The sequence below is a fragment of the Ruditapes philippinarum genome, unplaced genomic scaffold (genome assembly GCF_026571515.1).
Source record: "Ruditapes philippinarum isolate M1 unplaced genomic scaffold, ASM2657151v2 ctg140_1_1_1_1, whole genome shotgun sequence".
Lineage (NCBI taxonomy): Eukaryota > Metazoa > Mollusca > Bivalvia > Venerida > Veneridae > Ruditapes > Ruditapes philippinarum.
Window position 1 is genome coordinate 4,845 of NW_026852852.1, and position 72,089 is coordinate 76,933.

Below are 72,089 nucleotides of genomic sequence, written 5' to 3' on the forward strand. Positions count from 1 at the left end.
CTGCTGATGATAATAATAATAAACTTCAAAAGTGAAACAATTAAATACCCCGCTAGCGGTGCGCAAATGCATTCCATTTCCCCCCACCGAGTGCCTCAAATTTTACCGAAAGTCACCAGACGGACGGTAAATCACGTTAAGATTTGAAGAAATTTCCGTTATAAACTGATATTAATCAGCAACTTTTTAATTGGTCAGATGTCACTGGGTCATAAAATGTTGTTAAAGTATGTTAACGCAACTTGTGACCCTCTCTGGTGCGATATTTGTGTATTATGCAATTATTTAGCGTGAAACGTAGGGGTCCGAGAGAGAACAGCCGATTTATGACACTTCGTTTGATGCGGGTCGGACTAACTTTGAATCGACATAACTTTTTTAATAATCAAGCAATTAACATGCGGTTTAAAGCACATGAAAGGAAATTCATTTACGGAGGGAACCGTGTCAGGGATTTTTGATTGCTCAATCAGCGACTTTATTATCTTTAATTACGTAATATGTGTGGTGAAAAATGTCGCATAAAATTTTTGACGTTACGTAATATTTTTTTGAGAAAAGATAGAAAAAATTTGAGACACGGTTCCCCAGATATTATAAGTATGTTTATTTTCCAAAAGTTTGATGACAAAAAGATAAAAAATGACTTTGATATGACGATTTAAAATTTTAGGATTTTTATTAAAAATCAATCATTTTCAAAGGCATTTTTTTCAAATATGGTATTTTTTATGATGATCAACGACATTTAAAGCACAACGATTAAATAAATAACAATTATTACTTAAATAAGTTGGTTTAAATGACATTTATGTGAGTACCACGTAAAGTGTCTGTTGTCACCTTAAATGCCAACAATAATTTTGAATACACACAGATTAAGTGCTAAAAATTGTTTTGAGTAAGTTTAGATAAAGTACTGAAAATAGTTTTGAATAAAAATAGATTAAGTGCTGAAAAGAAAGAGAAGCTGAAAGAAAAAAAGAAGATAGATGAATGGTTAGCTGGTAAGAAACATCTTGGAGGGGGCTTTTGTTCTCAACTCTGACTTTAGGTTATATTGTTTCTCTACACTTGGTTGATATACTGCGTTTTGGTATTTTGCAAATCATTTCCTTGTTTTGCAACAAAAATGGTTAGCTAAAGTTCTGATAACAAAACCTTCCAATGTCAGAATTCTTGCTATCTGTTAAGAATAAACAAATACAGAAGATTTTGATCAAATATTAATGAGTCTGTAAAGCATATTTTATCTGTTTAATGTTTACTACTTTGGTTTGCTGTTCATGTTCAAGAGACCAGCAAGTTTTTGTATTTTAATTATGTTAAAAACATCAATAACTGTACAATTAGTTAGTATTGCTTAAGTCTCTATGTATCAATTTATTGGACACTTTTGTTTTTGCTTTAGTCATATGTAATGTTACGGTCATTGACTTCAAATGTCTTTCCCCTCACTGCTGTAAGTTTGTGCCGCGCAAGTGTCTTTGGATTTTTTCATGTGAGAAAGCTGTCCGGCAAGCTAACAGAATGTTGGTTGTTCTACTGAGGTGCTTGTTTTTGCTTAAAATAAATCACACAGAAGGTCTTCCTCCACCAGTAAAGCTGGAAAATTGCCATACGATCTGTACTGTGTTGGTGTGACGTAAAAACCCAACCCCCAAAGATATAGCATGTTTACATTATCTGTGTTTTGCAAGTGTTTATATTGCAGTCTTTTTCAGCCCTTCTTTATATTTTCTCTGAAGTCCTATGTTGAGAATTGCAGTGTAAGCACTTTGCTGTGCTGTGTGAAAAAGCTAGTGGTACAATTAAGTTACACATTATATTGTTTTCTGCCTGCTTAGCTTAATAAAGCATTCAGGTCCGGAGGTTATAAAGAAATTCTCCAAGCTCCAGCTCAGATCTCACGTATTTGATTGGTCAGAAACTGTCACAGTATGTACACTGATCAATGAAAATCCTTAGATTTGAGACAGAACTCAAAAAGAAGTTTTATAACCTTGAGGCCAGGGGCTGCTAGATCAATCCTCGGATGATGTGACAATAACTCTTACACAATTTGTCTAATGGACATATGTCTCTCACCTCTGATCCATTAGTCCTGTGGGGTTAGCAGTCGGTCATTAGCGGATAAAATTCGTATTTATGATTAGTCAGTTAGGTGGACCAACTTCTGAGTTATAACTACCGTAAAATTCCTAATAAAGGCCCCTCACCTAATAAAGGCCCCCAGGCCTTTTGATATAATCAGTGCTGAACTCATAATGAAAGCCACAATTTTATTCAAATCATTCAGAATCCATTTTTAGCTCACCTGTCACAAAGTGACAGGGTGAGCTTTTGTGATCGCTTTTCGTCCGGCATCCGTCCGTCGTCCGTCTGTAAACTTTTGCTTTAAATGACATCTCCTCATAAACCACTGAGCCAATTTCATCCAAACTTCACAGGAATGTTCCTTTGGTGGTCACCTTTAAAAATTGTTCAAAGAATTTAATTCCATACAGAACTCTGGTTGCCATGGCAACCGAAAGAAAAATCTTTAAATATCTTCTTTTAAACAATCCTAAGAGCTAGAGCTTAGATATTTGGCATGAAACATCTTCTAATGAGTGTCTACCAAGTTTGTTCAAATAAAAGCCCTGGGGTCAAAATTGGCCCCGCCCCAGGGGGTCATAGATTTTCCCTATATGCATATAGTAAAAACTTAAAAAATCTTCTTTTAAAGAACCCAAAGAGCTAGAGCTAAGATATTTGGCATGAAACATCTTCTAGTGAGTGTCTACCAAGTTTGTTCAAATAAAAGCCCTGGGGTCAAAATTGGCCCCGCCCCGGGGGTCATTGATTTTCCCTATATGCATATAGTAAAAACTTAACAAATCTTCTTTTAAAGAACTGTAAGAGCTAGAGCTTAGATATTTGGCATGAAACATCTTCTAGTGAATGTCTACCAAGTTTGTTCAAATAAAATCCCTTGGGTCAAAATTGGCCCCGCCCCAGGGGGTCATTGATTTTCCCTATATGCATATAGTAAAAACTTAAAAAATCTTCTTTTAAAGAACCCAAAGAGCTAGAGCTAAGATATTTGGCATGAAACATCTTCTAGTGAGTGTCTACCAAGTTTGTTCAAATAAAAGCCCTGGGGTCAAAATTGGCCCCGCCCCGGGGGGTCATTGATTTTCCCTATATGCATATAGTAAAAACTTAAAAAATCTTCTTTCAAAGAACTGTAAGAGCTAGAGCTTAGATATTTGGCTTGAAACATCTTCTAGTGAATGTCTACCAAGTTTGTTCAAATAAAAGCCCTGGGGTCAAAATTGGCCCCGCCCCAGGGGGTCATTGATTTTCCCTATATGCATATAGTAAAAACTTAAAAAATCTTCTTTTAAAGAACCTTAAGAGCTAGAGCTTAGATATTTGGCATGAAACATCTTCTAGTGAATGTCTATCAAGTTTGTTGAAATAAAAGCCCTTGGGTCAAAATTGGCCCCGCCCCAGGGGGTCATTGATTTTCCCTATATGCATATAGTAAAAACTTAAAAAAATCTTCTTTTAAAGAACCCAAAGAGCTAGAGCTAAGATATTTAGCATGAAACATGTTCTAATGGGTGTCTACCAAGTATGTTCAAATAAAAGCCCTGGGGTCAAAACTGGCCCGCCCCGGGGGTCATTGATTTTCCTTATATGTGTATAGCAAAAACTTAAAAATCTTCTTTGAAAAAACCCAAATAGCTAGAGTTTAGATATTAAGCATAAAACATCTTTAAGTAAATATCTACAAAGTTTGTTCAAATAAAAGCCCAGGGTCAAAACTGGCCCTGCCCCAGGGGTGTCATTGTTTTTAACTATATGTGTATAGTAAAAACTTAAAAAATCTTCTTTTAAAAAACCCAATGAGCTAGAACTTAGATGTTTAGCATGAAACATCTTCTTATGCGTATCTACCAAGTTTGTTCAAATAAACAAATAAAAGCCCTTGGGTAAAAATTGGCCCGGGGGGGGGGGGGCTATATACAGGTGAGCGACCTCAGGGCCATCATGGCCCTCTTGTATTTTATAGTAAACACAAATATGTATAATATGAGCTTTAAAACCTTAACACTTTTTAATGTTATTACCAACACTTCTAACACTAAATGTATTTACAGTGATTTTTGGATTTTGGAAAAAAAACTGTGTTGCAATAAAAGTCCCCCTTTTGGAAAATGTTTAGCCCCCGGGGGCGTTTAATAGGAATTTTAGGGTATATCTGTTAAAAAATCGGAATAAAAACCAACCAACCATTGTATTATAATGTAAAAACTTCTGATACGCAAAGAAAGCAGTTTTGAAAAATGATACTTTGCCATATAATATATTCTGGACAGACAGTCTAGCATTTTATCATACACAGATTCAGTGTTGGGCATTGACAATTTCAATATCATGCTCTTTGTAATTAATTTAAATGCATTTATGTTAATGATATAGAAAAAAACATGATTGTGAAAGAATTCAAACTATTTTCTAAAGGTACAATTACTGTAACAGTGTTTAAATACTTTATGTATTCTTCATGAAGAATATATTATTTATTGTTTACTTTATATTTTAGTTTACAGGGGCATAATGCAGTTATATAGGTTAGCTATAAGCTAGAAAAATATCGTTTACACATATCATAAATATTAATGTTACAAACCTGACTGTGGTATATAAGGACAATGCTGGTTGACTATTTCAGATCTAAATCAAAAGAAGTAATGGATGGTGTGACGAATGATGGGTATACAAACATAGGTACTTGACTTTTCCTAATCTTAGTTGTCCATCTTTAGTAGTTTTGAAGTGTAAAAATGAACTAACTACAACATATGTTATTATAGTTTATATTTTGATTAACTGTTAAACAATACAATAATGCATGTGGTTACACAAAATAGAAGTAACATGTAACAGCTTCAAAAATTTAGTTGAAATTTTTAGATTTTGTTCGTGCAACTTGGAATACTTGCTTATTATGATAAGGGGCATAATTCTGGTAGCAGTATTTTCGGATATTTTTGGAGTTATCCCCCTTTTAAATAAAAAAAAAAGCAGTGCTCTTGTTTTAATTAAAACGGTCAATTCATTAGATTGATTGTATAATATTTAGCCGATTGACTTAGTTAAAAGTGTTATCATGATATCAGTCAAGTAAACCTTTACAGTTTATAAAAAATAATAATTTCAAACATAATTTTTAGTGCTCATTAGTGCTCATTTACCAATATTAATTTGGTCAAATGGCTGAACCGTTCATTACTGACTTTATTTTGTAAATGCATACTGATGAACACTAACATATACTTAATTCTGCAATCTGTTCATATTATATAAAAAATAACAATATGTTTAGGGACCTGTTTTGATGCAGTTTTATTTAAATATTGATCAATTTATTTTCTATAATTATTGTCATAAAAGGGAATAATAAATTGTCCCTTACATGAGCCAAGAGAAAGAGAGACAATATAATAAGCTGTCTGCATCTGTTTATAAATGAGCCGTGTCATGACAAGACCAATGTAATGCGTTTGCGACCAGCATGGATCCAGACCAGCCTGCGCATCCGCGCAGTCTGATCAGGATCCATGTTGTTCGCTATCAGTTTCTCTACTTGTAATAGAGTTGGTAAAATAACAGCATGGATCCTGATCAGACTGCGCAGATGCCCAGGCTGTTCTGGATCCATGCTGGTTGCAAACACATAATGTTGGTTTTGTCATGACGCGGCTCAAATTTTTCTTAGATTTGTCATTGCAACAATTTTAAACAGGAGGTTGACAAAGTAACGAGGTCGAAAAAGTAACATACAATTTTTTTAGTTAAGCTTAATCAATTTTCAGATATATTGCTTTATCTCATTCACATTTAAATTATATTGTATTAAATGTTAATAAGATTTGTGAGCACAATTCAGTAATGGGACTGGGTTAAACAATCACCATGATAACAGATCCTGTAAGAAAGTGTTGTTGCTGTTGTTGTGATACACGGTTCTCAAACATGCCCAAAGCAGTGACTGAATAACTGATTTTGTAGTTATGCATTTATAACCTTATTTCCACTGTATTACTATATAATGCAGTAAGTGCTATTTTTTTGCATATTTTGACCTCTTTTTGGTTATTAATGTGAATTATAAGTGCTGTTTGCAATGTGTAAATAAATATCTTTGTTCACTTCACAATTATGATACAAGCTATTCTTTGTAATTGATTATATATTTTATTCAGACCCTTTCGAAAACAAGAAATGATTCTTTATTCTAACACGACCCGCATTTTTCCCTATTGAACATAGGAAAACCGAAAGTGTGTTTTATTATGCTATAAAATCACTGTTTGACGTTCTATATTTAGACATGTGACGTAATCATTATACACGTGACGTAACCACTAAAAATGTGACGCGCTGACAATAAGTACGGAAATAAATCAGGCGCAATTTAGCTAAATATCAAGTACGGTAGCATTTATTTGTTGACGTCGTGTTAGAATCGAAATAATATATCCAAATCGGTGATTTTATTGCTTGATAACATCACTGTTTGTCGTTCGGATGCGCATCATTATATCACTCGGGCTACGCCCTCGTGATATAATTCCCCGCATCCGAACTCCAAACAGTGATGTTATTGAGCAATAAAATCACAGTTTTGGATATATTATTTCTTAAACAATAGTAACAAATAAATCTTAAACTGTTTTTGGGCATGTGAAAAGAATGTTGAAGAATTTTAATTTCTTATACTATGCGCTAATGGAGCTTTAAGTGTTAAAATGTACTTGTTGATGCACTGTGGTAAATTTTGACATCATGTTACATATCTTAAAATTTTCTCCCTGAAAATTTATCTTACTTCAGCCTAAATTTTTCTGCAATGAAATGATCGTTGCATTGAAAAAAAACAAATTGTTGAATAGTGCAGTCGGTTTTATTGAGTCTGTTCTTTTGAGATAATGTAAGTGCAACGTCTTTCATAGTACTTAGCACTGGCTTATCAGTGGTATTAAATGCTTAAACATTTTCCTTATGTTTTGACCTTCTAATATGTTCTCTAAATATTTACGAAACCAATTGATAGAACAATATAGAACAATAAGATAATCACTGTATATCAGCAAGTTTGTGTGTCATGTAAATGTGCTGCATGCTTGTCAGATCATCGTTTTAAAAGAGCTTTCAGTATTTACAGTAATTAGTACCAAAATTATGCCACCATATAAATGATTATAATGTACATACAGCAAGAAATGCATGATACTGTTGTTGTTGTTTTTTTTGTTTTTTTTCAGAAATATTTGTTTGCTGTATTAAATTATTTTGAACATGTATGAGTATGATATAAGAACAAACGTAATAGTCTGCGAGTTTTATTTAAAAGGGTCTTAAAAATGTTCTACAGCTGCGTAAACCTGCAATAACTTGTTTTATTTTTTTGCGGTTCTAAGTGAAAACAGTTTACATAATGTCTTTGTTTCCTCAGATTTATCTGAAAGTTCATTGACATCTTGTTTGAAAGTTCACTGATGACCAATATAGGCCTCATTAACATCATTGAAAAGATTTTTATTAACCATTAAACAAGTCAAAATGTATTGCAAATATAAGTTTTCCTAATATACGATAGTCTTTCATCCATTTTTAACTTCTAGATACTAAGTCACTATTGTAAGGTATTGTTGTAAGACACAGGAATGTATATTAATTTTGTTCAATATTTGCATACTTCTCTAGGTTACCAAAATACCGGAAATACCGGAACTAACGTATGGAGCTACACATTGAATTAGAGATGACAAAAAGTATTTATTTTGCTTACAGTATGAAATTGTCTTTTAGCAAAACTATATCTCTTAGTTTTGTAGATACCTGCATTTAGAAGTAGGACAAAAATCTTGAACAGAGCAACTTTACTACACCTGATTTTTTATTTGATTTTTGTATTCTTCATGATTATTATTTTTCTTCATCTATTTTGTTGTCTGTTTCTTTGTCTCCCTGGATATACTGATATATTACACATATTTTGAATTATCTAATGTCTTATTGGATAACCTTCTGCTGCGTTTCCTCATTTCACTATATTTTATTATATTTTACATTTATTCATAAGAGATATAGAATTATTCAGCATCTTTGACCCTCCCTACTCTTATAGAATGCAACATTGGTTTTTTTTGCGTATTGATACATATTTGAATCATTCATATCACACGTCTAATATGAGAACATTATAATATTGATGTTATACTTCAAATCTTACAGTTAAACATGATTGTGTCTCCTTACTTATTTATAAGAAACAGCACTTATTGGGTGAAGAAATATACATATCATTATGGTTTCATTCTGAAAAAGTAAGGTCTGATGAGCATGTTATGTTCTTTGTATATAATATATTGTTGGAAATAGTGCACCTAAGATCAAAAACTAGCAGAAGAAATTGTATTATAGTTCTGTATATGAGAAGTTAAAACTTGAGATTGTTCCTATCTGGCTTTTTGCTTGGTGTGCAGAAACTAAGATTTTCAGCTGAAGCCAAATTTTTAGTTAACATTTATGCCTCTGTTTCAGCATAACTATTGTCTCTCTGTTTTTAGAATTTCCCATTGCTAGTTAAAAGTTTGACCCTATCAAAATACAATGTACATAGTAAATTAACAAGTATAAAATGTGTCACATGAACTATGTGATAAGACTGGCGGATCACTGGCACAATCGCTCACCTCATTATTTGCTCTACTCACGTGGAAAGGTCAATATGTAGCACATATAATGAACAATTGTGCCTGTATGATGTAAAAAAACAACTGATTTTCGGCTCAAACCAAAGCTTTAACGATTATACGCCTGTGTCATTGGAAGTAGTGTATAGCTAGATCCACTATATGTACGATGTCTGACTCTTTCTCATCAAGATTATACACTGTCCTGTTTTAAAATTGTATTTATTTTTTCTATGTATAGGAATATTATTTGTTACATGTATGTTTCTTCTGTTATTCTAAAATAAAGCAGATAATGTATAGCTTAAATCATCATTTATAAAAAGAGGTATTACTCTATAAAAGGAGAAAAAGGAGTTTATAGGTGCTTCTTGTAAGTTTATGGAATTTCTCTCTGGTTTGAATTTTTTTTTTCTTCTTTATCATTTATTTTCTTCTGTTCTATTATCACAGAGCAACGCCATATCAAAGTTCCATTATTACAAATAGGTCTTTTGAGACATAATCAATTAAAAAAATAGTGTATTAATAATGTTATAAAGTATATACTTCATTTGAGTCTTGGAATATATTTTAGTAAGGGACTGTTGAACAAATCTAAATGATGTTTTATTGTGTGATCTGTTATTTATTGTTTCCTTCGTATATTATGACTTGTTTCTTGGAAATTCTAGGAATTGCCTTTTTCTTTAGTTTTATACATACATATATACTGTGCTCCTCTTAGTTCACGGTACTTAACACTTTAAAACAGTAAAGAACACAAACAATAAACTTACACAACAAAAACTGTTATAAACTGTATCATTTAGTCATTTTTCTGCTATATGACACAAGGAAACAACAATATATTCAATCAAAATTAGTTTTAATTTGTCAGATGTAAACCGTGTGTCGGCCATTTTGAAAACAGTATGTCATCATTTACCTCGCGGTAATGGTGATTTATTTCAGTTTTTTCATGTTTCAGTTAACATTTCTTTAAGTTATTTTGCATAGTTTTAAATATTAAAAGTATTTTAACATTGTTATTCAAAATTTATTTTTGCAACAAAAAAGAACATTTAGAAATTGATGATTGTTTCAGACGTATGCACAAATTTAACGGACTATTGTTGTTTTTTGCAGAAGTTTGTAAAATGTTGTTCTGTTTTACGTAAACATCTATAGATTTAAAATATTTTGCACAAAAACTTTGTTGTTTAGGTGTTTGAATAAAATATGTCAATTCTGACCAGTTTTAACACTGGTCACATGAAATATGCCATTACTGCGAAATAAGTGATGACGCGGAATTAGTGATGTTGAGTATATATATATAGCTATGTATAATAAGCCATACACATATTTACATATGTACATTATCCATATAATTATGTAGAGTTATTAAAACAAAAACATACATTTTTGAAGAAAGAAATAGTAAAATACCTGGTCCAATCTTAATGGATATCTTCTCTAATTTTCTTTATGAGATCATGCTAAATACGTATCAATGGACTTAATATAAGTGGACTCGCTTTCTTCATAATTTGAAGAAAGGGAGACATGGTCAACTATTTTTTACTTTTCTTCCCCAAAAATATGCTTTTGTTGCAATAATTCTACAAAGATAATTATAAAAAGAACAAAAAACTTTGTCAACATTAATTTGCCTGTAATAATAAGGAATTTCTATAAGAAATTTAAAGAACCAACAAGTTAAAGACCAACTATATAGACATATGGATACATTAAATTTTGATTAATACATGTACTAATAAAAAAAATAACATGTTGCCTACTGTTATTTATTTCAGGAGTTGATAAAGAGTGACAATCTAGGTTATAATAATTGTTATCCCTGCTTCTGTGTCATCACAACCTTATTTTGTAACAAAATTACAAAATTTTGATTTAATTTCTGCTAACATATAACAAACTGGTTTTTTTCCATCAATTTGTTTGCTAACATTATCTGATTTATTGGTTTTATAATAAGGTATGTAAGGAATATCTGGGGGTTTTTTTACAAACTATAACAAAATTACAAAATTTTGATTTTTTTTTTTGCTAATAGGTCACAAACTTTTTTCTTTGGTTTTTTTAGCTCGACTTTTCTATGAAAAGGGGAGCTATCCTACTCGCCCCGGCGTCGGCGTCGGCGTTGGCGTCACACCTTGGTTAAGTTTTTCGTACCACCCCACTTTATTTCAGAAGTATTACAAGTATGGCTTTGAAACTTACCATACTTGTTCACCATCATAACCTCCATCTACAGACAAGAGTACATAACTCTGTCAAGGTTTTTGACAGAATTATGGCCCTTTTTTGACTTAGAAAGTGTATTGAGCTTGGTTAAGTTTTTTGTACCACCTCACTTTATTTCAAAACCATTGGAGGTATTGCTTTGAAACTGACCATACTTGTTTACCATCACGACCTTCATCAACAGACAAGAGGACATAACTCTGTCAAGGTTTTTGACAGAATTATGCCCCTTTTTAGCTCGACTTTTTTATGAAAAGGGGAGCTATCCTACTCGCCCCGGCGTCGGCGTCGGCGTTGGCGTCACACCTTGGTTAAGTTTTTCGTACCACCCCACTTTATTTCAGAAGTATTACAAGTATGGCTTTGAAACTTACCATACTTGTTCACCATCATAAACCTCCATCTACAGACAAGAGTACATAACTCTGTCAAGGTTTTTGACAGAATTATGGCCCTTTTTTTGACTTAGAAAGTGTATTGAGCTTGGTTAAGTTTTTTGTACCACCTCACTTTATTTCAAAACCATTGGAGGTATTGCTTTGAAACTGACCATACTTGTTTACCATCACGACCTTCATCAACAGACAAGAGGACATAACTCTGTCAAGGTTTTTGACAGAATTATGCCCCTTTTTGACTTAGAAAATACATTGAATATGGGTAAAATCCACTTATTGCCTTAACCCTTTCAGATATTGCTTTGAAACTTTTAATGCTATTTCACATCATTACCCCCATCTGTACGCAAGAGAAGGTAACTCTGTCAAGGATTTGTTTTAAAAATTAAGGCCTTTTATCGACTTAGAATCTTGGTTAAGTTTTTAGTACCAGTCCACTTTTTGACTGAACTGTTTGAGATATTAATTTTGAAAGTTGGAATACTTGTTTACAATCATGATTCCCAAACATGTCCAGGAGAAGGTAATTCTGTCAAAGATTTTATTTGAATTATGGCCCTTAACTGTCAATGTTTTGTATTATAGGCAAGCACTAAAAAACTTAAAAAATCTAAAAAAATTCATTCCTATCCACTTGTTCACTTTTACCATAAATTATGTCATATAAACATTGCTGTAATATTCAAGGGTATCACACAATTCAGTAAAATAATTCTTCACTAAATATCTTAATGCTCATGGCCATTGTTCACTTTAAAAATACAGAGATTCTTGTATTGCCTTTTACTGCAAAAACTTTTTTTATTGGCAAGCAATAAAAAAGTCGAGCGCGCTGTCTTACGGACAGCTCTTGTTGACTTAGAAAATACATTGAATATGGGTAAAATCCACTTATTGCCTTAACCCTTTGAGATATTGCTTTTGACTTAAACATTTCAAACTTTGCTGCAGTGTTCAAGGGTATCACACAATTCAGTAAAATAATTCTTCACTAAATATCTTAATGCTCATGGCCATTGTTCACTTTAAAAATACAGAGATTCTTGTATTGCCTTTTACTGCAAAAACTTTTTTTATTGGCAAGCAATAAAAAAGTCGAGCGCGCTGTCTTACGGACAGCTCTTGTTTTCTTTGCTAACATCTTATTTGTTGGTAATGTTTCAATAAGATGTGTAAGGAACATCTGCTTTCTAATATTTTGAATAGTCTTTAACATTTAAATTACCAGAATGTGTTCTTGTGAATAGAATTTAACTGCTTATTTATAGTGGATTGTTTTATTTGTCTTTGAAATATTCTTAAAATACTGAAATAGTATTATGAATTAAAAAAAGTATTGAAATGTATATTTTTAATTCAACAATTTGCACTTTGATCATAGAAGATATTTCCGAATGTAACCCATATTTACTTTTTGCTACATTGAATTACTTACCAAATAAAGACTGATTTTGTGTATTTTAAAGGGATTCAACTGAGGAGTTCTTATATGATGTTCTTATACTGATGGGTTTTTTTTCTCCAAAAACTTTTAATACCATTAATTTTGATGGAGACATATACCAATAATATATCTCTGCTTGATGTTAATTTTTTTTTAAATGATTTTTGACCTCAGTCAAGTTCCTTTAAGTTTTTTAAATGATTTTTAATCTCAGTCAAGTTCCTTTAAGATACCATCATGAGTATTTCTGGGATAATTAAGAATGAACTTGGGACTTATTTATAATTTATTCCACTTTAATTACAATTGACAATATGTTTACTCTTAAGAAATTTTTTTTAAAGTTTGTATTTATTTACAAGAAACTTTCACTAGAAGTAGGGCTTTTTTTTTACATCTTTAAGTGATTTTTTAAGAACAATCTTTAATGTAACCAAATATCATTTTTAATATAACCTCATAATTATTGAATGAAAATGGTTGATATAAATTTTTTCTTTTGTTACAGATGACAACTATTCCTACTAATAAAGAAGACAAGCATGGACCTAACAGCAGCATTTCTTCATTACATCACGATTACTTATACACTTTTGTAAAACAAACCAAAAGTTTATTCTAAAATATATATTATAAAGCAACTTTTTGATGATTTTCTTATATTATATACAAAGAGATATTGTTAAAAAGGAGAGTTTTCCAATATTCCATGTTCTATCATCAACAAATTGGGACAGAATGAACAATACTGTTAAAGCAAAAGAAGTATTTATTGTTTTGTTTTTTTGGTTTATTTTGTTGCTTTAAAGCTAAGATATAAAAATCATTTTTTGTTTTAAAAATTGGAGAGAAAAAATGAGCAAATTAAAACATTAAAAGAGTGGTAAATTAATTGATCAAAATAAAGTTCATTTATAAAGTATATATAAATTGACTGCATACTTAATACATATATATCAATTTAGAACTGATGTGGTAAATTGCGTAGCTAAAGTGAATTTATAACATGCGTTTCATTAAGGACCTGCTAATGCTCTGGTATGTGCAAAGAAAAGTTTTAATCCTTCAAAGACAAGTAAGATAGTTGAACTGTTTCATAGAGCTTTCTCTAAAATTTACAAAAAATCAAACTTATTTATTATGCTAGATAGTTTTAGATGTATTTAGGTATTTTCATTTTTTTCACTCATAATAAATTTAAGTAGCCTGGGATTCAGGCGTTGATATTTTTTGCTTATTCATAGTAATACACGCTATTTCATACTTGATTATTAATTTGCCGAACAGAAGCACATAAATAAATCGGCAGACTGGAACCCAGGCTAAAATTCAAGCAATATTAGCTTTGAAATTGGCAATTTTTTATACAATATTTAGAATTTCATGTTAAATAAAGGTATAACAATGGCTGTACAAAATGAAAATATATTACACTTGTGTAGTATTTCTCAGATGTACAAAAAGTCTGCAAGTGGCATTTGTATAAATTTGTATTCTTTAAAGAACTTACATTTAGATTATTGTTACTACTGGCACAGTACATCATTTGGCTTGCCTCACTTCTTATATATGTGTTATATTTATTACTTTAGGTTTAACTTGAGTATTGCTGTACTCATATACAGTTGAGAATTTGATAAAATCTTTTTATTTTTAACTTGCAAAATTTTAGTTAAACATTGTTATTCCATACTGTGGGAATAATTCTGAAAAAGCCATCATTTATATAGAAAACATTAAGGTGAAACTTACAATGCCACAATACTGAAATCAAACTAGTTTCAGAGGAAGAATTTTGGTTAATGAATTACATTTTGATTCCATTGTTTATATGTATGTAAATTGTGGTACAAATATGAAGTCACATGTGCAGTCTGCAATAGCTTAAAAATAAATTATTTGAAATCTTCAACAGTATTAAATGGATATAAATGTAATTTTTGTTGAAGATTATAATATATTACATAAACAGAACATTACTTATTTCAAAATACTAGTCTTATATTAAGTTTTGTTATTTAACATGTAAATTTTTTACTTTCAAACACTGTTGAAGTTGAAAGATGCAATATAAATAAAGAAGTTGAAAATAGTTAAATTCAAAGTACTTACGAGAATAACATGCATAATGATAGTTTGCCAAATATTTGTTCAATGTTTTAAAAATATACTCTCAATAGTATATTTTTTACTGATTTGCAATGTTTTTTTCTTATAATGAAAAGAAGAAACTGGGATTTATTCCTTAATTTGACAAGCAATATTTGTTGTGTTTTGGTAAAAAATGTTGAAGGGAATTTTAATGTTGATTGCAATTCTTTTATTTTTAATTTTTGTTATATATACTTTTGTACTTTTAAAGAAATTTGTTGACAGAAATATAAATTGAGGCACACAATTTTTATGTTTTTTTGTTGTTACTGTGAAATGAAATTAAGAAGAAAATTTGCAAATATATGCCTCTTAAAAAGTTTTGGAAAATTAGATTTTGAAGGCTGATAATATCTCATTTTTTAAGGAATCAGAGTTATAAAAATTTCTTTCTTGGTGTCAGTAATATATTATAACGAATTATTCTGAATTAATTTACTCATTTAGGTAGTGCTTTGAAAGCAGTAGATGCTGTTGCTTTTTATTCTTTTATTTTTTTACCTTTACCATTTAGATAATATTGTTTTATTTTTACATTTTTTTGTCTTTTTATATTAGTACTTAGTCAACCATGCCATTTTTATGGCAGTATTGAAGTTTAACAGGGATTGTTTGTTGTTGTTTTGTTGAATGATGTACATAATTGATATTTACTCATTATACATTGAAATTTTTGATACCTTATTTTTTTACTCCAAAGAAAAGTATGTTGTTTTTGTTAAATAAGAAATTGAAATAGTTAAATGAAAATGTTCCATTATTTAATATTTAAAATTAATGTACATTTCCAAATTGACTGTTACTTTTGTTCAATAGAATAAATATATGGTCTTTCTCAGGTAATCCGGGGTACAGACAAACTTTTACAGTTACAGCATTGAAAATAAGTGCAACAGGTTGACTAATACATTGTGAACAGTAGTGCTCTGTTAAGCTATAACAGTAAAAATTTGTTTGTACTGAGGAATTAGCTTGGAAAAATCCACATTTGCCAAGTTCTGGATAATCTATTAATACTTAAAATAATTAACGATAATGATATTTCTTAAACTGTGATATGTTGTAAAAATGTTTATTATACATGTATGTAAAGATGTGTTTTATTTGTACTGGTATTATTGTACCAGTATTAGTTTTTAGTGATATTTATTATTATATATTGTATAAATAGATTTGAAATGCGTTTCTATTAGTGGTTTAGTTGTAACCATTTTCTAAGAATAACAGAATCCTATCGGAGTATATTATAACAAAAATTGATTTTCTGAAAGTCTCCATTTTTTATTAGCTATTTCAGCTATTTTTGCATAACAGTTCCCCGCTAGAATTTAATGAATGACAGTTGACTACAGTTGAAAAGCTGTTATCGATTACATATAGAAACAGTTATTGACTTGTTTAATATTATGTGATATGTACTGAAAAAAAATACATGGACCTTAGTCATTTCCTCGGCTGTATGTTTTTTTTTCTTCAAACATTCATTATTGAAATACATACTTTAATGAGATTTGCTGTCTTAAACCCGTGACATTGTTACAGGTGTGGGATAGAACATATTATGGTAAATATTGTTTTGGCATTTCCGATGAGAAGTGATGGTGTGTTGTATTTATGTTATAAGCGGTAAATTAATTCATAATAATTGGCATTATGTGCAGGTAGTGGCGAGGGGCAGGTGAAATAAACATGACAGAAAGGGCTGTTTGATGGGAACAGATTGGTGCTTTCCTGAAACTTGAGAGCCTTATAACTTTAAATGGGTAAATAAATTATAAATCGATTGTCACGACAGCATTTTTTAGTATTATGTCCATTTATTTATAAAGCTTTTTCTTTGGTAAGCTATTGTAGTCTTCGAAATTTTTATTTTTACATTTATTATATTTATGTGTGTCTGTGATTTTTCAGATAAAAAAATGTTTCAGGTTTTGATAAAAATCGGATGAGTTGACAATTTTGCCTGAATAGTGCTTATAAGTTACACAAACATTACTGCATGAAAGTCTTAAATGAATAATATTTTGGTTAAGATGTAATATATATTTTTATGGTATTTTGTCTAGTATTCATTCTATACATAGTTTATATGAAGTTTGATTTTTTTTTTCAAATAATTTGTACTGGAACATGGGTTGTTTTACTCGAGTGCCCGCTTGTACTTGAAATAATTTACACAAGGAAAGCTGGAAAGTCGCCATATAACCATATACTGTGTTGGTGTGACGTTAAAACAAACCACAAAAAATGGAAGAGGATTTTATTTCAAAGACTCTATCATCTTCATTGACATTTTGATATACAAAAAAAGTTCTCTGCGACCTTAAGGCTACAATCCAAGAATATGTGAGTTAGTATCCAATAATGGTTAATTTACAGTCGGGCGTTAATGACCTTTTTATGTCTTAATTTAGTATAACCTGAACATTATTTTTTGTATTGTCTGCTACAGAGTAGTGGCGACATATAATGAATCTATCACTTCTTGTCGCCTGTCTGTCCGTCTGTCATAAAACTTGTCCGCCGGATTACTTCTCGAAACCTACTAGTGCAATTTCATCCAAACTTTACAGGAATGATCAGTACCAAGTCTAGTTGTGCATATCGTTGGCGTTTCCAAGTTCAATGATTTTCTTAGAGTTATGGGTCTTTAATGTTTTTTAATTATTTTCAAAGTTTGTCAGGACTACTTCTTTTATACCAGTGATGCAATTTGAATGATACCTTTGTTGAAAGAAAAGTTTTTGTGTCTTCTGCTACAGAGTAGTAATAACATGCAATTAAAAATCTGCGACATATTGGATATAAACTGGTCAACAACTGCTTAACAAATGTCAAATCACTGATCGCTCTTTTGATTTTGAGTCTCTTGTGTTGAATGATCATCTAGATACTGTTGACCTTTATATGTTCATCATTTGATAGTTTTTATACAAAAAGAATAAAATGATGTCAAATTGTATTATTAAAGATTTTTACAGACGTTTGGAATTAAACCACATACTGGAGAACACACATCAAATGCAGTTATTACCACTATGAAAACAGCTATATATGAATATTTTTGGAATGAATGTTTTTTGCTTTGTTAGGCGTTTAGTAAAAATAAATACATTATTATAATATTTGTTGTTAGTTTTGATTATTTTCTTATAAACATAAGGAAGTCTTTTCATATTTCACGACACGCACTAGTCTTACGACCACTTGAATGTATGTTTACTGAGATTCAACTGAAATCGTCAACGTATGACAGAAATAGTTCAATGTAACTTTTAATTTCGATATTATTTGCAATTAAATAATACTGTTGCTACGAAAACATTCATTAGAAATGTTATATACAGTGTATATATACAAATTACATAACTTTGATATAATTGCAAACGATGTTTTTGGTATTATTTAGAGGTAACAAATAATTCCTGCAAAATTAACGTTTAATTAGCATGTAGTCGAACGATAGCTATGATTCAAGCAAAAGTAATGATCGAACTAAGTCATATTTTGACCTTCGAGGTTCACAAATGAAGTGTCATAGTCTCTGCTTTCTTGTGCACTATTTCACTCCAGAGTGGGTGCTGAATACAATCAACGACTTTTTAGGTATGAAGACAGTCAAGGATATCGCGGAAGAATCAAAAGCTCTTAACTGACGTTGCCCCTACGGCCATTGAATGTACATGCTTCAAAGTACTTTAACACTCAGCTATGGATGTCCAAATAAAAGGAAAAACTAACAGATAATATTGTTTACAGAAAATTTATTAAGTTTCATTTTTGAAGATATCTATGCAATTCAAAAAGCATAATTCATTTTTACTTTTCTCAGCACTGAAATAAAAGAAGTATATGACTTCCATGAGAAAAAGCAAACAATACTAAATATAAATACACATGTTGCTGGTCGAATTGATAAAAGTGTAACTACTTGCTTTATGTATCATATTTTGACATAAATTCTGGTTAGGACTGATTTTGGTACGTTTGAATTTCGATGTGGTACGTATATGCATAACAATATATTGGAATATATAGTCGGACACATGAAAACACAGACTGGTTAAAATTCAGCAACACATGACATAAAATCTAAAATGATGCTGACAATATGAAGATCCACACATATCAACGGTACATAGTCGAACATCTGAATTTAAAGTGAAAATTCTGTCACGTCTACATGTGACGGTTTCAGTGACATTTCAATCTTTAATACTTAGGATATTAGAATCAACTTTTCCGAAAAAAAAAAAACAGAAAAAAAAAATGTAACGCTTATGTGTTAGACAAGTTTATAACACACATGAATTACAACCATTAAATATAACCAAGTGTTATACGAAATAGTTATTCCGTATATCAGTTCTTATAGCTATTATGTCAGATCTCTATATTTTAATGTACCCGTTAAAACTGCACGCCTCCAGATGAGCCAAAATATTTCAAGAAATTCAATCTTAAGAAAAATTTATCAAGATCTTAAGAAAAGTAAAAGATTCAATATCTAATTAATCATTTTATCAGTCATTTACATGTTACGTGCGATTAAGGACTGATTTTGCAGTATCAATCGTCACTATAATTCTACTGACTAACGCAGTAAGAGGTATTTATATATCTACGATATATATATATATATTGACCTCTTTTTGGTAATTGACGTGGATTGTAAGTGCTGTTTGCAATGTGTAAATTTCTTTCTTTGTTCACGTACGTCACAATATTTTACTTTCAAATACATTTTCAACATTTTCTTTAACATTAGCATGAATCTGGAGGCATGCTGCTTTAAATATAGTATAGTTTACCGTATCAACATAACTCGCATTTCGTACAACAGTAACGGTTTCGAATTTATTTTTTATGGCACACAATTCAATCTCATACTATTTAAGAAGTAAAAAAAATACTGAAACAAAACAACCACATTTACTTGCCTTTAGATTGTTGTCAAATCCCCAGCTGAAGGTTACGAGAAAGAGGTCGTAAGATTGCATCTGTCATTACACAAGTCGGTTCCACAACATTTTATAACACAGGAACGACCTTCAATTGATACAAAATAGATTTACTTAGCATCGTCAAAAATGAATATGAGCCGCGTCATGACAAAACCAACATAGTGGGTTTGCGACCAGCATGGATCCAGATCAGCCTGCGCCTCCGCGCAGTCTTATCAGGATCCATGCTGTTCGCAAACGCATTACGTTGGTTTTGTCATGACGCGGCTCATATCCTTTAAGGTGACGGCCTGGTGAATTTTCGTGTTCTTTGTTCTATAGTAAATCAGTCACATTTGAGGCTTAATTCTGGATTCCAATGCTGTTATTCTGATATCCAAAAAATAAAGAAAATAATTTCTTAATTAATCAATGGCTTGATTTGCTAATTCACACAGGAAGGCTTAAATATTGTGTGCTTAAAAATGCATGCCTGCATGGAAATAACAGTTTAGACATTATAAACCTAACCTAATTTAACTGTTGTAGCAGCTGCTACAACAACAACAACAATCACATCAACTGTGTTATTCTAAATGAGCCAATTATCCATAAACTCACTGTTTAATGACTAGAAAATCTTTTGTGTGTATATATTAGCAAATACATTCTGCAGCACAGCAAAACATCAAGTTTCACCACACTGAAAATGCCTATATTTCCAACACGTAAATCACATTTGTCCTGTTCAATTGTCAGTTCTGCTTCATTGAAATACAAGACAATAGTGAATATTTACAATCTGATTACTACAGCATCAATACTTTGCTGAAACATCAGTGCATATAATGCGTGGTCCATATGAGCAATAGGCTACTATGGTGCTTGTTCGAATCCCATGGCCGGTGCTTTTTGGGCCCCTTAGAGACCTCTCGAATGAGCTTGCCAATCACTTTTTTTGCCAATGTAACCAGCCTGAAAACATGCACTCCCCAATTTCTTGCAATACATGGTTTATCCATAATTTAAGATGCATTTCTCTAAAAATTATCATTTTCCATATAAATCTTATAAAAAATAAGCTAAAGATCTAGTAAATTGCTAAATACAGGGTTAAAAAATAAAATTTATCAATTTATTAACTGCTTTAAACAAAATTTAAATTTCATTTTTTAATTTTAAATGTATTTTTACAGTTTTAATTCAATAAAATGTGGTTAATCCTTCATGCAAAAGCTCTGTACCCTTCTTCTGCACCTACTGACACAGTAGCAGACATCTACATTGGAAGGGGAGATAACAATAACAACATCTGTCCCAATTTAAAATGTCAAAATTAAAAATTTGAAATAAAATTTAAAATTTTCAAACCTGTCAGTTATCCTTTATTTTCCTGATTTTCTATGCATAAACACAACACTGATGCAAAGTTTCATCCATATCCATCAACCAGTTCCCATTTTTCAAATTTCTCCTCTTGGTGACGGCCTGGTGAATTTTCGTGTTCTTTGTTCTATAGTAAATCAGTCACATTTGAGGCTTAATTCTGGATTCCACTGTTCTTGATGAATTATATACTGTCTTCAACTTTAAAACATCAACACTATTTAAGTCAAATGAGGCCCAAAATATAATAGGTTAGCCATCTACTTTTTTCAGAAATCTTCACTCTGTTGTAACACAGTTTAAATTCACCACTTTGAAAAACTCCTGACTGCTGGTGGGTGGTACATCTTTAATCCTTCCGCCAACAAATGAGTTCCTGGAGAATACACAAAAACAGCTATTTAACACATCATATAACACACAAAAACTACACCACATGCAATAAATACACTTTAATTATGACCAATCTAACTAGAGATGACTTAAATTGGGCCACTTCAAAATTTTAAAGAACTACTTTCTAGACTACAACGGGTTGGGTCTAATTCCGTACCGGGTTGAGACCTTAAACACAGTATAGACACGGAATCATAATATCATTTAATGCATGTCTTGAGTACCGCTCAAGCCGGTGCAAGGGATGTTGCACTTATTCATTATCTCTCATGTTACACAGATCCAATCAAACAGAGTCTGCACTTTTCATCTAATTTTGTTGTGATAAATGTTTCCGAGGGATCACTTTGTTTCCAGATTTCTTTTACTATTCAACGTGTAAGAGATTTTGCGACAGCAAACATCTTTTACTAAAGATTACAGTTATAATTCATTGAAGACTTACACAAGCCAAACTTGTACCATTTCTTTGCGTTCACTTGAAGTGGATGGTTTTATACACAGTATAGGCCCTTTTTCGCCCTTTGATGACGTCATTAGGGGATACGGTGGACATTGCCGATACGACTAAGTACATTTACTTGTTATTTTCCATATTTGATGCTTTTGTACAAACAATATTTTGTATGAAATAACAACATTATTCACGTCATTGTGTATTCATGTAAATACATGTACCCGTAGAATATATTTTTGAATTTGTTTTTTTTTTGGCACAGTGAATAAATGACAACGTATGTAACTCGAGCAGCACAACTACTGTACATTGTGCAGAATTGCGAAGGTTCATTAGCACTCAATTGTTTAAGTTCGAGTTAACTCTTAAGAAACTCATTATACTGCAATAACAATCAGCCAATCAACGTTATTTTATGAACAAGACAAAATTTTTGTATTTACTTGCATGATTAGTGAAGAATTACAGATAAGGTACATACTTTTCGGAAACATAGCTCGCACTTGTCGTTTACCAAATGATTTGGGATAACACTTCCAATTTTCAATTTTTGACGCTCAAGCACGATGTAATAACAAACCTGAAAAATTTAAATATAATAGTTTTTTTGAATGATGATAATCAATCCTGCAATGAATACATGGAAAATCTAAAACTCATTTTGAAGAATTGATCTATTTGAATTTTTTATCAATAGTAAGTCTTAATCTATAATTCTGTCATATGATATTTGCACAACAAAGTACCTTTAACGTTTACTGAAATATTCACAAAAACAAATTTAAATTTTTTCTACGTTTGAAAAAAAGATATTTAGTTTTAAATTAGGTGCCAGTAAGCAGAAAATTCTTTTTGACAAAATCGACCATTGTGTTCTGAAATTATTTATTGATATTCCTTTATAGCTTTGGTAATTTTGTTTGCTTATATTCATTCTTTATTTACTTTTCCCTTAATATCAAAACATCGTACATTTTTTAAACATAAAAATATTGCAGTTTACTATACTTCTTCTCCTCAAATTATACTATTGCAGTTTTATCTTTGTAACACAGGGAATGTGTGAAAATAGTTGATAACGCAGGGAACTGTGCCAAAAATTAGCAAATGTTGCGGACTGGGATGAATTCGTATAGTAATCAGCAGACAAAAACGGAAACTGATGGTTTTATTGAAAAGAAAAGAAATTTGTCAAACTTATAGTACTAGTATTACTTCCATCATACTTGGAATGATGGGCCTAGGGTTATTTTTTTGCACTTTAAATTGTATTTTAAGTTAATAACTCATTAAATTATAGGACATATTGTTTTAAATTTTTAACCCATTAAATATTAATATAATTTTACTAAGGATGTAGATAAAAAAATGATTCAACATTTTTAATGTTGTGTTGATCAGGTTACCTCGGCGTATTCAATACCAAAATTGACGTTTATTTTGCAATCCCCATTTCCCAGTGATATGACAGTGTAATGGGGCGATACAATAATGCATTTCAATTTACAGGGTTTTCTAAGGTTAGCATATAATAAACTAAATATGAAAACTGTATATAGGATTTGTTTGAACTTTGTGTACCTTAGAATATTTGCAAAAGAAAAAGAGAAACATTTTAAGCAAATAAATCATTGTGCGTTTTAAAACTAAAGTATAATCATGAACGTTTTGCTAGAATTTTGATAACTTGACATTTCTAATCGTATCAATTTGAGTTTACAATTAAAATAAAACTTACATGTGCTCGCTTACATTTTTGCAAGAGTTGATATTCAAAATGTCCATCTTTAAGTCGTTTTAATGGTTTTTGAAGCATGCACGCCTGGACAAAAATATAAAAAAAATTATATGTGCACAGTTAAAAGAAAACAATAAATTTAACCCGCACATATCTGTTTATTTTTCCCCCCTTAATACTGTCAAAGACCCTTGGCAAATTTGAACACGATTTTTCTGCTGGGAATGTCACCCCTGCCGAAATTTCCCTTTTCCCCAATTGTAGTTCAGTTCACTGTTTAAAAAAATAAGAGGGGGGTTCGAAAAAAATTCTTTTTTGTCCCCATCTCGTGATCCACGGGACACAAAAAAACCCATATTAATTGAATTACTTTAATTAAAACAAGGGGTAAAAAAATTTTTCATGTTAAAACAAGTGTAAGACATAAATCACGCATCAAGACCCTGTAGTAACAAGACCCTTTGGTTGGGCGCCCAAAGCTCGACCCTTTTTTTAGGCTTTGGGTAGTAAAAAAAAATGCTTGTTTCTTACCTCCCATTTTAAAAGGTTTTGGGGGGATGGGGGGAAAAATGTGCCCAAATTTCAAAGCCATATGGGTTTTGGACTTTTAAAATATTTAGGATTTCAGGAAAAATTTAAGGTAAAAATTTTAAGCCCAAAAAGGGGGATAATTCTGTCAAAAAACTTATACAATTCCCCCCCTCCTGTCACAGGTTGGGTAAAGTAAAGTGGGGAAAAAGTTAAAAAAATTTTAAACCATTTTATCAATGGGCTTTTAAAAAATTTGAAAAATTAAAAAAATTTAACGTAAAATTTTAAGTCCCAAAAAGGGGGTAAATTTTGGTTTAAAAAAGCTGTTTTTTAGAGTTTCCTCCTCCTGTCTACAGGGTTGGGGCTCTGTTGGTGAACAAATGTTGAGTTTCAAACCCAAATGTCCCAAGGAAATTTGAAAAAAATTTTTCATTTCCCAAAAAATTTTAAAAAGTAGTTACGCCGACGCCGGGGCCCCACGCAGACGCCCGAACCACGCCCACGCCCCCGGGGGATTTCAAAAGCTCTATTTATTCTTATCGAATAGTCGAGCTAAAAATGGTTGGTATAAGCGTCGACAAAAAAGATGAATACGGGATTACATCAAAGCTCGCTCAAAACTGGGTTGCTCTTTGAAGCAGTTGATGACTGAACTTTGTACTGCTTATGGGCCTTCTTGTGTGTCTTATGACACAGTTAGGCGATGAAAAAAAAATTGAGTCTGGTGTAGAGTGCATCAAATATGCACCAAAATCAGGTAGGTCAAAATCTGCATCTCAAAATCGTTTCCAAAATAAAGGATATCATTGAAGGAGATGCCAGATTTACAGTTCGTGATATTGCACGAAAGGTAGGCATATCACTATCAAAGGTTCATTTTATTTTGAAGAAGCATTTGAAAGTCAGAAAGATTTCTGCTAGATGGGTGCCACATCTGTTGACAGATGAACAAAAGAGGCAACGGGTTAAGGTGGCCAAAAAGCTGCTTCAAATGTTTCCAAAACATTGCAAAAAAATAGTTTGCCAATGTTGTCACAGGTGATGAAGCTTGGATCCATTATTTTGAGACCGTCAGAAAAGTTAGCAACAAAATATGGGCCACTAAACACAATAAACGCCAAATAATTGCCAAACGGTCTTTGAGTGCAAAGAAGGTTTTGTATGCAATTTTCTTCTCTGGTGAAGGAGGAGCAATAAAAGTGCTGGTGAAAAAGGGCAAAAGTATCACTGGGAAGAACTACAAAGACGTAGAACTTAAGACACTGAAAAGGTATTATAAGAAACGACGCCCTGTCACTGGTTTTAAGCATATCTACATGACAATGACCCGCTCATACCTCCGCAATAGTTTCGGCGTTTTTGAAAAAAAAAGAAAAAGTAACTGTTTTGCCTCTCCCCTGTATTTTCCAGACCTTGCCCCATGTGATATCTTTTTGTTTCCGAAATTGAAATCCTTCCTTGCTTGGCGAAAATACAAGTCCCGACAGGCACTTAAGTCTGCCATTCATCAGTACCTTATTACTGTGCCCAAATCAGTGTACCGTGACGCCATCAAGAAGTGGATACATCGGCTGAAACTTTGCATTTCTACCCACGGGGAGTACTTTGAGGGCATGAAATGAACACTTTTGAGCTGACTAGAAATTTGAAGTCTTCAGATAGAAATAAGCAATACATTTCGAACATTCCTCGTATTTACTGTTTATAACCTGTTGGACTTTGATAAACATTGCCTTAACAAAAAAAATGTATTCATCGTGAAATAGTACTTTCAAAACATGCATTCTTAAAGTCAACATATTCCCCGAATAAAGCTTGCATAATAACAGTGTGAAAGAAACTTGACGATGATAAATAATTAATTTTACCTCTTTTTACCTCTTGATTTCGAAAAGGCTTTTGATTCTTTGTCTTGGGGTTTTGTAGATAAAACGTTGACACTTTTTAATTTTGGAGAAGACATCAAAAGATGGTTTAGCATTTTCTATAAAGATTGGATTTTACAATATTTTTAAAATGGATTTTTAAACAAATTTTTTAGATTCAGCTTTGTGCCGGAAGGATCCGTTTAAATTGTTATTTTTTATTTTATTGCCGAAAAACTTTCGCCCCGAAAATTAGGGCAAAAAACAATAAATTAAAATTGGGAATTAAAAGAATATGGGGAAAAAAAGCTTTTCTCTTCGCAGTGATACTTCAATTATTTTAGTGGCGACCCCTTCTTTAAAAGAAAACCCTTTGACACAATTTTCCCCCTTTTACTTTTTTTTCTGGTTTGAAAGTTAATTTTGACAAAACAAAAGTCGTCTGGATTTGAAAAGAAAAATTTAGTGCAAACAGTATAAAAACAAAATGGAAATTATCTTGGAATCAGCAAAATGTTGACATGCTTGGCTTTAAGTTTCATGTAGATTTGTCAAAAATGCTAGAGTTAAACTACAAATCTAAAATTGCAAAAGCAGAAAATATTTAAAAAATGTGGAAGAGAAGATTAATTACACCGATTGGAAGAATAGTTGTCATTAAAACTCTTGTACTGTCACTCTTTAATCACTTGTTTGTTTCTTTGCCTAATCCCCCAAAATCTTATATTCAACAAATAGAAACTTTATTCTTTGATTTTATATGGCAAGGTCCATGCAAAGTTAAAAAAGACGTTTTGATAAAAAAGAAAAAAGATGAAGGTCTTGACATGATATATTTAAATGCATTTATACCTGCATTAAAAACTACTTGGATAAGACGAATCATTACGAGCAACGGAAAATGGCTAGATATTGTTTCTAAACTAATAGATATAAATAAATTATTAAATTGTGGCTCACATTACCCAGACACCATAGCGAACTCCTGTAAAAACTTATTTTGGAAAGACTTTAAATGCTTTTGTTCAATTATGTGAAAAAAATATCCCATGTTCCGATAAAGTGTTGGAATATCCATTACTTTATAACCCAAATATATTGATTGGTAAAAAAAGTATATTTTTAAAGTCAGGGTTTAATGCTGGTGTCCAGTGTATAGGTGACTTGTTTAACATGAATGGGGATGTATATGAGATCCATGAATTTAATAAAATTTATAATTTGAGTGCTAATTTTTTGCATTTTCAAGGCATATGTAACGCAGTAGTTAAATATCTTAAAAGTGTGGGTTATTCTATTAGTAGTTTAAAATATGTTTCAAGACCTTATATTCCACCAATACTCTCTCAGATTTTAAAAAATGAAAAGGGTGCACAACCTATGCATAATATATTAAAATTAAATAACCGTACAGCTGTTTGTAAACTTAAATGGGAACAAAAACTTAATACTAAATTTGAAGATAAAGAATGGAATAAATTTTTTTCACTTATTTTTGACACCACTAAAAAACACGAATTTACAATGGTTTCAATACAGAAATGTACACAAAATACTTGGCACAAACTAACTTTTGTATAAGATACAATACAAAGATAATCCAAACTGCAGTTTTTGCAACAAATTTTCTGAAAGCTTGGAACACCTTTTTTGGACCTTGAAGTTGTTTTCGATATGATTAATGTTTTTTTTTGAAAGTACTCATTTGCATTTTGACAAAAATAGAATTTCTTTTAGGCATACAAAATGTTGATTATGAAACCAATCTTTTGCTTTTATTTGTAAAGACGTATATATATTATTGTAAAATGAATTTTTAAAAGACCGTCTTTAGAGGCTGCTAAGCATTATATTAAGTACCAATACCCAAAACAGAGGAAAACAAAAAAATTTAAATAACAAGGGAAATTTTTGACAAAAAGTGGGGCATTTTTAAATTTTTATTTTTATTTTTCATATCAAAATTTGTATGTGATAAAACAAATTTTATTATTTATTTTTGATGATTTTTAAATTTTTAAAACAATAAAGACTAGGAAAAATTTTTTTATTTATTAGCTACAGGTTACAAAAACTATTTTTATTGAAATTAAGTAATTTTTCATTAAACAAGGCTTCTATTTTTTTTAAAATGTACCTTGTGTGTTCGTTTGTTTGTTTATATATATATGTGTGTGTGTGTGTGTGTGTGTCTTTGTATGTATGTATGTTTGTATGTATGTATGTATGTATGTATGTATGTATGTTTGTATGTATGTATTTATCTATGTTCACAATAAACGGGGTTACCCTTTAAGGGCCTCAAAAAAAAATACCTCATCTTCTGCGCACACTTTTACCGTGCTACATTGAATTTCGCTGTTGTTAGGTCGGCTGCCGCAATCATAACATATTGGACCTCGTGGTGAAGGGTAGCCTTCAATATACAGTATTCAATATACAGTTTTAATTAAGATGGAGGAAAAAATACAAAGTTGTTGAATCATTAATCATTATCATCGTTTGTTATTCCAAAAACTATAAATCCTATTCACCTAACTCATATCGGGCAAATAAATCTAAGTAGCTGGGAAGATAACAGAAGGTAGTTCTGCAAAACGGTATTCGCGGGGTGAAAGGTTCGATATATATGTGTCTCATACATTGACACTTGGTCTGCATCATGGGACTCTATTCGTATCCATAAGAAATTCGAGGACACATATGCCTGAAAATAGAACAGTAAAGTAGGTGAGAAGAAAATTTGTTTGCGGCCAGACAGCTCAGTCGTTAGAGTGTCTCGCGTCCGAGTTCACGTTTTTTCTTAAACAGTGGCATAAGTTAACGTGTTTATTTTCATGATAGGTTGTATTGTACAGTAAAAACATCTATATAATATTTAAAGAACACGAATATTGATTTGAAAGTCTTGACCTTTAGTATAACCTAGGTAATTTCTATTTTTCCTCAAATGAAGGAATGACTCCGTAACAAAGACGATACATGATTAATTGTCGTGTATAAAATGACCATTCGCAATCCAATATAGATATTTTCATAATTTACAGAACATCTTGTCATGGAACATTTGGTAATTTTCTTCTCAATATTTTACATGTAAATTGTGATTTAATATTTATTAAGATAATTATATCTAAATTATATCATCACCTTTAAATTGGCAACCAGCACATAAATCACCAGTACAGCATTCAGTACACATGGAAGCGGTATTAGTATCTTGCGAAACTTCTTCGGGCGCATCGCATTGCTGCCAATACAAAATATACATTTCCATAATATCTTAATATTATCACACAACACCGAACCAATATGATTTCTATATATCTTTAAAGTGATTTTTATCATTTTGATTTTGCTTTGAAAAGTATATTTGATAAATTATTAATTCGGTTTATTGTCCATTTCGGTGCTGTTGCTATAGGATATTGTGGGGACTGTTGTTACTGTGAATATTGTCTCCTCTTGTAGATCTTTGCTCTCATACTTCACAATTAACCTTTGTGTAAGTTATGTTAAAATGTTTCAGTATCAAGATGCTTTATCAAGGGAAATAATTTAGCACCTCCATCATTCCAACAGTACATGTAGCCGTGTGCCCAAATATACATACATGTAGATGTTATCCAGAACTCGGCAAATGTGGGGTTTTTCCATGCTAATCCCTCGGTACAAACAAACTTTAACCGGGGCACTATCGGTCATAATAGATTAGTCAACCTGTTGCGCTTATTTTCGAAGATGTAACTGTGAAATTTGTTTGTACCCCTGATTAACTGTAAAAAATATATATATTCTTGATTCCGGAGTAAGTGTCTTACATTTTTTAAACATCATCCGAGTTCACTGTCCACCTTCGGAAATCGTTAACTTTCGCTTATTGTTTGTCCGGACTAGAATTAGTATTTGTAAACAATACATACAAATACTTTGTCTCTTAGACTTGTAATTATTGTTGTCAAACCTACCTCTGTGTCCCGACACCCTAAATTGTATCTTTTTTCTCCGTTCGAAGTTAAAAACATTTCAGTGAAACAGCTCTAAAACGCAAAAAAAGTTATAATAATAAAATGTAAATAAATAAATAAAAAAAATGAATAAAATCATATCTTAATATTTCGCTGAATGAATACATATAAACAAAAGAAACGTTATAACAAAACAACTAAAAAAAGCACAAATTAAAAATGGTCACATTCTGTCACACCTATAGGGAGGCAAAATAAATAAATTATAAAACCATTCACAATATGGTTTTACATTCATTACACATAATTGCAAGTGGAAACAGTATATTTTATATATTCTAAGGTAATTGTGCTTAACTAATACATTAAACAGGACATACACCTACCTGAAGAGGGCCACATTTTGTCACCTGAGAGCAATTGGTTGGTGCAGTAATGTTAGAACAGTGTAAGCATACGTTCAAAGCTCCAAGATAAAACATTATTGCAATTGTAACAGTTCAATGACAATGATACTGATTAATGATAAAAAGTGAATAAGTAAACAACAGCCAACAAAACAATGAGAAATAATATAAGATATATGTATAAAAAAACGTTGAAACAGCGAACTATAATTGGGCCGTGAAATTAAAATGTTTCTTTATTGTTTAAGCACTCTTATCTATTCCTGTATATACATATTGAAGTTTGTAATTTAAACAATCGGTTGTCTGTTATGCAAATAAAGGTATATTCTTAATATATAACTTTATAGATCCTGAGGTAAATAAGTGTTTCAATGCCAACATTAACGGTCTTGGCGACTTTCTAGCATTACTGGTAGAGCAGGATCTCATGTGTCCTTTCCGTGCATTATTTCAAGTACAATGGGTACCTTGTTGGAACAACCGACACACCTTTGGTTAGCTAAATAGCATCATCACATTAAAGAGATCGAAGTATTAGGCGGGATGCAAACTAACAGCGGTAAATAAATTATGTAATCAAACTCTTACCATCTGTTCCGTAAACACTAAGCGCAGTTATAATTACACAAAGGAGCATTGTTTTGTCAGATTCTGAAATATTGAAATCAGTTTGTACTTTATAGAATAGCCTTATCCCAAGTTCAGTTCATTTCCAGTACTTTATCAAAATGATAAAATTGAGATAAAGTTGAATAGAGCCTGCTCAGACTGGAAGGTTGGTATATATTGGTCTGGTTAAAAACAATACAAGTACTATAGACACAATATGATTATTATTCATTTGAAATTAATATCATGTGTTGATAAATTGTTTTCATTAAATGCGTATTATGCCCCAGAAATGCTTTAATTCTCATTTTTCAAAACCTTTTTATTTTCGGTGGCCTGTTATAGTTTCCAAAAAGTTACTCATTGGCCAAATACCTGAGACATCTTTTGCTCTTATTATATTTGGCAATATGTGAAGTTATTGTGATCTAGTATTTTGCATGAAAGTCAAAATACTACTTTGTTTACATTTTGCTATTTCCAAGACTGATAGTTTCACATTCAGCGATACTTTCTTCATGTAATAGGCATGCAAAATCACCAATTAAACGTTATAAAACAAATGTTTGCACTTCCTTAAGAATTTCAAAAATATTCATTTTTGAAGCATTATGTGACTCCACTGAGGTTTTAAATGCTAAAACATAACATTTGAATTTCTTACATAAATGCGCTGGGGCACTTTAAACTGACAAAATAGTGATTTTTGGCAATTTTGAGATGTCCCCTCGTTGCCATGGTAACAGGAAATTTAAAACTGAGCATGTCGTAACAAAGGCAATGGTCCAGTCAACATTTGTGCCAAGTTTGATTTTTCATAGTTTCATAGAAGGTTGAACTTGTAACAGTAGGCTTTTCAATGAAAACGGCCATTTTTTCAAAATATGCTCATGAGGGAAAGGGTTAAGGAGAAGATTTTAAGATTTCAAAATGCTGCACAATCCTAACATGCATTTGTTTTTTTTTAATACACATATAAATGAAATATTGAGATGTAATGATGAAATAAAACGCATATTTTCACTGTAAAAATGTACTTTTTCACTACAGTGAAACGTTTTCCGCATTTTCACTTCTGTGTTCTAAATTCAGCCAATACACACATTTTAAGGGACAGTCTTTAAATTGAAATGTCAAAAAAGAAAGAAATGTTTATTACAGTTTTTTTTTTCTATTAATACAGGATTTATTTTCATCTTTTGGTATGAAAATTATCATGTTTTACTCATGGCTACTGCCATTTTCAATTTTTTTTTCATACCATTCTATGACAATAAATCCTGTATTAAAAACTTAAATATCCTCTATGTACATGATTGAAATAAAATAGTGATTATAGTATAATATGATAGTTATTAGCTTATTATATTGATACTTTGACGCACAAAATTTGAATCACCGGTTTAAATTGGCATTACGCCCATTTTCCCATTAAAGTTGAACTGAAGTAAGAACGAAATATTTCTGGATTGACTATCTTATTAATTAGCCAACAGATGATATCGGTAAAAAGGTTTAGATGAGATATAAAACTGCCTAAAATATATGATTTTTTATAATTTAACAGGTACTAGTATATTCCGAAGGATATTTATAGAAATTTTGTTTGGCCACGTGTGTTACTTATTATTCTTGCAAAGTGAATGATGAAATTTAACAACAAAAATGGCAAAATATAAACATATTTTTACTTCCATCTGTTTACTTCTTATCTGCAACTGTATGTGCATAATGTCACTAATGAATATATCACGCCTGTAAGATCGAGAGTATGCTCCATAAACAATAAATTACCCATACTACTTTTAAGCCTAAAGTGACTATTTTTAATATTATTTTGAATGTTATTGATTTATATATACAACAGTTCATCACAGATCATAGAAAATAAAACAAATAAAAAAAAACAATAAAAAACGAAATACTTTACAAATAATAGAATTGTTTTACAACGAGGTATAACTTGAACTTGTTTTTATCCCTGTATAAAGTATCTATGATCATTAAACAACAACAACAAAAAGTAAAAAAAAAATTAAAAAAATACTCACCTAGTTTGATCATTGGTGTCAAAGATATTGTTCCATATTTAACCGTTGCGTTACCTAACACACGATAAGACCGCCCAATTGTAATTCATATTATTTTTGTTGTTTTGAAATTCAGACTGACCTAGTATCTTGACATTCATTTATATATGTTAGCGTAAATAGGTCATCATGTATCGGTCAACATCTGTTTCAGAGTTAGTTCATGTATATAACATATTTTTATATATCAATTAATTACACCTTTCGTTCCCTTGCTCAGTATACACAAGAGTTTTCATTGTGTTAATATATACAATAATGTTAAACATGTAATGTGTGCTGTGAATCACTAAAGTGTTCACTGAATTTCATTCATGTGATTTAAGAATATTAGTCGAAATCCGGACATTTTTGTGATTATTTTTCTTCCGAAATGTTGTATTTGTAATTACCTTATCTGTTACAGATACGATTAAAGCAAGCTGTACGTAAAACTTATATTGGGACTTGCCAGTTTTACATTTGTAGGAAAACACCAAGCATCCTTCTTTTTTGTGCATTGTTTTATTGTAAAGCGGGTCCTAAAAAGAACCAACGACATCAAGCTTGCATGATATCCAAATGTTAAAACATTAGGATTAAAATTACCTGACTGGCTCCGGTCCCATAGCTGAACTATGTAAGCGTTTCAAAATAAAGGAAATGAAATACCTGAAGTATGCCTAAAACGTCAAAATAGAAAATGTTGTCCATGCCCCTTATCACCGGCTTAAGCAAAACTCATCTGCAGAGTCAGGGCCTTTGTAACTCGGTCAGTAATACCCTCACAGAAAGAACTACGTACTAATAAAACTGTTTGCAAAATATTTATTAGGTTTAACTGCTTTCATAAATCAAATAGGCACATTTCATTTTCCTTTTTTATTCAGCTCTGCAATATAAAAAAGCCACACATAAAGACATGCATTGCCGATAAATCATCAATTTATTAAAAAAAATGATTTTGTTATGTTAAAGTCAGTGATAAGTATATTTTATGTTAAAACAATATAGTTTATAGTACACTGTAAAGTAAAGTCTAATAATATTTTATTGTGAAAAAAGAGAAAGTGTAATAAAGTTTTGATAACAACTAGCATGAACATGAATCCATAAAGTAGGAAATAGATGGTTGATCATAAATCTTAAAATGGAAATATGTTAACTTATTCATTAATAAAGGAACAGTAAACTATGTGTTATTGTTAAACGATCATAAATTCAAATTATATCAATTTATTCCCCTTACAATGTTATTTCTAATGTGAAAACAATAAGTCGAAATTATCAATTAACTATACACCTGGAATTAAGTTAAGCTCACTCGGCATTTTGCCACAATTTTGACATAACCACAACTGAAACTTTAAGTTTTATTTGGGCAATGGTACTAAGCCCATTTAGTCAACCTGCAACAACTGGAACAAGCTCTGCACCGATAATGACAAAGTGTACCTCAAAATCGCATTAGACGCCTTATTGTATATACAGTATGAGGAGAAGGGTTGAAGCTATCATCCGGGCACGTGGCGGCTACACACGTTATTAAAAATTTGGCTACATTATTTGATTTATGGTTACGTAATCGCCAACATTTACCAAAAATATCCACAAGTAAGTGTTTTGCAAACGCTCCAACACCATACTAAAACATATTTTTGGTAAAAAAAAAACACATTTGCCTATTCTTCAATAATTTGGTGAAGAATAAACTGAATTCATAAATTTACTGGTTTATGATTACTAAATTGTTATCGCTGTTATCAAATTACTATTTCTAAGCTAAATTAAGACGTCATCTCATGACAGTGCAGTCAATCACAAACAATTTTTAATTTTCGGGGTGTGCTTAACTATTTCCAGGTGTATATTTATATTGCATGAGTGATGTTTACCTAATGAACAAAAGCTAGCAACACCTAAGTCATTGAATTCACTTACTATATCAAATGTACGAGTGTGACACGCCAGTTCCAAATTGAAGCTAAAAATTGTGTGGTGAAGTCCTTGAAGTACAGCTGTCTGTACACAGGTCCGTGTCACAACATTTCAAAATACAGTGGTCATCTTTAATAACATATATGTGTTCACAAAGCATAATAAAAACATGAATAGTTCTTAAATGTTTCTTTGATTTTTTATTCTTATTATTAAATGCTTGTTTGAAGATTGGAGACATTTCGTTTTCGAAACATTGTGTACATAATTAGCTCTATAGATTGTATAGACAAGCATTTTAACGAATGTAACGAGTGCTGTACATAAAAAGATAATAATCCTTTTCAGCTATCGTAAGAAATCAAAGCACAGAAGATGCTGAATTTGTTTTTGTCTCAGAATGTCAGAAGGGTGTGGGTTGTGAGATTATAAACCAATTTGTTTTTATAGTGTCTCCAATGCTGTTCCCAGTGTTATAACTATAGTAAATTTGCTATAGACTAACTGCAACACTGATATTCAATTCAATGTTTATTTGTCTTAACAAAAATTGCCTGAACTGGGACTTCAACTACAGACCTCTCGCTTCCAAGGCAAGGGTGTAAACCCCTCGACCACGGTGAGTTATAAGACTGAGGAGTACCATATTATTCTAAATTAGAGTTTGTAACCTTATTAATTTCGGCGTTAATGTACATATGAAGGGACGAAACCGCTTCGTGGAGTTTGGACAACATGGTCTGAAATTTCGTTATCATTATTTGTTTGGTCTGACGACCCAAACAAATAAAAAAACCACAATCGTCCTATAGAAGCGACATTATGATCTATTTGTAGCATTAAGTTATAATAATAATAATAATAATAATAATATCAACATTAAATCATTCAAAATTAAACTTTTTTACTTTACATTAATGACACATTTCTTTATTTATCGATCAGTAAAACTGCGTATCAATACGCATCCTCAGTCTGAGAGCTATACATTCAGAACACTGTATAAGGCGCTGCGCGAGCCTGTCCTGGATCTCTATGAGAAAGGTAGCTGCTGATCATATTTTATTTTTTTGTAAAAAGTTAATCTAGGTTTTTTATTTCCCACCCTCCGCACCCTTTTTTTAGATTTCAGGAGTCAACTTTCACACAACACTTCGTCATGACTGGGACAAATGTTAATGCTAGGCGACGGAGTACTTAAATTTATTACAGTCAATTGCTAATCGAATAGACATTAGTCAAATGCTTGATGAAACCGTTGTCGGTACTCTTGCACTATAATGTTATGATCCAAAGGACATCAAAAATGATTGTGTGAAATATCGGACATACATAAAAAAACAACACGTGTAACCGTCGCGGTGCATATCAATTGTGTCAATGTTGCAATATTTCATATTTGACTAATCATCTCAGCTGAAACTAAACATAGCGTTTTTCTATTTGCTACCGTTGTCAGAGCAAATATGATGTGTATATAAAGTTCTTAAATTGTTTTTTATACCAAGTCATGATAAAAATTATTTGCAAAAAGAAATAAAAAGGTATTACAAAAAAGTATTTTCTTCTTGTATAAGACTGATTTATAAGCAACTTTCTTTATAAAATTGGAAAATAGTAATCCCTAAGCTAGTGGAACTGATATATTGGAACCAACATAGAAACAGGACGTACCTCTAAGGAAAGCTCTTTACTTAAAGAAGCTATATTTCGTTTTGTATTTTAATGTTGAAATCCAATAAACAAACATAAAATGGACAGCACTTAGCTGTTGAAAATACAAAGCAGAGTACATTAAAAAATGTAGTAGGTTAAAGGTATAGTTATGAACATATAAATCAATGATTCAAACGTTCACTGTTATATGATATAATACATGCAGTCTGTTTTCAAAAGAATGTCAAAAGAAGTACATACTTTTTGGAAACATATCCCGAATCTGTCGCTTTCTAATGATGTGTGTTAATACGTACTCAAGAGTTCGAAGCTGTGTGTCACAAACCTGAAACATGAAGTGAAAAATACTTATTAAAAGGGGTTTAACATCCTAGTAATAAACTCTAATGCAAAAGAAGTTTGAAAAAAGTTTTCGGATATTTGTTCTCATTGTTCGGAATAATGAAATTATATGATGTTCTGTTCAATTACTGATGTTATTTATCCATTACCGCACAAAACTATAAATAATTTGCCCATATAAATGGTTATTTGAAAAACAAAATAGAGAAAAATGGAATCTCTAAAAAAGCACAAACCGACAAAGTTAAAATACACAGTACTGGAAAGTGCAAGTAACCGTTCATGGCCCAAAGCTTCGGCTTAAGCATGACACATTTAGAAATAAACCATTCCACCCTGTTGTTAATCATAAACTAAAACTTGTACATATACCAAATATTTTTATGATTTGAATATGATATCGAAACCCAATGCATAGCTTCTTAAGCGTTCGCTTATACGGTATGCTTAATTCAATAAACATGGATGTGATGATATAAGACCAAGAAGATTCTGAAGCAAAATTGTAGTAAAATATTCTGTTTACTTTATTGTCTTCAAATAACAGGGACAGTTTTTGTATATCTTTAAACTGAAAAATGACGTTAGGGAATGAAAGCACGTTGACTCGAATAATTTCGGATGCATTACACATTATCTGGCATATGTTGCCGTTCGGACCGGAATATCCGTCCCGAAGGGACCCGTTGGCTCGCGACTCATCTGGTACCTCCATGCCAGATGAAATTTCCGGCATGGGTTAAACTCACGGAAACGCCAGTCTGCTATGCAAGAATTATATTTTCTACTTCCGATCTTTGAATAAATCAATAAAACACGTAAAATCAATAAATCACCCAAACAGAATTTGATGCAATCTTCACAGACTATCTTTTCTGATATGATAGACATCATACATATCTTGGGATAAACATATTAAACAAAAAAAGTGCCAACAGTACCTTTAGGAAAATGTTGCAAACATTGGTCCATGCTGCATTCTAAATGGAAATTAATTATTTTAAAACGTGTGTTGAGTTCTTCGATTTACTTTTACTATAAAAACATTACTCACATCAGCTTTTTCACAACCCTTTTGGTAATGAAATTGTACTGTTGTGTTAGCCAATCTTTTATACTTTCTTTCTAGTTTGCAAACCTGGAACATTATATATGTAAATGATAAATAAATGCACAACACTTCACAACATTGATAAAAATGGATACATCGCATATAATTCAATCAATTAAAATTGGATTTAAAAATTCATTTATCATTTAAAATGTTAATTACATGCAAGCATCGACTTCGAGCCAAAATGTAATAAATACCAATCCTTTGCAAAAACATAAGCCTCATGAAAACTAATCCCTTGCAAATGCCAATCCCTTGCAAATACCAATCCCTTGCAAATACTAAAACTTATAAATACTAAATCCTTGGAAATATGAAAACTTTATGAATTCCATACCCTGCAAATACTTAAGCCTTGCAAATACCAATTCCTTGCAAATAATAAAGCCATGCAAATACTAAACCATGTAAATTTATACTAATCACTTGCAAATACTTAACCATCACAAATACTAAAAACCCTTGGAAATATTAATACGTAATGAATACCAAACCCTGAAAATACCAATCCCTTGTGAATACTAATACCGTGCACATTCTAAAGCCTTGCCAATACATGCCCCTTGCAAAACTATCCCTTTGCCAATACTAAACCTTTGCAAATACCAAAGTATTGCAAATGCCATAACCTTGCAAAAACCAATACCTTGCAAATACTAAAACCTTGTCAAGGCTAACCCGTTGCAAATATTTACCCTTGACAAACACTTAACCTTGCAAATACTAAAACCTGGGAAATATTAAAACCTTATGAATACCAAACCCTTGAAAATACTAGAGCCTTGCAAATGCTGAATACCTTGCAAATAATAATCCTTTTTAAATACTAATCCTTTGCAAGTGTTAATACTTAAGCCATGCAAATACAATAATCCTGCATAGCATATACTTATTACTTGCAAATACAATTCCATTGTAAAAACCAAATTCTTTAAAATACAATTTACCAGTTCCTTTTTAATACCAAGTTTGCGACCCCGCCGTTTTATTTCTTAAATCTCGCTGCACGCCCCCGAGGGGCGAAGTTTTTATTCTTTAAACTTTGCCCCGCGCCCTCGCTAATTAGCCTGTTTTCGCTCCGTTTCCTCGCCATTTTAACTTGTTAATTTTCGACTTTCCGCTTTGCGAGGTCGCGGGGTGAAAACACGAATGGCAGTAATCAGCCACGATAGATATCTGTTAATGGCATAGATAAATAATTGACATTACAATGTTGTACTACAAGAAATCTTACCTCGTCACTATTACACACTTTAATCGTGTCACAATCGCTGCTGTTAATGCCGGAGTCACAGTTATAACATATCGGACCTCTTGGTGAAGGGTAGCCTTTGAGAAACAGTTTTAACAAGTTAAATGTTGATTGTGCATATCAAAGACGCCGCCAAATGATGTGTACAGTCAATCAGCATTGAAAATCGTTCTCTATTACAGTTAAATATCCGAAGCACAAATCAATTTGTTCTCCATGTTCTTGGTACGTGCTCGTTGTTTAATAATAAAGTTGCATATTTTTGTGAAAAATTTGAACTAATGCATAAGTTCACAAAGTAATGCCAGGTCTGATATTCTTAAATGTTTGTCTGTTGCGAGAAAGACTGAAACGTCTTGTCGAATCAAAATAAATTGGATAACAAATGAAATGATTGGTAAACTAATAAGATAAATGTGCCGAGAATATACCAATTTAATGTGCCGAGAATATACCCATTTGAATATTGGTACGAATTACATAATGTTCGAATGATTTTAAGGACAAACTGTTCTGCAGTGATCTCCCCTTACATGCCGTAGCGTAACCGGTTTGTTGTACTTTCTTAACGGTTGAGAGAGAGCTGCCTCTCTGATAGTGGGAGTGGTTAATGCTTTGTTGATTCAAAAAATGATATTGATCACAGTGTCCTGGTTCCTTTCTACCCCGTCAGAGAAAGACTTAATACTAGCGTATGGAGCATAATATCAAATTTAATATGTCAATTTAAGTCGGAGCCGAACTTAAAAAGAGGCGAAGCAAATGAAGTAAGTGACACTGCCTCAGTCGTCACCTCACTAAACTGTTAAGTTTTAGAACGATCGACTATTGACTGGCTCTTTGGCACGTTATTTATTATGTAGATAAAATTAGATAATGATGAAAAGAATATGATATTCAAACATGGCAGTTAAACGTTTATTCTTATCCCTTAAAGCTCTGTGACATATGTTGTACATCAGAAAAGCTTTTTTCATTAGAAAATTGAAAACAGTGTGATTTCGTTTAAACAAAAAAAATCCCAAAATCAACTCTAAGATTTTACACATTGCTGTATAGGCAAATGCATATCTACTAGACGCCGCTTAATTAGTAATGCGTTATCACGTGGCATATTACACGTGCATTACAAAGAAATCCGCCATTTCAGTAGATGTTCGTTACATACATTTAGATTGAGCGATTTAGGCGTTTAATTTATCTATCTATATGTTGGGCTTCTGACAAGTTATGCATTCACTTTTATGTGCAGTTCTAGCATGATACATTTATTTTGCAGTCTTTTAGAAAATTAGTTTGACCAGTGTATCTAAATTTTGACCTCTGTTCTGATGTATACTAGCTTGATATTGTGATCAAACAATAATCTGAAAAATTAGTGATTCCTTTTAGGAAACTTAATGAATATTACAGCATCTCAATTTAACTAAACAGTTTTGTTTACAAGAGCTGCATTAGACCAATTATTTTAAAGATGCCACAAATAATATTTGACCTGTACAGTATCAGTTAAACAGCTTTTCGAAAGGTTATTTTACCCTATATAAACTTTTGTTTGTATATATATAACCCAGGTTGCTGGGAGAGGGTTTGCAAATAACAGTCTATATTCGGCCCTATAACAGCCAATAATATTAATGAAAATACAAGACCATCAGCAATATTACTGTGTATTTTTCCCAAATATAATATGAAGGTAATTAGAAATAAAAAGAAAGCTCCCAATTTATCGATATCTACATATTTACACCAAAGCTGTACATCCGAAAGAAAAAAAAATAACTTTATAAAACATCTTTAATTTTTAATTTTCGCTTACACTTATTTCTGTATTAAAAAATAAATATAAAGGTAAAACAATGTAATGCAAAACCTTATTTGAAACAAGATGTTGGTCGTTACTAAGAGGTGTTGCTCAAAAGATGTTAAAAATACAATGTATTGTCAAAAGTCTAATTTTCGAAATAATTGAAATTGCTTTTGTAGAGAGGTAAATGCTTTACAGGGGGACACGCTATTTAGAGGTTTACGCTAACGGTTTTAACATGAGGTAATAAGTAAACCTTGATATTGACATCCAGCGTTGTTACACAATGTTCCATTACAACATTCACTACATATGTAAGCACTGTCAGCTTTATTCAATACTGCCCGAGATACATCACATTGCTTTGTATACAAATAAAATATATTTTATTCATTTTAATGATATCTCCAGATAAAGAATATGTATGTTTTCAATGTATATTAAAAGTAATTTAAGTATCTTGACTTTTGCTCCAACAACCCTGCCTGGGATTTAGGCGTTGATAGTTTTTGCTTCTTCATAACATTTTTTTTCTTTTTGCTTATTCATAACATATGCGCTATTTCGTATTCGTTCGTGGTTTTAATAGTGTCGATTTGCAAAACAGAAACATAAAAAAATCGACAGACTGGACCCCAGACTGCCTACAACCATATGCGATCGACTACAAATACAGCTTTTATTTTGGAACTTTGCCTTAGTTTGCAATGCATTTTTTTATCCAGGCATAAAAATAAAGCAGAACACAATATATTTCTAGCTTGATTGTCTTCACTCTTGTGACATTTTTTTCTTCCATTGTGAAGGTTTAATATGATTAAAGAAAAATGAAGGCTTATGGTTAACACTTGAAAATAAGATAAAATGGTACTTGAGGCTTATTTATAGAAAAGCTTACCATCGTGTCTCTACACCCAAGATTATATCTTTTTTCTCCGTCTACATTTAAATATACATCAGTAAAACAACTCTGAAACGTGGTCGAGATCACACCATAAACGAAATAAGCAAAATCAGCATGATAAAACATCAACATAGATATGCACAAATGAAAATCCTTTTTGTCAATGATATCCGGTGTATATATTGATTCTTTGTTCGATTTACGTTTATTTAAGCAAGGTATCTATTTTTCAGACCTATTGAGTTGTAGGTAAAAACAACAATGAAATAAGTGTTATTGATGACGACTCTTTCACAGGATATAAGAAAATTTATCATATTTTTCTATAATACATGTAATAAATAGAAAATGATATGTAATCTACAAAATTTTGTACGAGCGTATTTGATTTAATGATTATGTTGTGTATATATGTTTAACCAAATCTATTGATTGGGAAATAATAAAACCTGAGTGTACCTGGTGAGAACCACATTTTTGTACTGTAGAGCAATTAGCTGGTCCAGTAATGTGAGAACACTTCAAACACGTGATCAAAGCTCCGAGAAAATAAAACATTAGTATACATTTAAGCAGCACGTCCCTGATTAATGCTTATTTTCATGAAAATAGTGAAAATGTAATTAAAGGATAACATTGTATATTTACCAAAAGGAAGCCATTTACACATTATCAATAGTACTTACAACCCATGTTAATTATGCAAAAGATGTCAAAATATGCAAAAGTTGCCCTTACAGCGTTAGATATGCTGTAGAAATATAGTAACATATAATGAAAAAAAAACCATTATTCGCACATAACATGTAAATTATTACTCGAATCTTGAATCTTTCTACATTTCCTTAACTTCTTAAATTTGAATTTATCGAAATATTTTCGCTCATTTTGACGCATGCTGCTTTACTGACATCAAAACTTTTAATGATGATGACTGTTATAAATAGCCAAGCAACATAAATAATTAAGTTGAAAACGTTTAAGTGTATTTTTTGCTGTTTAACCCTGGTTTTCTATTCATAATTGAGCTTTTATGGCGTTTTTTCTTCACAAATCCTCACATTTCTTACTTGTTTCTACCGGGTATATTATAGTACAGTTCAATTAATTAATTAATTCTTCACGTGTATTTGCTACTTTGTACTAAGTTTCATAATAATTATGTTTGTCCTATTCACTGCACATATTTTTAGTTATTGTTCGGTAAAATCATAAAAAGGGGCCATACTGTATACTATGGTATGGTCAGTAAACGCAATTTAACAGGTTTGTTATTCCTCACGTGGCTATTCATAAATATAATTATTGTAAAGTATCATGCAATACTATATCAAATGACATAGACATTCTGTTATAAATCTTCCACGGAACAAAAACGGAAAAATGAAAACAACAACATTTTACTGTTATAAAACGTTTTATGGATAAAGATATATACTTTAAAAGATTGGAATTCATTTAGTTGATGATTATTAAACGTACTTTCAGTTCTACTGCAGGTTTAATGGTAAAGGCATTTTACATTAAAATGTTTCATTAAAACGTATTTAAAATGTATTTTTGTTCATGTATTGATAGGACACATTTTAGGAAATTAAAATAAACACATTTGTTATATTACCTTCTGTGTTATAGACACAAAGTACCGAAATAACAACAAGAAGTAACATTGCTATATCAGCGTCTGAAATATGTAAAAAAAAATGTGCAAACATGCACACAACTTATTATTTTCATGCATTTATGTTAAGGCTTCAATTGACATAATGTCACTAATGAATGTATCAATCAAAACCTGATATGCCTGCAAGAGGGAGAGTATAGGCTCAATAAACAACTAACTACCCATACTGAATTATCCGATCTTAAACACTTTTATTAGCCAGTTTAAGCCTAACGTGACTTTATTATTATTATTTTGAATTTTATTGATTTATATAAATAACAGTTCATCACAGATCATAGTATACACAAACTAAAAAAAAGAAAACGAAAAACCTTACCCAGTATAGATTATACAACAAGGTGATCTATTACTTGAATGTGTTTTATCCCTGTATAGTGTGTCTATCAATGTTGAACAAGAACAACGGCAACAACAAAAACAAAAAATAAAATGAAACAAAATCACCTAGTTTGATCATTGGGGTCAAAGACATTGTTCCATATTTAATCTCTGCGTTATCTAACACAGATAAAACCTCCCAATTGCAATTCATATTATTTTTGTTGTTTTAAAATTCAGACTGACCTTGTATATTGACATTAATTTATCTATTTTAGCGTAAAAAGGTCATAATGTATCGGTAAACATAATACCGTACACAATTTTTCAATGTGTTACTATATACAAATATACAATAATACGAGACTAATACATGGCAAACCAGTAATCAAATCCGCACATTTTTGTGATCATTTTTCTTTCGAAAAGGTAAATGACACCTGCTATCAAGTTAGTTTAGGATAAGTTAAATGCTGTCACATTGTAGCGCTTACATGAAACGAATACCAATCATATATTGAAACCGTAATATGACCAAAACTGTTTATATATAATAATGTATTTTATTTATATTTGTAGTTTAGAGTGGAATAATTAATACGTACACGTCATAACATTTTTATATATAATCTAATAACTTTGAAATTACTTTCTCTAATTTTACAAACCACCTTTTTGTTACGTTTAAGGGTAATACATCGTTTTTTGTTGTTAAAACTACCGAAATCCACATATTGTGTGGCCAATTTCGCAAACTGATATATTCAATACTGGATTAGCAGATGTTTACATTATGTCTGGCATTGTTTTCTTACATCTTGAATCCTTCAAATAATTTAAGATACCTAAAAAGAGTATTATGATATGCCCTGTCAATAAGATGTTTATAGCTTCATCTTTTTTTTCTTCAAATTTCATGATAAATTATTAACGTTTTTAAATTCAATTTTAGGTTATAATCTAATTTAAATGGACGAATTGTTTTATTTGAAATTACCTTATCAGTTATTATTATTAAAGCAAGCCAAACGTAAAAAAACTCATATTGGGACTTGCCAGTTTTACATTTGTAGGAAAACTCCAATCGCCCTTCCTTTTTGTGCATTATTTTATTGTAAAGCGGGCCCTTAAAAGGACCATCAACGTCAAGCTAACATGATAGCTAAGATTATAACATAAGGATCAAAAGTACCTGACTGGCTCCGGTACCATAGCTGAACTATGTAAGTTCTTCAAAATAGAGGAAATGGAATCCCTGAAGTATACCTAAAACGTCAAAATAGAAAATGTTGTCCATGCCCATAAGCACCGGCTTAAGCAGAATTCATCTGCAGAGTAAAATGCCTTTGTAACTTGGTCAGGAATACCCTCATAGAAAGAACTACGTACTAATAAAACTATTTGCAAAATATTTATTAGGTTTAACTGCTTTCATAAATCAAATAGTCACATTTCATTTTCCATTTTTATTCAACTCTGCAATATAAAAAATCCACACATAAAGACATGCATTGCCGATTAAATTTTATCTATTTATTTTGTTATGTTATAGTCAGTGATAAGGATTTTTATGTTAAAACAATATATATTGTAGTTTCTATTACACTGTAAAGTAAAGTCTAATAATATTTTATTGTGAAAAAAAGAAATGATTAATAAAGTCTTGATAAAAACTAACATGAAAAAGAATCCATAAATTAGGAAATTGATGGTTGATACGAAATCTCAAAGTGGGTTTATGTTAACTTATTCATTGGTAAAGGAAACTTAAACTATGTATATTTGTAAAATGATCATAAATTTAAAATATATCAATTTATTCTCCATACAATTTTATTTCTAATGTGAAAACAATAAATGAAAATGATTCGTCGAAATTATCAATTAACTTTACACTTGGAAATAAGTTAAGCACACCCGGCATTTTGCGTACATTTTGACATGACCACAATTGAAATTATAAAATTTTATTTGGGCAATGGTACTAAGCACCTGTAGTCAATCTGCAACAACTGGAACAAGCTCTGCACCAATAAAGACAATATTTACATCATAATCGCATTAGACGCTTTATTTTATATATTGTATGAGGAGAAGCACGTGGCGCGTGGCGGTTACACACCTTCTTAAAAATTTGGCTACATAATCTCATTTTAGGTTACGTAATCGTCAACATTGACCAAAAATATCCACCAGTAAATGTTTTGCAAACGCTCAAACACCATACATAAAACATATTTTTGGTAAAAAACACATTTCGTCGCTTGAAAACTGTAATGTTCTATCTCCAAATTTAGAGTTAAATACACTATTTTGTCGTCCGTAATGGACTGTTCTATCTCATTGGCATGTTATATTTGTGCTTCAGAGCTTCATAAATAAATTACAACGAAACCATCCTGTTCTTTCTCCATCAATTTAGTATGTCTTGATAAATAGACTGTTCTAACTTACTGGACTAATCATATCACCGATAAATGTCACGTGACCTGTGGGCTATATGCAACATACTGTTTTAAATCCAAAATTATCGTATCAAAACAAAGCATAAAATCTCGTGATAGCAGGACACCCGCCATGTTGTACGAAACATCTTGAGTTAGATGGTTTGTAGTTTATTTCATATATAAATACTAAATATAAGTATTGAATAATATTATGTAATCATTTATTCCCTCAAACCATTGACATTTTAGTATTAAGTCCTGTAAATTTACCGCATGTGATTAAACAACAAGTAAAACTGATCATGATTTGAAAGTAATTTCGGATGTGTATTTTCGGATACAAACAACTGTGATCATACAATTTCATCAAACAAATTCGTAAAAAAGAAAATTTGGTATATGTTATTCTGTCTCAGAAACCAATTATTTATCTTTATAACAGACACATATGAGTTTAAAAAATTGACTGTACACATTGACAATATGAAACAAAAGCATAAGATGGTTTAAGTTACTGACCAATGTGGAATATTTTGGAAACTATAACAGAACTCCAAATATCAGGCTTTTGATAGATTAAGACAAAAGCATTTCTGGGGCAAAAAAGGACTTTCAGAAAATTTATAGATATTATACACTTACATTTAATATATGTTTTCGAATGCGTTAATGTTATATAACTAATAGATTGCTTTAAAGTAAACACATTTTATACCAAAGACAGAAGGAAGAAAAATATTCTTATACGTATATTTTGTTTGTCTTGTAATAAGTCTTTGAATTTCTAAATGAATATTTATATAGCATTATGTTTGTAATGTTTTTGTACACGAACAATCTTTCAATATTACATTTTTCAAATATAAGTCATGCCTGCTCCACCTTTAAGGTATTTTCTAGCAGATATGTTTTCATTGCCTATTTAAGTTATAGAAACATTTTTTTACATACCTTCAATTAGAAGAACTTCTTACCAACACAAACAGAACGTGTAAAGCGCAAAACAAAATAATTACTACTATTTTATACTTTTGGAAGGAATTTGAATTTGACCATCTTTTGAATTTTCTTAAAAGAAATCTTGAAAGATTTTCCAGCATTCTAGAAAATTTGAAAGTTTTCTATTCCCGTTTGCGGCTATAACTTTCTTTTTCCAGATATTGAATCACTTTGAATGTGGCCAAAGTTATGAAAATGGATAAAATGTCTACAAAATTTATGTGGGTATATTTTTTTTATTTATTTAAATTATTTGTTTAAATGTCATTTAATAATGTAATGGATTTAAGCATTTTAATAACACTTCGAATGTCATAGTTCATTTAGTTAGATACATATGGTCTAAGAAATAGTGTAGTGTCAAAGTCAACTAATCAAGGGATAATGAGCCGAGAGCATTTTTGGCAGCCTTTTAAAGATAAAACATACTGTTTTATATGATGTAAATCAATTCAACTTAAAAGACATAATGTTCTAAGTCACATTGAACACTCTGATTTTAACAATTTTTGAAAAAAGTTACAAGGACTGTTCTTTCTCCAAATGTTTTTTTTTAGGTTTTTAAGCAAGGAAACATTAAAATCCACATATCTTTAACGATATTGAGATGTTCTCTCGACATCACGTTTAGTAGTTTTTAAATTTTCAAAATCCGACAATAAATAAAAAAGTTATTCAATACTAAATCTTTACATGCCATTTTCTTAAAAACAACAAATTGGCACTTAGAACAAAACGTTTTTCAAGCGACGATTTCCTTATTTTTCAATAATTTGGTTAACGATAAACTGAACTCGTAAATTAACTAGTTTATGATTACTCAATTGTTATCGCTACTTATCAAATTACTATTTTTAAGCTTAATTAAGTCCAATATTTATATTGCATGAGAGTTTGTTTCCTATAAAACAAAACAAAAGCTTGCAACACCAAAGTTATCGAATTCACTTACTATTTCAATTGTTCGAGCATGACACACTAGTTCCAAATTGAAGCTAAAAACTATGTGGTGAAGTCTTTGAAGTACAGCTGTCAGTACACAGGTCGGTATCACAACATTTCAAAACACAGTGGTAATCTATAACGTGATAAATGTGTTTACAAAGCACTTAACCTGAATATGTAATAGTTATAGTACATGAAACGAGTTAGTTACGAGGATATAACACTGACTGGGGCGACATCAAGTGGTGTTTCTGCTAAAAAATGGCGAGGCCGTAAGGCCGAGACAATTTTTTTTGCAGACACATCCCGAGAGTGCAAAAAAATATACAAAAGACATCAAATGTTAGGGGCGGATTGTAAACTGTCAAGATTATAGGGCCTTATTTCAGTTGAAGTAATTCATTCAGCGGATGTACCTTTTGATTAAATGAGAGTAAATTTCTTTTCATTAATTATCTTTGTTTATATTTCACATTATATTTAAATATTTATTTTATTCTGTTGATTCCATTTTTTTTAATTATTTTTTTGCTACTGGGAATGGTCGTTACCACTGCCCCATTGGAGCCTTTATGAAAAAACTGCATTGATATATACAAGGTGCGAAAAAAACTCGACCGATATATAACAGTTGAATTTTTTTCCTATATGAATCAATGAAAAAACTGTACTGTTATATATCAATACAGTTTTCAAATGCTCATTGAAGTGTACTGAGTATAATGGGTTAGTCAGAACAAAGGAAAAGTTCCAAACCATGCGATAAGTCTTAAATATTTCTTTGATGTTTTCTTATTATTATTAAATGCTTGTTTGAAGATTGGAGACATGTTGTTGTCGTAACATTGTGTACATAATTAGCTCTATAGTTTGTATAGACAAGCATCTTTAGCGATTTTAACGAGTGCTGTTAAACAATTAATAATTCTTTAGAGCTATAGTATGACCCTCCTCCAACCAAAAAAAACACACAAAAAACAACAACAATAACAACACACACAATCGTCCTAGTAAAAGCAACGTTACGAATTATTTGTAGCATTAAATTAAAAATATGATTGCAATCATTTTTGTATTTTCTGATCGCAAGATCAGTAAATACAAAGCTAACATCCACGGTCTAACACAAAATTTCCTAACATACCTAACAACGCAAAGTAGTTCTCACTCAAAACTGCTTGAAAACCAGCGATTTAAAAGAAAGAATAATTTTTAATGTAGGCATTTAACGAATTACAGTGCATTAAAAGTTTAGATTAGTCAATAGAAATATGAGGTTACAATCACAAATTTCGCGGATGAATATCTTTTATACCCAATGAAAAATGTTCGGCAATTTCCGTAAAGCTTAATCAAAGAAAATGCTATTTTTAGCTATGTAGATTACCGAATACCCCAGAGTTTAGAACACAAATAAATCTGACTGTTGAGTAGTGGAATATATACATGTTGGACTGTTTTGGCGAGAAGATTTTCGCTAAATTATTTTCATCAGTGTTAAACAACAGGTTTATCATGAACAAAATACCTCAAAATTAATTAGGATTACAAACACGAAATAGAAATTCTCAGTTTAGAATTATAATGTATTTGTTTTTATTCAAGCTACATACGTATTACTTCACAGTGGTGCCGAGCTAGCGCGCTCGTTTAGGGTGTGAGAGGCCTAAGGTTCAAATCCTAGTTGAGGCAACTTTTTTTTTTTGAAGTGTCTTTTTAAGGAAGTAGCCACGATATGCAAGGTGTGGCTGTCATAAAAAATGAAAAATGATTTTTTGATGCAACTCTAGTCATGCAAAATTCCGTATGTATCAATCTCAAACTGTTATAGTAAAAAATCTAAACGCAGCCGCTGCATAAGATGAATTATAGTGTATAAAAATAAACTTATACAGGAACATACATACAGATAGTCAGTATGATTTAGATTGCAAAGATCAGAAAATACCACAGAGCTTGCAGCCCTTTGATTGATATAAATAAGCTACTAGAACTGATATATTACAACCAACATAGAACCAGAACAGCCCAGTACCTGCCGATGTCTAGCAAGCTTTTGTTTTGTATTTTGATGTTGAAATTTCATAGACATTGAATCCAAATCAAGTAGGTTAAAGGTAAAGTTATGTATATATAGATCAATGATTCAAACGTTCACTGTTATATAATATCATACATGCGGTCTGTTTCAAGAGAATTTCAAACAAAGTACATACTGTTTGGAAACATATTCCGAACCTGTCGCTTTCCAATGATGTGTGTTATTAGGTACTCTAGATTTCGAACCTGTGTGTCACAAACCTGAAACATGAAATGATAATACTTATTAAAAGGGGTTAAACATCCTAGTAATAAATTCTAACGCAAAAGAACTTTGAAAAGAGTTTTGGGATATTTGATCTCATTGTTCGGAATATTGAAGTGATATTATGTTCGGTTCATTATTAATTAATGCTATTTATCCATTACCGCACAAAACTATGGATCATTTGTCTATACAAGTGGCTATTTGAAAAACAAATTAGTGAAAAAATGGAATCCCAAAATAACGAACAAAACGATAAAATTAAAAATGTACGTTAATAGAAAGTGCAAGTTACCCTTCATGCCCCTTAAGCATGAAACATCTAAACAATAAGCTATTCCACCCTGTAGGTAATTATAAACCAAAACGTAGTACATATACCAAATATACTGAAACAAAAAAGAAACTTTCTCCAAGTTTGAATGTAGATATGTTAGTACAGTTTTTCAATTCTTTTGAAACTCGATTTTTACGTTGAATAAACATATCGGGCTTTTATACGGGGATTAGCTGACTGATTTTGCAAACAAAACGAGTTTTACAAGCTACTACATGTATATAAGTGTGTACATCTACCATGTGGTACCCTTGAACAACTGGCACATACTTTGCGAAAGTTTTTTTTTGGTTCAGTATATCTTTTTATGATTTCAGTATGATATCGAAACCCAATGTACAGTTTCTTTAGCGTTCGATAATACGGTATGCTTAATTTAATACACATGGATGTGATGATATTTTCTAAGACCAAGCAGATTCTGAAGCAAATTTGTAGTAAAATATTCTGTTATTGTCTTCAAATAGCAGGGACAGTTTCTGTTTATCTTTAAACTAAAAAATGAACTAAGGGAATGAAAGCGCGTTGACTCGATTAATTTCGGATGTATAACATAATTATATTTTCTACTTCACATCTTTGAATAAATCAATACATCACGTAAAATTACACTATATCAGGCCATCTTCAAATCAATAGGATAGACATCACACGTATCTTGTTATAAACATATGGAACAAAAAAGTGCCAAAAATACCTTCAAGGAAATGTTGCAAACACTGGACCATGCTGTATTCTAAATGGAAATTAATTATTTGAAGACGTGTGTTGAGTTATTTAAATTACTTTTACCATAAAAACCATACTCACATCAGCTTTTTCACAACTTTTTTGGTAATGAAATTGTATAGTTGTGTTAGCCAATCTTTTAAACTTTTTTCCTAGTTTGCAAACCTGGAAAATCATATTTAAATGATAAATAAATGCACAACACTTCTCAACATCGATAAAAAAGGATAAGTCGCATATAATTCAATCAATTGAAATTGGATTAAAGAAATCATTTATCATTTAAAATGTAAATCACATGCAAGTATCAACTTCTAGCCAAAATGTTACAAATACCAATCCCTTGCAAAAACATAACCCTCGCAAAAACTGATCCATTGCAATACAAATCCCTTGCAAATACCAATCCCTTGCAAATACTAAAAACTTACAAATACTTGGACTTGGAAATATTAATACCTTATGAATACCACACCCTGCAAATACTAAAGTCTTGCAAATACAAATCCCTTGCCAATATTTAAGCCTTGCAAATACTAAACCCTTTTGAAAACAAAAAATTTGCTTTGTTAATACAAATCCCTTGCAAATATTTAACCCTTTCAAATACTAAACCCTTGAAAAAATTAATACCTTATGAATGCCAAATCCTGCAAATACTAAAGCCTTGCAAATGCTAAATTGCAAATAACAATCCCTTGCAAATACTTATACCTTGCACATTCTAAAACCTTGTCAATACTAGCCCCTTTGCAAAGATCTAATCTTTGCAAATTCGCTGGCATTGCAAATGCTAAAACCCTACAAATACCAATCCCTTGTAAATACTTATACCTTGCAAATACTAAAACCTTGTCAAGGCTAACCCGTTGCAAATACTTACCCCTTGAATTTACTAAAAACCCTTGCAAATACTAAACCCTTGATAATATTGAAACCTTATGAAAATCAAACCCTAGCAAATACTTAAGCTTTACAAATGCTAAAGCCTTGCAAATACAAATCCCTTACAAATACTAAAGCGAATACCTTGCAAATACTATCCCTTGAAAATACCAATAATTTTATATACCAATCCCTTTACCTGTATTAAATAATGTATTCTGTCAAATATCAGCATATTTCTGATATCTGGTAATGGCATAGATAAATAATTGACATGACAATGTTGTACTACAAGAATCTTACCTCGTCACTATTACACACTTTAATCGTGTCACAATCGCTGCTGTTAGTGCGGGTTTCACAGTTATAACATATCGGACCTCTTGGTGAAGGGTAGCCTTTGAGAAACAGTTTCAATAACGTTTAATTAGTAATGCATTCTCACATGGCATATTACACGTGCATTACAAAGAAATCCACCACTTAATAAGATGTTTGATACATATATTTAAATTGAGCAATTTAGGCGTTTAATTCATCTTTATGCTGATCTTCTGACAAGTTATGAATTCACTTTTAATTGCAGTACTAACATGTTAGTTAGAACTTACATTTATTTTACAGTCTCTTAGGCAATCAAATTGACCAGTGTATCTAAATTTTGACCTCTGTTCTGATGTATACTAGCTTGATATTGTTTTTACATTTAATAATCAAACAATAATCTGAAAATTAGTGATTCCTTTTAAGAAACATAATGAATATTACAGTATCTCAATTTAACTAAACAGTTTTGTTTACCAGCGCTGTATCAGATCAATTATTTAAAAGACGACGACACAAGTGAATATTTGACCTGTACAGTATCAGCTAAACAGATTTTTGAAAGGTCATTTTGCCCTATATTTACTTTTGTTTGTATATATAACCCAGGTTGTTGGGTGAGGGTTATATTGCAAATAACCGTCTATATACGGCCATATTACATGTTAAAAAACAACATTATGTTCAAACAAATATACAGGTTAAAACTTTGTAAAGCAAAATCTTATTGGAGACATTGGTCGTTACTAAGAGGTGTTGCTTTAGTGAGGATAAACTTAATTGTCAAGTGTCTAACTTCCGAAATAATTGAAATTGCTTTTGTAAAGAGGTAAACGATTTACAGAGGACCACGCTATGTGGAGGTTTACACTGAATGTTTTTGGTATTAGATAAAAAATAAACCTTGATATTGACATCCAGCGTTGTTACACAATGTTCCATTACAACATTCACTACATATGTAAGCACTGCTAGGTTTATTCAATACTGTCCGAGATGCATCACATTGCTTTGTATACAAATACAATATATTTTATTCATTTTAATAATATCTCCAGATAAAGAATATGTATGGTTCCAATGTTCATTAAAAGTGGTTTAAGTATCTAAACTTTGCACCTACAGCCTAGCCTGGGATTCAGGCGTTGATAGTTTTTGCTTATTTGTAACATTTTTTCTTTTTGCTTATTTATAACATATGCGTTATTTCGTATTCGTTCGTGGTTTTAATAGTGTCGATTTGCAAAACAGAATCATAAAAGAAATTGACAGACTGGAACCCAGGCTACAACCATTGCGATGGACTACAAATACAGCTTTTTACTTTGGAACTTTGCCTTAGTTTGCAATGCTTTTTTGTATCAAGGCATAAAAATAAAGCAGAAAATAATATATTCCTAGCTTGATTGTATTCACGTTTGTTGACATATTTTCTTTACTTTCATTGTGTAGGTTTGATATGATTAAAGAAAAATGAAGGGTTATGGTTAACACTTGAAAAAAAGATAAGGTGGTACTTGAGGCTAATTTATAGAAAAGCTTACCATCGTGTCTCTACACCCAAGATTGTATCTTTTATCTCCGTCCACATTTAAATATACATCAGTAAAACAACTCTGAAACGTGTTAGAGATCACACCATAATTATACGAAACTAGCAAAATCAGCATGAAAAAAACATTAACATAGATATGTACAGACAAAAATCCTTTCTGTCAATGATATCCGGTATATATATATATAGATTATGTGTTCGATTTACGTTTATTTGAGCAAGGTGTCTTTTTTTGTCAGACCTTTTGAGTTGTAGGTAAAAACAACAATGAAATAATTGTTATTGATGACGACTCTTTCGCAGGATATAAGAAAATTTATCATATTTTTCTATAATACATGTAAAACAGAAAATGATATGTAATCTACAAAATTGTGTACGAGCGTATTTGATTTAATGATTATGTTGTATATATGAATTCACTGCCTGTTAACTAGACAACGTACTCCTATATTTGTATAAGTCTACAAAATAAAAGTTCTGTTCTGTTTAACTAAATATATTGATTGGTAAATAATAACGCCCGAGTTGTACCTGCTGAGGATCACATTTTTGTACTGTAGAGCAATTAGCTGGTCCAGTAATTTGAGAACACTTCAAACACGTGATCACAGCTCCGAGAAAATAAAACATTAGTATACATTAAAGCAGAACGCCTCCAGATTTATGCTTATTTTCATGAAAATTTTGAAAATGTAATTAAAATCATAATGTTGTATATTAACCAGAAGGAAGCAATTTTTTAACATTATCAATGGCACTTACAACCCATGTTAATTACAAAAAGATATGCAAAAAGGCCCTTACTGCATATGATACGCAGTAGAAATATAGTTATATAAATAACCATTATTCGCACATAACATGCAAAGTATTACTCGAATCTTGATTTTTTTCTACTTTTCCTTAACTCGTAGTACAGTCTTCTCAATTTTAAATTATCGAAATATTTTCGCTCATCTTGAGGCATGCTGCTTTACTGACATCAAAACTCCTAAATATGATGATTGTTATAAATAATTTAGCAACATAAATAATTAAATTGAAAACGTTTAAGTGTATAACCTATATACATGTATATAAAAAGAGTTGTACTACTTTTTTGTTGTTGTTGTTGTTGTTGTTTTTTGTTTTGGCTGGGTTATTCAAGATCATTAACCCTGGTCTTCTCTAAGGAAAACTAGCCATAATTGCGTTTTTCTTACGAAATCCTCACATTTCTTACTTAATATTTTATTATAGTAGAGTTCAATTAATAAATTAATGCTACAAGTGTATTTGATACATTGTATTTTTTGCATTATAATTATGTATGTCCTATTCACTGCACATATTTTTAATGTTTGGTAAAATAATACAAAGGGGCCATACACTATAATATGGTATGTTCAGTAAACACAATTTGACAGTTTGTTTTTCCTCATGTGGCTGTTCATAAATATATTAATTGAGTGTGGATTGTAAACTTATTGTATGTAGTGTGACTAAAATGATTAAAGAATACCTAGAATGAAAGTATGTCTTAGTAATTTTATTGAAAGCGAGCATTGCATGCTTGAAATCATCGCCAAACCTACAACAATCGTGGCGGAATATTGTGTTCTGGGGCATTTTATTCTGATTTATGTAAAATATTCATGTAATACTATATTAAATAATGACATAGACATTCTGTTATAAATATTTCACGAAACAAAAAAGTAAAAAATTGAAAACAACAACATTTTACTGTTTTATGGATATAGATATATACTTTAAAACATTGGAATTCATTTAAGTTGATGATTATTTAACGTACTGTCAGTTCTACTGCAGTTTAGTGTTGATTTAATGGTAAAGGTATTTACTTTTATAATGTATGGTATTTCAGGTCATGTATGGATGGGGCACATTTTAGGAAATTAAAATAAACAAATTTTACCTTCTGTGTTATAGACACAAAGTACCGAAATAACAACAAGAAGTAACATTGCTATACCAGCGTCTGAAATATGTAAAAAAATGAACGAACATGTACATCACTTATTATTCTCATACATTTATGTTAAGGCTTCAATTGTTCTGAACGGTCTATTCTGATTTTCCATTAATTTTTCGGGCATTGATAAAAAGTAAAGAAGTGTTTTTTTGAACGTTCTTAGTTTTAGTTTTGTTTATACGAATTTATATTAGTTCGGCTGTATTGGAAGCAATAAGCTTATTGAAACACTCTCGAATTCATTCCACTAACTAGTACTTAGCAATGAGTGTAGTTTCTAGCTAAAGGCAAGAACATTTTGCTCCCCTGACGAGGTTAGAACCCACGCGGTCAGCAATCCTTACATTACTAATTCGAAGCGTTAACCACTCGGCCACGCCGCAAAACAATTGAACGTTCTAATAGAATATTTACCAAAATAAATGTTAATACAGTGTTAGGTAGTTTCGTTCAGACGTTTATATGATGAAAAATAAAATTCAGTTCTAGAACAATATACGTATCTGCTGTTTACAGATATATTATGACGGATCATATATCTTACACTTACCAATCTTTTCGTGGCTTGTTGTCATGTATGATCTACATACAAATTAAAATCACTTTACTATCAAAATAATGATATTAAGAATTCAACACTTATCAGAGTTGTGTTAAACTATATAAAAATATTGACTGATCTGATTTACTCTATACCGCCTCGAGAATACTTCAGATTATCCACTAATCTGATTCCTTTTTATATGCTCTAGAATTTTTCAGATTTTCGATTTTTCTATTTACCTTTATATATGCTCGTGAATATTTAAGCCTATATACTGATCTGATACTCGACAATATTTCAGATAATTGATTGATGTGATTCCCTTTATATATGCTCGACAATATTTCAGATAATTGATTGATCTGATTCCCTTTATATATGCTCGAGAATATTTCAGATAATTGATTGATGTGATTCCCTTTATATATTCTCGAGAATATTTCAGATAATTGATTCATCTGTTTCCCTTTATATATGCTCGAGAATATTTCAGATAATTGATTGATGTGTTTCCCTTTATATATGCTCGAGAATACTTCAGATAATTGATTCATCTGATTCCCTTTATATATTCTCGAGAATATTTCAGATAATTGATTGATCTGTTTCCCTTTATATATGCTCGAGAATATTTCAGATAATTGATTGATCTGATTCCCTTTATATATGCTCCAGAATATTTCAGATTATTGACGGATCTGATTCTATTTTATATGCTCAATAATATTTCAGATTATCGATTGATCTAATAACCTGTATAAAATGTATATGCTCGTGAATATTTCAGATTATAGGTTGATCTGATTCCCTTTATATATGCTCGACAATATTTCAGATTATCGACTGATCTGATTTCCTCTCTATATGCTATTGTCTTTTGAACGCTGTTTGTATTGATGTTTAAATTGCATACAATACATTAATCGAGGGCTCTTTATAATGTTGTTATAACTTTTGACCTAATACTTTAAAAATATTAATGAATCGTTGTGAAAGTTTATGTATATGATTCATAAATTTAATAAAAATAATTAAGTGTTTGTTTAAGCCATATTGCATTTCCCAGATTTCAGAATGTTTAAAAATATATTCAAAACTATTTTATATATACCTAATATGAGAATGAAATTAATTTGAAATAGTTATAAAACAAGTATTGACATATGTAAGTTTATATAAAAACAACAACAACAACAACATAAAACAGGGACAATTACATCCATCAAAACGAGTTACATAAATTCAATATATTACTGCTTTAAAATCATTATAGTAATTCCCTTAACCACAATTGCATATACGCAGAAGAAAATAATAGAAAAGGAAAAACACAGTTATCTCACCTAGTTTGAACTCGAGAGTCAATGCTTTTCTTCACTCAAACAGCCTTATATCCGACAAGATAAGAAAAAGTGAAACATTTATAAAATTATCGTAGATATTTTGAAATTTTGACTGATCTTTCCTTGTTGCCCTACATTTATATCTTTTTTTTCAGTTAGACATTGGCAAAATTGTACATGTCAGCATTTACGTTAATTTCAAATAATCGTCTCTACTGATTTACTTAAATCATACGTCATGAAATGACGTTAATCATACGTCATGAAATGACGTTAATCATACGTCATGAAATGACGTTAATCATTCGTCATGAAATGACGTTAATCATACGTCATGAAATGACGTTAATCATACGTCATGAAATGACGTTGCTTCAAACAGAAGTAATCCTAAGTCAACTGTCGAAAGATAATCCACTATCAGGACGAACATTGAATATATCTATATATACCAATCAAAGGTGGAAAATAGGTAAATAGTTAATACAATACAATACAATAGTCAATACTACAAAGGAAATGATAACTTAGAAATTAACATAAAGAAACACCTAGACTGTTACATTATATCTAATTACTAGGTGTGTTTCTGTGTATAGTATTAAATTAAACCTTGAAAAAATACGCAGGCAAATGTATATACTATTTTAAACAAGATTTATACTTAAAAATTGAATAGCAAAAACAACACTAAAAAAAGAGGGTAAATTAAGCCATGCAAAACAAAAAAGAAAAAAGAAAAAAAAACAACAACAAAAAAACAACCTCAAAAGTTTTTTTACTTAAGCTTATAGCAAAACAACAAAACCTCTCTTGTCACAACTTCACTTTTTGGTCAATAAATACTTCTCTCCATTTATATGACAAATTACCTACACAGAACATCAAAAAGAATATTTTTCTAGAACTTCTGTATTGCAAAGGAGATAAGTTTACAAAGGAAATATTGCAAAATACTCAGCAAACACTTTTTATAGACGTTTGACGTCACTAAAGAATGCAGCTATTTGTATAATTTATGACCTGGTGTCAACGCAACTGCATATTTGATTTGTTTGCTACAACAGTTTCTCTGTCTGAATGTTATGTTATTTTATTCTCTAAATTTTGCAAAAGGGTAGTATAAGACTATTAAAGAGGAAATAAGAAAGTGGTATTTTTATTACCTTTGCATATGATGGAATTATATTTGTTTGTTTTTGTTTGTAAGTACAATTTTATCATGTATAATGGATAACTGCAACCAATTTCGGTGTTTTTATATATTATATAATGTGAGTCAGTAGGTGCATGAAGCGTTTGAAATAATATGCCGTTGAAAGTAATATCTATTTATCAATTTATATATTGTTACGAGCCAGGCGTAACGAGAAAGAAAAGCCAATAACAAACTTGTAACAATAACAAACTTATTACAGAAAAATTATGAAAGAAAAATTAAATAACAATTTATGTTTCCAAATACCTGAAATCCAAATAAAAATATATATTTCAAATGTCTTATCTGATCCTGGAATTATCCCTTTTTGAATAGAACAGTTAAATCCAAGAACACTTTAGAATAAATTCCCAAGAATAATTTAATCTATTTTAAAATCCAAGCTCCAATAAATTACTTAATATCCAAGTTGAGTAATACTCCAAATATATTGATGACTTAAAAGGTAACTGATGACTTAAAAGTTAAAAGAAATGAAAAATATCCCGTAATATATATAAACTAGGAACATTCAAGAAAAGTCTATTATGTTCTAGAGTAATCATAATCTAGCACTTTCAACAACAAAGAATAATCTGGAAATTTCTATCTAAATATAATGCACGAATCATAATCTAGAATTTACTACAACAGTTAAGAAAGTTTTAGTATATACATGTAGTTTATGTTCTTAAAACAGAACAGTGATAATACTATATACATATAATATGTTGCTTACATAACAATATGAGCTTCAATTCAATCACCTTCACGATATGAATAAATATTTTTGTGTTAAATGATACTTTATAGTTGCAACTGTTAAGCCTGCGTCATATTAAACTCCAATTAGGTTTGCGATTGTGTACCCTTATCTGAACAATGTATGTTGGTAACATAAATTCATGTAAATCAAGCTGAAAAATTTGGAGTCACCGTTCTCGTTTTTTTTAGTTATCTGCCATTGTTTTTCCATAATGCAAGGACAAGTAATTTACAAAAAAAGTTTGAACAATACCTGATGTTTTCTTATTTGCATGTAGCTTACTTTAGTTATAGTCATTTTGTTAATTTTCGAGAACGAATACAGAGCGGATTGTTCTTTTCTAATTTCATCTCTTAACATTTATTTCGTTAACAAAAGCATGTTTTAAAACAGCTTTATGTCCCATTATTTCTCCTAAAAAATGAAACATAAATGATTTATGGAATTGCATATTATTATGTATTATGATCGGCAATAAGTAGATAAACATAATGCAGAAGTATAAACAAAATTAAGTAGACGTATGCATAAGTAAAAATTACACCTTGTAAAATGATTAATTTCACCATTATTTTTTCAAACATTTTGTTACAGTCGTCTTACCAGATCTGCTACTAATCTCCGAGTCCCTAGAAAATGTTCCGGTGAGTGAAATTATGCTTGTGTTGATTTAATCGAAGTGTATAAAGAATAACTGATACGACAGTGTTTGCGTTTTGATTCGCATGAAAATTATGATCTATATGCCTATGATCTCTTTTTTTTTTTTTTTTTTTTTTTTTTGATGTTCCGGTCAGTAAAATAATGCGTGTGTAGTTTAATAAAGATGTTTATTTACAGATACGATTTGCTTTCTTTGTTTTTTGAATGAAAAGCAAGATCTATTTGCATAAAAGTTGATAATTAATGAAAAATCAGTATTGAAGAATAAAAGTGGAAACTTGAAGCATCTTATAGAAAACCTGATATGAATTTATTAATGTTGATATAATTTAATCTATTTGTTTTAGACAAATGACCTTTGTGATACTAACGGCGGTTGCCTAGCGACAGTGAACGGTAAGTTTTACACATGTATATATGCAAGTAAATACATGTAGATATGCAAATAAACATATGTTGATATGCAAGTAAACACATATTGATATACAAGTGAACACATGTAGATATGCAAGTAAACACGTGTAGATATGCAAGTAAACTTTACCGCAGTACTTTTTTTCTCATAGACAGCAATAGCATTCTTAATGAAAACGAAACAACAGTCTTTATGATCTTTATCACCAGCATAAAAGGCGACGGGATATGATGATATTCTCCTCATTGAAGAGAAGGGCAGTGCACTAAAATATCTATTTCCTTTATTATTTTAAAGTTTTTCCCTTTGTTACCTTACGTTTTTAGTTTTTGTCAAAAAGCATTCGAGTTGAAACTTCATAGGAGTTTTTGCCCTTTTTAGTGCCTTATTTCCGAGCTTTTCGGATATCAGTTTGAAATATTTAAGGTGCCCGGAGCATAACTTCGTTAGTATATAAAATAGCAACTTGAAACTTCATGTCGGTTAGATCTTAGAGTAAGAGTGCATTATACAAGAACAATACGCTATCTATGGATATAATAAATTTTATTAAGTGTATATTTAATGGATGGCTTCAATTGTAGAGTTGGTACTAGGTATGACTTTATAATCTATGATTGTATAAATAAGTCTTTTGATGACGAGTTATATGTTCCCGAGGGCATCCTCAGATAAAACATGTAACAACTATGTGTAAAGTTACGGAGCACGGAGGTGACATTTCCGACTTTTTTGCCGGCACTAAATTCGTTTTACGAAATATTAATTAATAATTACGAAATATTTATTCGTTTTTACGAAATAATAATTCGTAGTTAAGCAATAATTATTCGTTTTTACGACATGTTAATTCCTTTTTTTACGAAATGTCAATTCGATTTTACGAAATATTAATTCGTAATTTCAAAAATTAATTTCTTTTTTTCTACGAAATAATTATTCGTTGATACGAAATATCAATTCGTTTTTTTACGAAATATTAATTCGTGCTTACGAAATGTTTATTCATGATTAAAGTATTTAAATAGAAAAGGCTTAAAAAATAATAAATGCATGAATAAGTAATAAAATGAATTAGTTCAAATTAAATAGATAGAGCCTTTCTATTACTTCAGCGATTTGTATATAGAAAACAGTATATATTTTTGTTTAAATATACTTAGCATGAACATAGCTTAAACTGTCTTAGATAGGTCAACTATAAGCTTGTTTTGTTTCCGTCATTTTCTGAACAAAATGTAAACATTCTGTAAATAGTGGGTACACCTAATAACTGTACGTTATTCTGAACTTGTATGATAAATACAGTTTTAAAAGGTTTTCAAGATTACTGTCCCCTATTCCCTTTATTGTCAAATATGTTCAACTTTGTTAACTTTTATTTACTTTTGTTTTTCTTTATTATTATTATGATGATGATGTATAGTTTTTATGTTAAATCACCGCCAAACCCTGTTTACATATATATTTTAACCCAATGACCTCGTTTATGCATTCATACAGTAGAATTAGCCGTTTTTGTATTAATCATACCATTGTTTTACTTATACTAATAATTTCATCTTTTAGCCTGTTTTTCATCACAAACCTAAAAAATCTTGAAATTCGAGGATATCAGCCTCAAGCGACGCTTGTTTTTTTAAGCTGTATTATCTTAACGCTTTTAAAACATGTATTAGCCTTAAGGGTATAGTTACATTTATAAACTTTGTGATTCTCATAGCTATATATTATTATAATCCGGGTGTCAAAAAATCAACTAATCAAAAACGTAAAGTAATTTTGTTTAGTGGAAAAGGTAAAGAATACAGTTTGATATGTACAGTCCATTTTTACTATTGTGTTATCTATTATGTTTTATTCACTTTAGTTATGTTGCACAAATCTTAAAACTTTCTGGAGATGTAGAATAGAACCCAGGTCCTATTTTTAGCAAGGAAATTGTCTGTCAATTATTCACCAAAACATTAGAAGCATACGCCATAAATTTGAGTATATCAAGGAAATTATTTTAGAAACTGATGTGTTATGTTTTACTGAGACCTAATTAGATTCTAATATTGAAAATAAAGAATTACAATTATCAGGTTTTGATTTCATGTTTCGTAAAGATAAGTCGTGTCGCTCGGGAGGGATTCTTATTTACGTTTCATCTTTTCTTAGACCCAAACGAGTTATCTCCTTTGAAAATATAGTTTCTGATTCTATTTGGATTGAAATAAAAGATAAAACTCAGACTTATTTATTATGTACATTATATAGACCTCCTCACTATAGAGTTGACTTTTCGGACAAATTAAACTCGTGCTTAGAAATGGCTCTGGAACACAAACAACACTTAATATTAGTAGGAGATGTAAATGAAGATCAGTTCAACATGCAAAATCATAAATTTAAAGATATACTTTTGACAAATAACATGAAATATATTATTAATAGTCCAACTAGGGTAAACCATAATTCGCAAACTCTTCTCGACCCTATCTCATTATCAAACAATATTCAAGTTTTTGATTCAGGAGTTTTTGAAACAGATAATGAAATCATAGACCATTATGGAACATTTGCTTATTTAAAGGTTAATTTCGATTCAAATAAGCCATTTAAAAGGAAAAATTGGAATTATAAATATGCAGATTTTGTTAATCTGAATAATTTGATAACTTATACTGACTGGACCTTTATTAATAATTTGAATATAAATGAAGCTTGCAATACTTTTACATTAAAATTCATGGATTCAGTTAATCAGTGCATCCCGTCGTATTTTGCATTAATTAGGCCAAAAGATAAGCCATGGTTTAACAGCAATATTCGTGAAAGTTTAAGGCAGAGAGCCAGATTATTTCACAAAGCAATAAATAGTATTAAAATATCAGATTGACCTAAATATAAACAAATTCGGAACAAAGTAAACAATATGAAGAAAACGCAAAAGAGTTATTTTACAATAGTTTAGAATTTTCCCTGCATGATCTTAATAGCTCAAACCCTCGACAATATTGGAAAATAGTTAAAATGTTAGTTCAGAATAATTCAGCTGAAAACGATTCTATACCACCATTAAGAAATAATAATAACACATTCTCCTTATCAGACTTAGACAAAGCCAATACTTTAAACTCTTTCTTCAGTTCAATCTCTCAGTTGGATGATTCACATACCCAACTTCCAGACTTGAGTTTTAAAACAAACTCAAAACTAGAAGACTTTAATATTTGTGAACAATAAATAAAAGATGTATTAACAAATTTAATTATAAATAAAGCTTCTGGACCAGACGAAATAAGCCATAAAATGTTGAAAGAAACTTCGGAAACCTTATGTATTCCACTGTGTATACTTTTTTATCATTCGTTAAATGAAGGTTACTATCCTAGCAGTTGGAAACTGGCACATGTTATGCCTATTTTTAAAAAGGGTAATGAAGATGAACCATCAAATTATAGTCCAAGTCATTATTACGCTGTGTTGGTAAAGTAATGGAACGCATAATTTTTAAACATATGTATAATTATCTCCATACAAATTCTTTAATATATCAAAATCAATCCGAGTTTTTGTCAGGTCATTCTACAGAGTATCAACTTATTGATATATATATATATTTTGTATATATATATATACAAAAAATGAAAACAAGTGCCGGAAAAAAGTCACATATAAATAAAACAAAAAACACAGTCCATGAGTTAACTTATTTAATTATTTGCCAACCGGTTTCTCTGATGATCATCAGGGCAAATGTGACGTCGTCGCATAGTAACGACGACGTTTTTGTGTACACGTGTGTACGCATAATCTAAAATAGTAATGTCATTATATGGTATTAAGTTTTGGATTAAAAACATCAATAAAATAGCGTTCTTTAGATAACCTAGCTGAAACGTTTTTACTGTGAAATTTATAAAATGGGAAAATACAAAATTTCGGGTCTTTTTTAGAGCATTTATCTAAATGCTCACTTAAAGGTAATTGTCTGGTTGATGGGTCTCTTATCTGCTGAGCATGAGCAGTTTTTCTGTTTCTGAGTTTGTCACCTGTTTGGCCTATGAAAATTCTTTGCAGCCGTTGCAAACTAAAACATATAAAACATTTTCAACAGTACAGTCCATATTTTCTTTTATATGAAATATTTCATCCTGAAGTTTTAAAGAATATCCTTCTATTAAATAATCACAGAGGCCACACCTCTGTTCGTTGCATTTTTTAACACAGGGCATTATATTGTTTTCTTTAAATTCTGAACTTATTAAAATGCTTTTTAAATTTGGTAATTGTCTTTTGCATTTTATTATGTTGGTGTTGCTTATTATCTTTTTCATTTTTCATCATGTTTCAGAATTTCCATGTTTGTTTTAATTATGCCAAACAATTCTCTGTTTTTCGGGTTACATGTTGAAATATATGGAAGAATTTTGTTTTTTGGTTGCTCCTTAACTTGAAGTAAGGTGGTTCGGGGAATCTCCAAAGCTTTTTTAATACCAGTTTTTATAAGTTGAATTGGAAATTTTCTTTTAATTAGAGTGATGGCGTGTTCCTTAAGTCTAATCTTAAGTATTTCCTTATCAGATACAATTGCACATATTCTCCTTGCTAGCGAAAACGGGATATACTTAAGATTATATATATATATATATAACCAAAAAGAAAGCATTGAAAGCATTCGAATTTGGCATTCTGGTCTCATCTTCAAAGTAAAGCAATACGGTATACAAGGGAAACTAAATACATGGTTAAAATACTACTTAAATAACAGAACCCAAAACGTCTCCGTATCTTCGACATTTTCTTCTTTTTCAACTCTAGAAGGGGGCGTTCCTCAATGCTCGGTACTTGGTCCTTTATTATTTTTAATTTATGTCAATAACATAGCAGACTCACCCTTAAGTATTACTAGACTTTTCGCAGACGACAATTCTCTTTCTGTGTCCTAAAGAAACATAACCTTTATGGAAGAAACATTAAACATGGATATAGCGACAATAACAAGTTGGTCTAGGCAATGGTTAGTGAATTTCAATCCGGCAAAAACCGAAGCAATGTTTTTTTGTTGTTTTTTTTAATATGATCAAACCACAATTATTTTTCGATAATGTACAACTCAATTTTGTCGAACATCATAAACATCTTGGGGTCACATTAATCAAGATGGGTCTTGGCATCAACATGTATCTAACATAGTATCTAAAGCCTCAAAAATACTCGGTTTCATTTTAACATTTTCCTAGTGCGTGTGCTATCACGGCTCTCGCTGCAATTTAATCAACAGGCAATTAATTGAATTTATATACAGCACTATTATACCGTCGCGTTTAGGTTTAAGACTAAGGGAGAAAAAAGTCACTATTTATTATGTGTTAACATGCCTTATATTTAGTCAGTAACTTTTTTTATAAATATAATCTAAACCCTTTTAAACCCTCTAAAAATATTTATTCGTTTTTACGAAAGATAACTTCGTAATTACGAATTAATTTTTCGTTATTACGAAATAATATTTCGTTTTTACGAATTAATTTTTCATAATATTACGAAATAATATTTCGTAAAAACGAATTAACATTCCGTTATTACGAATTAAATAATTTGTAAGAATGAATTAATATTTCGTAAAAAAAACGAATTTATATTTTGTAATTACGAATTAATATTTCGTAAAACGAATGAAGTCCCGAGAAAAAAATGTGTGGAAAAGTGTGGAAAATGTCACCTAAGGGGCTCCTTAATCAACAAATATCCGTATTGTTAACGGAAGGTTGTAGTTTTTGAACATCGGTTATTGATTATTGTCTCCCTCATTTCGTTCGTCCAAAATAAAATATTTAAATATACCTCGTAAATAATCCAATAATTGTGTACAAATAGCATGGGCTGGCTACCATTTAGGAGCATAATTTATGTAAAAGACTGAGATACAAAAATATGCTGTGATAACGTCAACCTTTGCTAAAAAGGTAACATATGCAAATGAACTATGCGTTGCCATAACGCATAAAGCTTTATTAGAGAAATTACATGTAATTATAAACTTTAGTTGAGGAAACATCACAGTAAGAAGGAATTGCAATTTACAAGAATGACTCAACTCCTCAACTCCTCTTTTTTTTTTATTACTTTCTTTAAAGATTCGTTTATCTTAGTCGTATAATCTTTATCTTCTTCAATTTTAAGCGTCAAAAGTGCAGTTTCTAGTAAGTATCAGTGCGAAAAGTGTAGAATTGATCGGAGAAGAACATTTACTTGGAAAAATCGCAGAGTTCTTAAATCAGACTGTCCAACTCAACCCAAAAGACATCTTTCAGCTTGAAATGGAACCTGGTCCCGGTGTGTACTTTTCTTTAGATTTTGAAATCTTTTTTATGAAATTTTCGTTGTTTGAAATTTACAAAACATGTTATATTGTTTACAGTCTTTAAATCTTTATTATTAATTATACAATTTTCAATGATTGCTTTATTTAAATCATACCTCGAAAATATATTATTGTGGTAGCCTATTTTTACTTTCATACCTGGAAATTGATTAGACTTACACAATTATTGTGTTACCTTATGCAATTATTCATAAATTATTTTTATACCAACCAATAATGTTACAAAAAATCAGCCTTAGTTCTTGTAATATAAGATCAATATCTAAACTATATGATTCTACTTTGTTCGTTTGTCCGTTTGTTCGTTCGACATGTGCTTGTTCTACTTTTTTTCGACTACTTAGTTTCATCTTATCATATTACAATTACAAAGTTGTTGATGATATAAAAACGCATCGAGTGAGTTTTGTTATCTCACCACAAACACGGAATGTTGGAACAATCATTAGTTTAATGGATCATATGGTTGTTGGCAAGGACATTGACTTGCTTGGATTTCCTTTGAGAACTATATCTCAGAAAGTGTCAACAGAAATAACTCCGTGGGATAGTAGGTTATATTTCAATACATTTCCTTTTCATTTCGACTTTATTTTTTCAGAGAGTTTTACTAATCATGTTTACCAATATTGAAAATGAAGATATTAGTGAGTTCTACGAATTCTCATACTAAAAATGTTGATATGATTTAAATACTGATGCGGTATATGCCTTTATAGATAAACGTTATTCAGATTTTGATACCGTATATGCCTTTAAAGGTAAACGTTATTCAGATATTGATACGGTATATGACTTTATAGGTTAACATTATTCAGATATTTGTGCGTATATGACTTTATAAGTAAATGTTATTCAGATATTGATACGGTATATGATTTTACAGGTAAACGTTATTCAGAATTGACGCGGTATATGCCTTTATAGGTAAACGTTATTCAGATATTAATGCAACATCGTTATGCTTTTATTCGCAACCCAGATGTCGTGGATTCAAGCTACGATATCAGCTTCAGATAGATCCAACACACCGAGAAGTTTATTCTAGAAAGATTCAATCAAAATTCAATTTGAAATCAGAGTTCTTTATAATTTGTGTAGGCTTTTCACATACGAGTTCAAGCATGTTTGCCACGATTTTATCGGTATTAAAGATATTATACGATCTGTGTAATTATTTTTGCCACTATCAGATTACAGTCATACAATTTCATTGATGCAATCATCACTTAAGGTCACATACGCAATGTGTCTTTTCTTGAGAATCTTAAAAAGGCTGCCATTGTAGGATGAAATGTATTTTCTATGATGACGGAAAATGCTCAGAAACTTACAAACATTCTGACAAAAAATCACTCCTTTGCTATTTTTTTATTTGTTTTAAACTATCATTTGTAAAACTTTTTTAATGACAGAATCAATGTTAATGTGAAAGGTGCACTTACTGACACACAGTTACAGGACAAAACAAGATTCGGTACGACCAAATTTTCATATGTATGTAAGTTATCTGTTATGTCACTCACTTTTGAGTTCATACGCGAAGGGTTATTCGTTATATTTTCAGGTAGTGCGAAATGGCATTGGATTGATAGACTCCGTGTGATGTGAAATTAAGTTTACTGTGTGTCATTAAAAAGTGTTGTAACTTCGGTAAACCTATTGCATTGATATCTTTACAATCGTGAGATAGTATAACAAATGAAAGTTTAAAGGCTTATACTGTAGTTACATAATCATAAAAGGTAGATTATAATAGAATTTGTTTATACTTTGAGTGAGCTTAAATCAAAAGCAGTTGTTTACATTATGACCACTGTATTCCAGGCTGCACATCCGTGCATACTGAATCGGTTCTGTGCTTATGGCTGAAAAATTCCAGTCTTGATATTCTTAGATTGAAAGACAGTTCCAAAAATGTTGGAAGCTTGAAAAGTGAATTTTACAAATTCAGCATGTAAGATAAAATAGACTTGCAAATATGTACATTCTTATAAGACTTACATAATTATACTGGTTTACCAGTGTCCGAATTGTCGGCTGCTCAAGTTTTATCTATTTTGTCTTGCAGCCCATCGCATTACCTTTTTATTACAAGTCGAACATAGCAAATAAATGCGAACTTAACCGTGTTAACCGATAATATTTGAAAACAAAGTGTGAAATATACTTTCAATATTTTATGCATAAAACCTTTTTGAAACGTTCATGTTTTGCAAAATTAAAATAATTCTGTAAAATACATAGAATGAAAAGTAGAAAAAAAAATCTTAAAACTTTAAATTTCCAAAGAATTATATATGATCTTTTGAAAATTTGATAGCGGACTTAAAAAGATGTAAACTGATACCCTGTTTGGTTTGCGTTACCATTTTTTAATATAATCAAATTCATGACATATCTGTTAAAATTTAGCCGCTTTAAATAATGTTTATTTATGCCAAGAACAAATAAGAATTTTATTTCTGCTCATAAGTTTTTAAAACTTTTGATTAAGACATACAAAGTCCTAAATAGTTTAAGACATTGAATAATCCTTAACTTGGGCTTGTAAAACAACATAACAGTATAACGATTTCAACAGTTTTTTAAGAACATTAAGATTTTACACCAGACTGTCCCGTACCTTGAAAACGTCGACAGGTCTGTCGTATGCATATATAATCTTAATGGTTCTTAAAGAAAGCTTGTTGATAAATATCCAGCAACCATGCACCATACCCATATCTTATGTGCGAGCATATGGCTAGAAACAATAGTGATCCATGCGACACATTAGAGCCGCATCACAGATTCGTCGTCTTCTGCTTACAATAAAGGGTCAAAAGAGTTGATCTCCTTTTATTACAGGGACCCAGAACTTAAAACATGTTTCTTATTGCATGTAATTGATCAGGAGGCTAATGTTCACAAACATGTCTTGAATTGGTTTATACAATATAAGAAAAGTAACGCAAACCAAGCAGTGTATCAGCTAACGTCCTATTAAAGCTATAGTCTGGTTTTATTGACCTGTCAATTATGAATACATTATAGCACTCATTTAAATATTCGATTCCAGTTCGGTTCTGTCCGTATAGTTTACGAGAATTAATATGGAGTATTTAACTATTGTTGTGAAATGTCTCACCAGCTAAATGCATAGGCTTCGTCACACCTACAATAACACAATCGTTTAAGTGCTTGTCTAATATGTGAGAGGTCTGTGCTTCGATCCCTTCTGATGCCATTTTTATGTTTTACCTACGCTTTCTTTACATTTTTTATTGAAAAGGCCGATTGCTTGAATAATTGTCTTCAAGCATGTGAAGCATCTTAGAAACACTGATTTGTCTCGATAAGTATTGTGTTTTACGGCATTGAAATGGCATTTATTGAGTTTAATCCGAATGAATTTTAGATATTAATTCTTAAACCATGTTATTTAAAAAGAATGTGGACTTCACCAAAACGTATTTAAGCCACTGACCTCCAGATGGTAAAATGAAAAAAAAAAATGAAATCAAATGTCAAGTAAACAGTAAATACTAATCTACTTAGGATTATTGTATAAATCAGTCATTACTGACACCTTGATTCAAGAAAGAATTGGGCAATCGCGGTTTTCTTTTCCATAATCTACTACGTTACTAACGAAGTAGCCAATATAAATAGGAGAATGTAATTCATTTAAGCGGTCATGTTTTACAAAATTTGTCCGGGAAAAAAACCGGTATCCGGTATGCCCGGGATCGTTTATCAATTTATTTTAATTGATCACCATATATATAAAATGATTAATCAATTATAATTTAAGTGCTATAAATTACTATGAATATAAAACAAAAGCAGTTATTCGTATTCTTATATTGATAAAATCCCGCATTCCGTGCG

The 72,089-nt window shown here is 30.8% G+C and overlaps 3 protein-coding genes across 4 annotated transcripts; all 3 read right to left on the bottom strand.

Moving 5' to 3' along the window:
• Positions 1-22,799: 22,799 nt before the first annotated feature.
• Positions 22,800-34,052, bottom strand: LOC132726329 (uncharacterized). Its single transcript, XM_060711644.1, has 8 exons — positions 33,351-34,052; positions 31,279-31,341; positions 30,667-30,746; positions 30,281-30,352; positions 29,463-29,562; positions 28,628-28,728; positions 23,917-24,000; positions 22,800-22,805 (listed from the first exon to the last, which is right to left on the bottom strand). The coding sequence occupies exons 1-8, from the start codon at positions 33,361-33,363 to the stop codon at positions 22,800-22,802; spliced, it is 519 nt and encodes a 172-aa protein (XP_060567627.1). The 5' UTR covers positions 33,364-34,052.
• A 127-nt stretch (positions 34,053-34,179) lies between these two features.
• On the bottom strand, positions 34,180-44,581 carry LOC132726262 (uncharacterized). 2 transcript variants are annotated; one of them, XM_060711548.1, is made up of 10 exons: positions 44,534-44,581; positions 44,024-44,086; positions 42,862-42,941; positions 42,397-42,468; positions 41,755-41,860; positions 39,674-39,768; positions 38,380-38,463; positions 37,224-37,308; positions 35,310-35,435; positions 34,180-34,260 (listed from the first exon to the last, which is right to left on the bottom strand). In XM_060711548.1, the coding sequence occupies exons 1-9, from the start codon at positions 44,559-44,561 to the stop codon at positions 35,353-35,355; spliced, it is 696 nt and encodes a 231-aa protein (XP_060567531.1). In that variant the 5' UTR covers positions 44,562-44,581; the 3' UTR covers positions 34,180-34,260; positions 35,310-35,352. The 2 variants fall into 2 exon arrangements, with proteins under 2 accessions (XP_060567531.1, XP_060567540.1); XM_060711557.1 differs by having other exon boundaries at positions 44,406-44,539.
• A 4,224-nt stretch (positions 44,582-48,805) lies between these two features.
• On the bottom strand, positions 48,806-56,916 carry LOC132726273 (uncharacterized). The gene is made up of 8 exons (XM_060711570.1): positions 56,855-56,916; positions 55,468-55,547; positions 54,923-54,994; positions 54,282-54,387; positions 53,358-53,452; positions 52,251-52,334; positions 51,015-51,099; positions 48,806-48,931 (listed from the first exon to the last, which is right to left on the bottom strand). Exons 1-8 carry the CDS (start codon positions 56,901-56,903, stop codon positions 48,849-48,851), a joined length of 654 nt encoding a protein of 217 aa, XP_060567553.1. The 5' UTR covers positions 56,904-56,916; the 3' UTR covers positions 48,806-48,848.
• Positions 56,917-72,089: the final 15,173 nt, after the last annotated feature.

Coding starts and splice junctions, on each gene's coding strand:
- LOC132726262 (XM_060711548.1), bottom strand. CDS start 44,561: ATGTCTTTGACCCCAATGATCAAACTAG. Junction 44,087..44,533: donor GACCCCAATGATCAAACTAG/GTGATTTTGTTT, acceptor TACATATTTCAG/ACGCTGATATAGCAATGTTA. Junction 39,769..41,754: donor CGCTGGATGTCAATATCAAG/GTTTACTTATTA, acceptor TGTTTCTCAAAG/GCTACCCTTCACCAAGAGGT.
- LOC132726329 (XM_060711644.1), bottom strand. Junction 30,747..31,278: donor TAGTGTTTACGGAACAGATG/GTAAGAGTTTGA, acceptor TTTATCTTGGAG/CTTTGAACGTATGCTTACAC. Junction 28,729..29,462: donor TGCTGGTTGCCAATTTAAAG/GTGATGATATAA, acceptor TGTATATTGAAG/GCTACCCTTCACCACGAGGT.
- LOC132726273 (XM_060711570.1), bottom strand. CDS start 56,903: ATGTTACTTCTTGTTGTTATTTCGGTACTTTGTGTCTATAACACAGAA. Junction 53,453..54,281: donor CGCTGGATGTCAATATCAAG/GTTTATTTTTTA, acceptor TGTTTCTCAAAG/GCTACCCTTCACCAAGAGGT. Junction 52,335..53,357: donor AAGTGTGTAATAGTGACGAG/GTAAGATTCTTG, acceptor ATGATTTTCCAG/GTTTGCAAACTAGGAAAAAA.